The sequence below is a fragment of the Prionailurus bengalensis genome, chromosome D2 (genome assembly GCF_016509475.1).
Source record: "Prionailurus bengalensis isolate Pbe53 chromosome D2, Fcat_Pben_1.1_paternal_pri, whole genome shotgun sequence".
In the NCBI taxonomy this organism is placed as follows: Eukaryota; Metazoa; Chordata; class Mammalia; order Carnivora; family Felidae; genus Prionailurus; species Prionailurus bengalensis.
Window position 1 is genome coordinate 74,424,658 of NC_057351.1, and position 72,089 is coordinate 74,496,746.

Genomic DNA, 72,089 nt, shown 5'->3' on the forward strand with positions numbered 1-72,089 from the left:
GGTCAGTTTCGATGGATGAAAATCCTTGGCTCACTTTTTCCTAACTTGAGCATCTTGCATACGTCCTCGTTACCCCATTTTCTTACGACCTAAAGTGTCACCTAAAAAAGTCTGATGATAACTAATTTTCTTTCCCTTTTCAGTCACAGACTCTTTTGCTAGAGATTCCCAAAGTGGTTTTAGTTTTCTTTAAAAGACCAGAGATCTTACTACAATTTGTACATTGGAAGAGGTACAAGAGGGCCTCAGTGAGTTCCCACCTCACCGCAAACACCAAGAACCTGAAAATAGGTTAATCTCAAAGGACTGAATTACAGCTCTGTACTTAAAAGACTGGAACACAGACACACAAAGTCACCTCAGAAAGGCCTGGGGGACAGTAGCCTGATGGAAGATACTGACATAGCAGAAGGAAAATGGTGCCCATCAGAAGGGTGGCGGGTGGAGAGTAGGGACCAGCGGAGGATATCATCATGGCTAAAGAGGGCAGGTGCGATTTTGGCTTCCTGTGTGTCATTTTCTTACAAGAAGAGACTGTGCAAGGGCCCAAGTTCGCGGAGTAGTTCAAGAAAAGACTCACGAGTGCAAGAGTCTAGTTCCCTGGGTAGTTTCATTTCTCAATGTAAATTAATACATTAGCATCTGGTTTACACAAATCAGGCTTTTGTAAGTTTACTCCCCATGAGTCAACTTCCCCACCTAGGAATACCTCTGAGACTTTGGCAAGGCCAGATAGCTGGATCTGCACGGTGAGGGCCAGACCAGGACTCTGGAGACTTACCCCAAGTCTGGCCCGGCAGGAAAACTCTTGGTGGCCTGGGCAGTCTTCGGGTGGCCTCAGCCTGCAGTGTCATGCACCGTGGACCTTGCCCACACGGCGGCAGAACCAGGTCCTGCCGTCAGAAGAGCGTGTGCTCCTTCTGGGTGTGATCACAGGCCAAGCAGTTGCCAACAGCTTTGTGCAGGCAAATAGCATACAGGCAGGGATGCTCTGGGAAGTAGGCTGGCTGCTGGCAGCTGCAATCATTGGCCATTTCCAGGAACTCCTTAAATATTTCTCTTCAGGGCCACATTCTCCAACCTCAAGATGAACTTCGTTCAATTTAAAACCTCAGCTTCAATTCCCTTAAAACTGTTGTGATCGAAAACGCTTTATCCTCTCCTAACAAAGTATTATTTAATGAGTTATTTATGACAATGGGCCAATCTCAAAGTTCCAATAAACCAAAACATGAAGGATATGTGTATTTAGATGTTATCCATAGCAATGACTTTTGGGTTAAAAATCGAAACTAGAGGAAAAGGCCAATTCTAAAGAAACGGCTCGATATCCGCGGTCTGGGTGGCTTATAATAGTAAGCCCAACAGCCACCTTGGTAGTTTTTATATTTGCCAACAAGTAGCACAGAATTCTAAACTAATTTTGCTAATGGATCACCAACTGAACCGTGCTGATAAAATAACTACTCAGGAGTTTCTTAGAGTAAATCCTTTTCAATAACTGACGATAAGGAAAACATAGAAATGATGGTGTTGGAGTTATTCTCCAGCATGGGGTTCCACCAAGCTCTGTTGATGTTCTACGGTGTCACGTGTCTGCTTGATGCCGAAGGCCAGTGAACTATCTTCCTCTCAGAGTGTAGGGGGAGGCCACGGGGAGCCTACTCATTCTGGTACTTGAAGGGCAAGTGCTTTGGATGGCCAGTGGTCAAGTTGTTGCATTCCTGGGGATCGTATTTCCCCCACAATGTAGCCACTTCTGGAACCATAGTCCCCTTTGGAGCAGCAGGGGATCATAGCAGACATAAGAGCCCCAAGTAAAACCTCTTCAACCGCAAAGGGAAACACAGGCTGTGATTAAAATGATGCTGCTAAGAGTAGGTGACAGGTGTGCAAATGGCAGACCAGCAGCAATGCCCCCCAGAGGCTGAGAACATGGCAGAGCCCACTGCTGGGGGAAGCAGGGGCAGGGAGGTCCAGATGTCAGTCCACGGCAGCCAGCGGACCCTGTGACCTCAGAGCCCAGACACTGAGTAGGCATCACAGATGTTAGTGATTATGGAAGTGCTTGGATCCCTATCCTGCTGTTCTGTTGGACCTGATTTATTCTAACCTTGACCCTCCAGACTCATCTCAGACCTCACCCCTCCTGACTTTCTCTCTTCTACCCACAGTTCTCTCTCATGCCTCAAAGTGAACATAGCAGAGGCTGTACCCTCTTGGAGTTCTCTTCCAAGTCCCCTTGTTCCAGCTCCCTCTGCCTTTAGAGCTGAATTTTATTCTCATGTCCTCAAAGTCTCCCTGGTTCTCCTCAATCAGGTCAAATCCCTTTATTCGAGTCCCTCCTGGAGTTTCAAACTCCTTGATATATATATATAATTTTTATATATTATTTATATTATATATAATATATATGTGTGATACTTGGCAAATATATATTATATATATTATATTTATATTATATATGTGTATATATATACATATATATACATATATACATATATATACATATATATGTATACACACATATATAATATACACATACATATGTGTATATATACACATATATATGTATATATATAATACATATATATATACACACATATATAATATAAATATAATATATATAATATATATTTGCCAAGTATCACACATATATATTATATGTAATATAAATAATATATAAATATATATATATATAAATATATATATATATATATATATATATATATATAAATCACTTATCTGAGGTATAGTTTTTATGTAGTTAGGTGTCTCTCTAATAAAGTCTTACTCCTGTGCTGGACTATAAGCTACAAGAGGGAAGTGTCCATCTGCAACAGGGAAGGCTGAATTGTTTTGTTTTCTTTTTTCTTTTCTTTCTTTTTTTTTTTTTAAATAAAGACTTTATTTCATAGAGCAGTTTTCAGTTTACAACAACACTGAGAGGAAGTTACAGAGATTTTCCAAAATCTCTTTCCATAAAGATTTTCCTGCCCCCACACATGCATAGCCTCCCCTATTATCGACACCCCCACCCCCAGAGTGGTGTATTTGTCACAATTAATGGACCTACACTGACACATCATCACGACCCAGAGTCCTAGTTTACGTTCGGGTTCCCTCTTGGTGTTGTACATCCTGTGGGTTTAGACAGATGTGCAATGGCATGTATCCACCATTATAGTATCCTAGAGAATAGTTTCGCTGCCCTAAAAGTCCTCTGTGCTCTGACTATTCATCTCTGCTTTTTCCTCCCCCGCCCTGGTAACCACTCATCATTTTAATCTCCCTACAGTTTTGTGTTTTTCACAATGTCATATAGCCATGGGAATCATACAGTTCGTAGCCTTCTTTCACTCAGTAATATGCATTTAACATTCTTCCATGTCTTTTTGTGGCTGGATAGGTCATTTCTTTTTAGCGCTAAAAAAATATTCGATCGTCTGCATGTACCAGAGTTTATTTGTCCATCCACTTACTGAAGGACATCTTGGTTGCTTCTAGATTTGGGCAATTATGAATAAACATCCATGTGTAGGTTTTAGGGGACATAAGTTTTCATCTCCTTTGGTTTGGAGCTCAATTGCTGCATCATATGGAAAGAGTAGGTTTAGTTTGTAAGAAAGCACCAAACTTTCTTCCAAAGTGACTGCGCCATTTTGCATTCCCACCAGCAGTGAAGGAGAGTTTCTGTTGTCCCGTATAACCACAAGCATTTGGTGGTGTCAATGTTCTGGTTTTTGGCCATTCTAATAGGTATATACTGGTACCTCACTGTTGTTTTAATTTGCATTCCCCTGATGACATATGATGTGAAGCATGTTTTCATATGCTCATTGGCAGTCTATTTGTCTCCTTTGATGAAATGTCTGTTAAGAATTTTGGCCAGGGTGCCTGGGTAGCTCAGTCAGTTAAATATCTGACTCTTGATTTCACTTCAAGTCATGATCTCTCAGTTCCTGAGATTGAGCCCCATATGGGGCATGGAGCCTGCCTTGGATTCTCTCTCTCCCTCTCTAAACATTAAAAAAAGAAAGAAAAGAAAAGAAAAGAAAAGAAAAGAAAAGAAAAGAAAAGAAAAGAAAGAAAAAAGAAAGAAAGAAAGAAAGAAAGAAAGAAAGAAAGAAAGAAAGAAAGAAAGAATTTCGGCCTATTAAAAAAATTTTTGTTGTTATTTATTTTTGAGAAAGAGATCACAAGCAGGGGAGAGGCAGAGAGACAGAGAGACACAGAATCCAAAGCAGGCTCCAGGTTCTGAGCTATCAGCACAGAGCCCGATGCAGGGCTTGAACCCACGAACTGTGAGATCAAATCATGAAGTGAGCCAAAGTTGACTGCTTAACTGACTGAGCCACCCGCGTGTTGCTGGCCTATTTTTTAATCAGTTCATTTCTTTTCTCATTGAATTTTAAGAGTTCTTTGTATATTTTGGTTAAGAGTCTTTCATCAGATGTCTCTTTTGAAAATATTTTCTCCCAATTTGTGGCTTGTTTTCTAATTTGGTTAAGAGTCTTTCATCAGATGTCTCTTTTGAAAATATTTTCTCCCACTTTGTGGCTTGTTTTCTAATTCTCTTGATATTGTCTTTCTCAGAACAGAGGTTTTTAATTTTAATAAAGTCCACCTTATCAATTAGTTCTTTTGTGGTTCGTGCCTGATGCTATATTTAAAATGGTGTCACATGAGACACGTCTGGGTGGCTCAGTCATTAAACATCTGACTTCAGCTCAGGTCATGATCTCCTGGTTCGTGGGTTCGAGCCCTGCATTGGGCTCTGTGCTGACAGCTCAGAGCCTGGAGCCTGCTTCAGATTCTGTGCCTCCCTCTCTCTCTTTCTCTCCCCAGCTCATGTTCTGTCTCTGTCTCTCAAAAATAAATAAACACTGAAAAAAAAATGTTTTAATGGCGTCGCCATACCCAAGGTCACCTAGGTTTTCTCCTGTGTTATCGTCTAGGAATTTTATAGTTTTGCATTTTGAATTTAAGTCTATGATCATTTTGAGTTAATTTTTGTGAAGGGTGTAAGGTCTGTGCTTGGATTACCTTTTTTCTTTTTCCCAAATGGATATCCAGTTATTCCAGCACTCTTGTTGAAGAGACCATCCTGCCTCCATTGGATTGCTTTTGCTCCTTTGTCAAAGATCAGTAGACTATATCCATGTGGGTCTTTTATCCGGGTTCTCTATTCTGTTCCACTGATCTGTCTATTCTTTGACCAGTACCACACTGTGTTGATTGCTATAGCTTTATAGTTAAGTCTTGAAGTCAGGCAATGTCCGTCCTCCAACTTGGTTCTTCTTCCTCAACATTGTGTTGGCCATTCTGGGCCTTTTGCCTCTCCATATGAACTTTGGAATCTTCTGTTGATAGCCACTAACTTGCTAGGATGATACAGTGCCTGGCATATACTGGCGCGTAATAGTGAATACATGTTGAATGAATAAAGAAATAAATGAATTTATCTTCATTTTGCTGGATCTAGACACCAAATTCCTGTGAGTCCAGTTTTCCTACTTCTCCTAATCAAAATGCACATCTCATGGAAATGTCTCCTGTCAGCTGTTATTTCTGAGCCAATACCTGAACAAGGAGGTGCATGTTGGTCGTATGGGAATTCAGGTTATCCTTACAATTCTGCCGTCAGTCCTGTACTTCATAGACCTCTCAGAAGAAGATGGGAGGCTTAAAAATTCCGTGTGGGCGTGTGATTTGCACAACCCTTCTTTTCTCTTATCACCAGATGTCCCACCTTGTCAACACCATAGCCATGTGTCAATACAGCACCAGCAGGGCTTTGGGCTTTGGCTTTGCCATTTACCGTGGTTTGGCCTTGGCACGTTCTAGAACTTCTCCTCGCTTAAGCTTCCATATGTGTAAAATAAGGATAATAGTTTCTATTTTACAGAGTTGTACAATTAAATGATAATGCATAGGAAGTGCTCAGCTCCATGTCAGAATGTGGTGGCTATATCTCAGCACACATGCATGAGCACTGGCAGTCAGACCAACACCTGTCACGCAGGGCCCCACAGCTTGGCAGGCATCATGCGCCTTTGTCTGAAGGAGTCAGTTACTCCACAGGCCAGGTATCTGATGGCTATGGAATCCCTTAATGTTAGAGGGTCCCGAGCAATATTATGGATATATATTTCTATATTCTTCTTACCCAGATGAAGCTGCATTTGGAATACCCAAGGCAACCTGGAGGAAGAAAAAAAATTGTCTGAAAGGGGCAACCTGAAACATTGTTTTTTCCACTAAAAAGGAACCGTATTAGTAGCACAGGGGATGGTAATAGCAACAATAAATGGTAACACTGGTAACTGTCATTCACCATCCACCGTATTGTTTGGTTCTCGTAACAGCCCTGATGAAGTGGATATTACTGCCTTCACTTACAGATAAAGAACACACGAACGTTGCCCAAGGCCATACAACTGGTGAGCAGGAGAAACAGGCTTGGAACGGGTTCTCCCAGGCCATACACGTGCTCCCATCTCCTTTATCTTGGGTGTTTGTGGGACTAAGAGAGCTAACTCTATTTGTGTGCCTTTAAGTATTTGAGCCCGGTCCGTGGAATCAACCCATCCTCTTTCCCCGAATCCTTTCCTAGGTAGGTCCTCTGAGGCAGACAGTGGACCCACTGGAATTTAAAAACACATGTGTGTTCATGGTGCACGACAGGTTAGCAGTAACTCTTTCCTAATGCTGATTTCACACCCTTTTGCTGGGTACCTCCTCCTCCTCTTGTAAAAGTCATTAATGTAGCTTTACCTTGCATGCAAATGGGTTTTGAGTAAAGACTCATATTTTCTCCTTCTAGGTACTTCTTATTTTGATGTCCCAGAAAGTGTCCCTTACATAAACAGGTGTTATTTCCATGTATCTACGCTCAGGGACTATGAATAATGTGATTTTAGCTGTCCGCAACTCTGCTCAGACCCAGAACTTCATTTCACCACCTCTGACAACCATTCTTTGCTGATAGAGAGACTTGCTTTAGGACAAGTACTAGCTTGGGGTAGGTCAAAAACTGGATCAATATAACAATTTTTGGTCTTCAGTTTTACAATGTTCTGAGATGATCATTATGTCTCCAGTGTTGCTATTTTGGCATCAGGAAACATGAGGTCAAACAGTGGAATTTGAGGGGAAAGAGGTTTCAGTCCACTGTCACTATCTTTAACATCTCACCCAAGAGTGATCTAATCTTTGCAAAGCCTTCACCTCAAAGGCACTTTTATTGTTAGGTCAGACTGGTAATTCTCTATTGCATTACCTTTCTGTTTAAAAAATAAATTAAAACAATCTAAGAAGGCAGATGATGTTTAATGGAAAAGGGCAGCGATGGGCTAATGGTTGCCTAGCAACCACTAGACATTGTTTTGCTGCTTCACTCTAGAGAAGCCAAAATGGCGGCTATAATCCTTCTATAGCCCCCTGGGCAGTGTATATGTGAGTGACAGTTCCCTCTGGGCCCAAATCATTTTCTTCTTTGTCTTGGGCAGCAGATCATTCCTTTTTTAGCTTCCAAATGGGGAAAACTCTCTGCCTAATTCTTGAATACGCTAATACCTATACTTTCATCTTCTCAGAAAATCTATGGCTGAACTTTTCAGGTTCTTCCTTTGGGCAGTTCTACTTAAGTGTTTTCATACATTCCCCATTTTCCCCTTTGAATTCCCCTGTCAATCAATTACCAACCCTGGTTAAGTATTTTTCTGAGGTCAAGCAAGGCACTTGACATGATTTAGTTTGAGAAAGTCTTGCCTTATCCTCCTTTCTGCTTCCAGAAGGGTCTTGACTGCTCAGTTCCCTAAGGGCCAAGAGAAGCTTGGTTATTCTTTGACCATTGGATGCAGAGAATCCACAACTGAGAATGCAGGGGGAGAAGAAATATGGTTATAGAAAGTATGTTTAGAATTTTCAGGATTATAAGCATGATCAGTAAGACTGAATTACTTATTTTTAGAAAATAACATTTCCATTAGCTTAGCTCAAAAACCACAAGTCTATTGTAAGAAACCCAAATGACCTGAATCGCTTTAACTCTTTGCAACCCCTAAATCACAAGTAGATTGGAAGTCAGTCTTCTGTGGCCTTGACAAGAGAGAGGAAATGGCCACTGTGATGTGCACTGTCCATGATAGCTTGCTGATTTGGGACAGGATGTGATTTCATAGCCACCTTAGTGGGCTGGGTACCCTAGCACAGGAGTGTTTAAGCAGGGTCCTCTAGATGGGAAGAGTTTAAGAGGGCCGTGAACCATTGGAACCATGTCAAAATGCAGTGTGTATGTTTACATGTATATCCGTTCAGAGAGAGGGTCTGTCTATAAGTCTAGAAGGTTAAAAACCAGCGGCAGAGGAGAAAATGAGAGAATAAGGAGATTTGTCAAGAATCCTGTGGTTTCAGACAAATATAGCGATGGCCCATTAAAGAAGAAATGTTTCCAAAGGAGATAAAAGAAAATAATAATTTGTTAACTCGTTAGTAGTTTTGCTCATGAATTCAGTCAACAAATATTTATCGAACACCTGCTGTGTACCTGGCGTTGTGAAAGGTCCTAGGGATACAGTCATGAAAGGAGAACAGTCCATTAAAGCATGGTGTTGAGGCCTAGGGGACTAACATTAGTTGAACACGTATTATGTGCTAAGAGATTTTTGCACATTAATATAATCTTCACAACCAACCATACAAACTTCAAATTATTATATTATCATATTAAGTCTTAAATTATAAATACAAACTGAGAGTCTTTTGACTCCAAAGCCAGTTCTTTGTCCAACTCACCTATAGGAACTTAGCTTTGGGGATTTCTTTGGACAGAATCCAGAGATGCACCGAGTTGGGGTTTGGTTAGTTCCACATAAAGCAGCTTCTGCCTGCATTACAGAACAGAATAGGGGTCTTATCTCCCTAAAGATCCAGGGAAAGCACAGAAAATGCCCTGATCGTATTCTATCCACAAAATAAATACAGTAGTACCAGCTAATGGTGTTTACTGCATGCCAGGTCTTCTGCTAAATTCTCTACATGCATGATCTTAGTGTCCCTAGCTTCACAAGGTAAGCATTCTGATTAACATCACCTTCCAAATAAGATATCGAGGCTTAGAGAGTTCCCATATCTAGTCAGAATCCAGAGCCTACATTCAAACCCAAGCTTCACTGTCCTTCATGTCAACTTTATGTAAATATTTAAATTAAAAAAAATTTTTTTAATGTTTATTCATCTTTTAGAGACCGAGAGAGACAGAGCATGAGCAGGGGAGGGGCAGAGAGTGGGAGGCACAGAATCCAAAGCAGGCTGCAGACTCCGAGCTGTCAGCACAGAGCCCGACGTGGGGCTCGAACTCACGAACTGAAATCATGACCTGAGCCGGAGTCGGACGCTCAACCGACTGAGCCACCCAGGCGCCCCTAGGTAAATATTTAACCTCTTTGGGTCACTGGGAAACTCTTTGAAGTCTGGAGCCACCAGTCACATTTCTATTTCTTCCAGAAAATTGGCACACAGTGGGGAGTAATAACAGTAAGAGCAACACACACTTACAGAAGCCTGGACACAACATCATCAAGAACTGTGTGGGAGCAGAGATTTCACCCTCCTTCAAGGTAGCAAGTTAGCCTGACACTGTTTTGTGGCTGTTGGTGGGAGGCATTACATTCCTGGACATTAGAAGTGGCTAGATTCAGAGACAAAGGGACAATTTGTTTCTCACGAGCAGCAGCCATGGTCTCAGCATTGTTCCGCTTTCCACAATGTGATGCGGAGAGGCCCAAATGCCACCTGCTCGCCGCGTGCCTCTCATTAAAGGAGAGGAACTCTGAGCTCAGGCAACTGACTCTCTTACAATGGGAGTAAGCATGGCTGCCTTAGCTCCAGAGGGAGATGTTTGCTTTATTATACTGGACAGTAAACACGGCTGCTCTTTGCCCCAGAGGGAGGCACTATCTCAATCTTCCAAGGCTGTTTATATACAAACACCCTTGCAAAGATAGTTTGGAACAAAGGGCAGCCCACTGCCTTGCTTGCAAGATGTGCAGAAATGCAAGAGACCCTGGAGAACTGTCCCCCCACATGGCTATGATTTGCCATGTGTCGGGATCTCGGTACTTTCATATTCATTAATTCCTTTAATCCTCGCTGCCCTATCAGATGGGTACTATTATCTCCATTTTTCAGAAGGAGAACCCAAGATGCAGAGAGATTAAGTAAGCCGCTTGAGGTTACACAATTCATCGTGGCAGAACTGGAATGTGAATCTGGGTTGCTCCAGAGCCCAGTGTAGGACCCCTTCACTCTTTGAACATTTGCGAGGATCAGCGTGACCCTCTCTGGACGCTCTTTTATGGACGTTCTCCATAGCTTCTCACCATTTGAGAGCACAGAGGCTCTCAGTTGTGAGTGTGCATCAGAATCACCTGGAGGGTTTGTTAAAACAGTTTCTGGCTCGGGTCTGACCTGGGATTTGAGAACTTGCCATTTCTACATTTCCCAGGTGCTCCTGGTCAGGGACCCCACTCTGGGGACCATTGTGATGTTATACAATTAAATTACTATCTGCCCTTCCCTCTAGAATGTGAGATCCATGAACTTCAGAATTGTTTGTTTGTATGTTTGTTTGTTTCAGGGCCATAGCCTCAGAGCTTACGATAGTGCCTGGAACATCCCAAGTCCTCAACAGATATTTATTGGAAGAATCGGGAAAGAAAATGGGGGGGAGGGGCATCTATTTCTTCCAGGTTCTGTTACATGCCCTTAACTTTGGAGAACACTCTAGTGCCAGCAGCCCTGAGTGGTCCTTACAGCCACGAGGCTAGAGGTAAGGAACCAGGACACTGAATCCAGATGAAGGCAGCTTGTTCCTGATGGAGCTGCCCAATTTGCACAGCTTTCGACCTCAAGAATTGTTGGAGCCACTTCTGGTAATTTGTGGATTTCATAAAAATGCCTTCCAAGGTGCAGAGAAACATCTGAGGACTTTAAGCCCTCCACCATGGGGAATGGAACTTTTATGTTCAGGGACTTTGGATTTTCGTTTTCTTTTTTATTTTTGAGCATTGTTGGCAAGGAGGCAAGTACCAAGCAAGGATTCCAATTGAGTTCTTTGACACGGAACCTTTTCTTCCAGTACCTTTTTTTTTTTTTTTTTTTTTTTTTTGAAAATGAAAGTGGTTTACTGAGTAGAGCCAGCCAAGTGGGGGGATATGGCCACTTATATTAATGGAATTAGACTCAGTATTTAAACTACATAGTACACCTCCCCTCCCTACGGTTTGTGATAAGGCGTGTGCAAGTTTCAGTGGCTTGTTTTCCTTTCCCGTTCCTGCTTCCCTGTGGAGCAAGGAGGTGCTACTCCAAGACGATGATCCTTCAGTGTTAGTATGCATTAATCACAGGCAGCTTATTAAAATGCAGCATCCCAGGCCCCAACTCCAGAGCAGGACCTTGGAATTTGCATGTTTAACAAGCGATGCTTCTGCCTGCAGATGGTGCATGGCTCACACTTTGAGAAACACTGGAAGAGGGAGACAGAGCAAAGGCCTGGCCTGGGTCTCATCCTCACCTTTTTTTATGCTGCCGGTATGGTTTTAGTGTTCTCTCTTAAAGCTCCCGGCATCTCAATTGCCTTGTCTATTTCCTTGTCTATAACACAAGTATAATGTGTGTTTGGTTTCCAACAGCACTGTATGTAATGAGAACATGTTAGCTTCTCAACCTACTAGACTTGCCTGTGATACATGATTAAGGCATTTCTCTAAGGCAGAGCAATACAACCCTGCATTCTCAAAGAGTTTTTAAAAACAGTCAGTAGATGAGTTCCTTGGAACAACGGTTCCAAGGTTTATGTTCTCAATCAGTCATGAATATTTAAGGAGACAGGATTTCGAATGGTTCAACTGGAAGGACGAGGTATGTATATATTCACCCAACCACCCATCCTTTCATCCACATAAAATGTTGGCCTGCAGTCCTGTACCCAGCTAGCTGCATGAGAATCACCTGAGAGCTTTAAAACAAAAGATCCAAACCACACGCTCATTCGGTAGGTCTGGATTGGACTCAGAAATCTACACGAGGGTTCCAAGGATGTGATTTCCATGCCTTGGAGGGAGATGTCAAGGAAAACTTGGGAGTATGAGAATTTAAGGTGAGCCTCAAATAAAGGATGGGTCCTACTAGATGGGGACAGGAGTTCAGTACAAACACAGAATGGAAAATACAGCCTCTTCCCAAAGTTTCCAGAGCAAGAGACCTGTGGGTCTAAAATGTTACTATTCCATAGTTATTGTACAGTTAGAGTATGTTTCCCAGAGTGTTGCAACTAAATATGTGAATTGTTAATAAATGGTAACTGACAAAAAAAAAAAATCCGTATTTTAAAACAAATTTAATAAGCATTGTGATAAGAGCCTTTGATATGCTGATGATGGGCGCTTTCAAGGTCACAGTGATAGCATGCAAAGTTTCCCAAACATATTTGACCACAGAAACCCCTATTGGACCACAGAAACCTGTTTTTTTAATCGGTTGAGGTTCCAGAGAACTTGTTTTGGAAGTTACTCCTCTCTCGGTTTATATCTGTATTTATTTATCTATCTGTAGTTATCGATTTATCTACACATTTAAGCACATATAGTAGGTGGTTTCCATTTTTACTCCTCTTCCACTGTCCAAACCCCTGCTCTATGCACGGTTGTGGGTGATCATGAGGTGGTGGTGTTTTTTTTTTTTTTTTTTTTAATCTTTAAACAGCTCACTAATTTACATAGTATCTCAGAGACGGTTATTAAAGGGTTTAACTTATTCTTGGAATCAATACTCCCAACACTTAGTGCTACATGGAAGCCTGCTGGATTTGAAATCCTATCAGTCCTATCAGCACCATCAATTCTCATTTACTCAGGTCAAGGGCAAGGTGTGGATTATTAACATCCTCTGACCTCAAGTCCAACACCCCACACTGCTTGTCCAAGGAGTCTCCCTTGGACAGACCTGGGCCGAAAGCCCCGCCCACGATGGTCTGTGCACATACCCACACACATATTCACATTCCTCGTATCTCCCCTTTACTGGGTCAGTGTGTCCATCCCCAGCTGCTGTTTAGGCTGCTAACAGGTCCCCCTTTCTGGAGAATTGCCCACCACTGAGGGAGGCCACCTAGCCCCGGGAAGTAATGCCCCTCTGCCCCATAGAGCCTGATTGACCGACATGAGGGCAGGAGAGGCCGGCTCCTTTGCTGCAAGGGCGGGGTGGGGGTGGTTCACAGAGCCAAGGCTCTACTGGCTCTTTCCCTTCCATGCCAATGTCACTCCCTCCCTTATAGTTTTTTTCCAGAAGCACACACCTTTAAAAAGAACTTCCATAAGACATAGGAGACATCACTGCTAGGAAAACTGGAACAAAGTCACCGTCTATTGTGATCATGCCTTGATCTTGGATTTGGCCACGATACCCGGGGCCCTCTGATGTTGACTCTAACAGCCCTCCCCGCACTGGGTCCTTGCTGATGGCTCAGAGGTATCCACAGGCACCCCGACACAGTGAAATTCCACCACCTATGCCACTGAAGGTGACTTACTACCAGATGTCAGATTTGGCAAGACTAAATGGGAGTAAGTTGCTAAAAATGACCTACATTACTTCCTCACGCCACACGGCCATCCAGAGGCACCCACCCCTCCCCACGCCCCGCCCACCCCACGTGGTCACCCTGTCTTATCAAGTCTGCTGCCCGAACACCCCCGGGATTCACGCTGTCCATTCCCACAGCCCGGGGTTAGGTTCTCATCTCTTCCCCGGGCTACAGAGACCACCTAACCGGCCTACCTTGTTTGACCTTCCAACCCACCATTTCCTCATAGGTGAGTTGGCCTATTTCTCGCTCGCTTAGTACGTGTGCGTGTCCCCTCGCTCCTGAGACTCAGTCCAAACTTTCTAGCGTGTCTCACAAGCTGGGCAAGCGCGTTCCAGCCACCCTCTCTAGTGTCGTCACACAGCTGCTTGACCTCCAAACTCCACGCTACCCCCCACCCCCTGCTCAACTCCCCGGGGAGCCTCCGGTGTGCCTCGCAGCTCCTCCTGCCCGGGGTGCTCACGCTTCAACGGTATCTCCCGGGTACGGTCCCAGGTACCCTTTACGACTTCCGCCGCACATCGCCTCGGCCACGAAGCCTCGACTGACTCTCCGCAGGTGGCAACATCCTCGTGTGAGCCTCGCCGAGCACATAATTCTACTCCAGCACTTCTACATCATGGTCCATCCTTGGGACCTCTGCCACGCACATCACCTGGTAGCTGACTGGCTATTTTGATCAGCTCTGTCAACACATCCAAGTGAAAATGCCTACCTGGAATCACAAAGAGCAGTTGGTGCTAGTCAATGTCACGCCTCGGCGGAACTTAGTTACCACGCCAAGTCGGGGTCATCTGTGACTGAGGCAACGTGGCAGACGCTGCTGAGTATTTACTAAAAGAGGTTTCCTCTTCTCGTGAAACGGCGGTCTGCATGTCACTGCCTCCCTTGCAGTTGGGCGTGGTGGCTTAAGGAAGCTGCAGCCAGTGCAGACTGAGAAGTGACGTGTTCCGCTTCCAGGCCGGGCCCCAAACTCCCCGCGAGTGCCCGCTCTCCCCCGCTCGTTTCCCTTCCAGCTTGAGACGGGGACACCAGGGTTACTAGGCTGAGAAGGTGGCAGAGCTGCCGTCAGCCTGGCTCTCTCAAGGCCTACGTGGGCCAGAGGCCTCCTTTGTCCCGCGAGCAAGAAATAAACCTCTACTGTGCTGAGTCATCTTACTTGGGGGGCGTATTCGTTGCAGTAGTTGACGTCGCCCTAACGCGGGCAGACACTAGGGCGCAGCCATTCTAACGTAAAGGACGTGTTGATGCGATTTCAGAAAAACATAAAGCTTAAAATTACCAAGTACTGGGCAAAAACAGTTGCACGCGTTCCCGAGCCTGACTCCGTCGATGACCCTCACCTTTGTAGCGAGTCTAGGAAGCCGTGAAACTCAGGGGTCAACACCACTCGCCGTGAGGTGGGCACGTGTGGATCAGTCACTAGGCTGGCGAGAGAGCCCTAGCTAGCTGCCCTCCAGGAAACTCCTTCCTAGAGGCAAAGCGTGCCCACCCATGGGACCAAACTTCTAAGTTCAGGTTACGTATCACATGTAGATCATTCCTTTGCATTTGGCAAAGAAAAGGCCACAGACAGGTAAAAGTCAAGTTGTCTAAAACATGGGTTACAAATACTTCCCATCAGACTGTGCTTATTCCTCTTTGCAGCCACAAGAGGTAGCGTGCTATCTGGCATACGGTAGGTATTCAGTAAATGTTTCTTAGATATTATGTAGGGAGGAATTCACAGCAATGGAAGGCTTCATTGTTTCACTACTCCTGTGACATTCATAATTACTTCTTCTAGTATTACCACGTTACAAATGAAAACTTTGTATTCTGGGCAGTCATAATTATACACTATCCGTCAAACCATAAAATGTTTATAGCTGAGGCACATTCAGCCTGAAGATGAAGTGATATATTAACTTCTTGATCAGATGCCAGGGCTTACAGATGAATATGAAACAGACATCAATAATTACAGCTTGTACTGGAGCTGTTGGTTTCCAAACCTTTCAGTTCAATGAACAAGTAATAACTGGACAGACACACCCTTCAGAAATTAGAGGTGGGAAAAGATTACCTCATTCCATACTTGTCACACAGCAGGCCCCCTGCAGCAATTCAGCAAGAGGCAGCCCATGGCCCCTGGAGGAGGTTCGGGCCGGGGCTTCTAGAGCAATGCCAGGGAGTGGGCACAACGCAAACCGGGCCTAGGAGCACCCAGGAGCCAAGGTTTTTCTTGGGCACTACCCTCTGCTCTCCTTCCATCCCCTTTTATTCTGCACCTCCTTAAGAAACCTGTTCTGGGTATAAAAGGCAGGTACCTAAATTCAGTGTTTTAAAAACGTCATCTCAATAAGGAACATTTTTATACCTTTTCTAACAAATCTAAAAAGCGGCTACTAACACTAATAAAAAGAGAAGTATCCCTCAGCTAATTCTTCATTTTACAAGCACGTCTGGAAACACTGCAGACTGCGTGGCATTTAACGGAGAGTCTCCCCGAAGGCCTGTAGTTGTGTTCCGGGGATCAAGCCCGCAGGGGCCGGTGTGGCAGGAAGCTACTCTGATGGCACCACTGTATTTGAAGAAACGCTAGCAAAACGAACTAGGAGAAAAAGGAGAAACTGTTGAAGAAGCAACACGCTTCGTTTTAACACTGGCGCACAATGGGTTGGGGGCTCCTTTCTCAGTCTCTCCATGGCCGTCTAGATTGGCTATATACTGACTGCCACGTTCTCGACGGGAGTCACAAATCCCTTTCACGCCGAGTCTCGATGCGGAGGACAGCTCGACACTGAGAGTGCGTGCGTGTGTGCGTGTTTCTTTCAAGGTGAGTAGTATGGAAGGAGGATAAAATAATAAAGACTAAAGAATGCAGTTCTGCTCATTTTATCAAAATCTATAGAGAACATCACAACCTCAAAAATGGAAAATGGGTCTTACTGTCTCAGTATGCTACAGAGGTCATGAATAGATACATGCTGATAAAGCAATCGTTTGATAGTTCGTTGAAATTTACTCTAACATATATTCCACTTTCTGGCAGAAAGCCTCTCACTAATTTAAATCTGAAAACCTAGAAAGATGCTCTGATTACTTCATAATAAAAATTAATTCCTTGAAATTCATTGCCCTGGGTTTCTAATGCTTTAGACTTTCAAAGTGCTTTCAGATCCATTACCATGTTAAAAGGCCCTGATGCCACAAATACCAATCTACATTTGGTTTTGGAAAAAGATTTTCGTGTACATATTTTGTCCAAATATTACTATTTGTTTCATGAAAGTCAGGACTAAGACTTTTAGTAGAGTGTAAATTTTAAGCCAATGAATAAACAGTTGGCTTGAAAAAATATTAAATTGACATGCAAAGCATTTGTTGCTCTGCCAGATACTAAAAATAAAAGCAACTTCTGCCAACATGGAAAAACTTGAATTGTTTCAGTTGGTTCTGAATTTGACTACTGGGTTTCACGAAGCTAATTTTCCAAAATGAGGTCTGACATAACATTACCTTGTTTCCCCCAAGCCTTATCTCATAAAAAAACACACACACAATTGGCATCTTACTCAAATATCAACCTCATACGGTACTTTTTATAGGTTAGCAGGACATAAACATTTCTAAAACAGTGGTATCTTTACCTAACAAACAGAAATTTGGACATTTTGAAAATTAACTTTCATATTTTAAGAATTAAACTCAAACTTGTCTTAGCGTAAACAATAAGCTATGTTATTAAAATACTGAAAAGAGAGCATTTTAGACCAAAGGTCTCAGGGAAATCAGTAGATTTTAAATGTGAGGTTCTAGGCTGTTACTCAAAGTTCAGATAACATTTTATTCCCACCCCCGGCCTGCCCCTCCCATAGCTGTCTCTCTAAAAAAAACAAAAAAAAAAACAAAAAAAAAAACAAGTGTGCTTAAAATATGGAGTTTGAGATTTATGATCAGTTGCAGAAACCTGTTTAACTAGTGATTTACAGTTTTGGCCAAGGTATTTAACTCTGTCATCAGAACTAATTATAGCAAACCTGAGATTATACATCCAAACTCTCCTTTTGGTGAAAGAAATAGAATGTTCTGCTGAAAATCAGAAACATCCTGAGGGCTCCCAACCAACTTTACTTCTCAGAACCAGCGCTATAAAACTCAAAATTACTGTTCCTTAGTAAGTTGTTTTAGCCTGAAGTACTTAAACAGTAAATCATAGTTACGTTAATGCCATACCAACGACTCGAAACATATTAATCTCGGTTAACAATAACTGACGTTTACACCCCTCATCTAATTCAGGCACTCGAGCAGTAGTAAACGCACATGCTGAAGCTTCAGGAACTGAAGTTATTACTGATCCAAAAAGAATCCTCATTTCACTGTGGACAGATGGAGAAGACAAATGACTATGCTTTTTGGGCAACATGGGTGCTCTAAGAATAATGTTCCCATTTTATTGCTTTACTGAGCAAAATGTCTAATTCAAATTAAAGCTGGTAAAATAAAACTGGTCCCAAATGACATGTCAGCAGGGTCAATCAAAGACACCCAGCCCCTTCCTCTCCCCCGAACCCCTCTCTTACCCCCACTCCACCTGCTGTACCACATTTTAGAGCTTTTCACAAACCAGGTCCCCCCAAAAATGGAGACTTAGGAGATGCGGCTCCCCTCATCGAATGAGTCCGCTGCTACATCCGATTCCACCAAGGCGCCTTCACCGGGTTCAAATGCTCCGAGCATTTGTGTGTGTCCGAGCCCCGGGGCAGGGCGGGGCAGGGCAATTGTCAGCGAGGGACAGGCTGAAGAAGGGCTTCAATGGCTGGACTTCGGGCCACAGGCTCCCTGATCGGCCCCCAGAGAGGCCACTCTGGCAAGGCCTCAGCATGAGCAGAGGTAAAAACATGCCTGCAAGGGTCACTAAATGCTCTCAAGAAGGGGACACAGGAGAAGGAAAATGAGGCAGAGGCTGCAGGGAGATGCTGTCTCCGGGCCCGGTGTGCCCAGACGTCTACGCCACCCGCCTGCCCAACAGCTTCTTCCTGTTTCAGACAAAACACCGAACCGTGTAACGGCACATCCCCCATGATGGATTTTTTTAGGGAAAAGATTCCCATACCGTCAGTCTGTATTCACCTATTAGGAGTTTGAAATGTAATGTCGTGGGTAAATGCAACAGGAGATATTAAATCATAAAACATGAGATCTTCCAGTATTTGGCCTGGACACCTTTTCGTGATGAATTCTGTAAGCAAAACACAACCTCCTAAAATCTTGCTTTTTCCATACTGGCTTTTCTCACCGAAGCGGAAGCAAGATAGGATTTTTATTCTCTTAAATACCACCTGGTTATTGACTTATTCCAGAACACAGAAAAAACATTAAACACGCTACCATAAGTTATGAAAATTTTGTTGCTACTGTAAGTCTAAAAATAACAAAGTAATAATATTGAAACGATCATCATGACTCATTTTCTGTGTTCCTGAATTTATATTCTCAACCCCGAGGAAGTTTACACCAGACAGCTAGAAACCCTCTGGCGGAGGCTGAGGAAGGCAGGTGAACGGCCGAAAGCTGTGATGGGCAATTCTTCCCTCTTCTAAGCACTGGGCAGGGAGGGGCCAAACCAGCCAACGTCCAGGCCTATTTGCCAGCTTCTTACGGGATTTCTCAAAGCCCCTCTAGGAAGGCCTATGAAACACACATCTAAGAACAACTACTTCCCCCGGCACCGATCCACCTCACCCTCATGAACACATCGAACCTTTTAAGAAGGAACGGGGAAGAGGAGTAAAAATAATCAAACTATGTTCCTGGAAGGTTCTAAGTTATACTGTCTGGAGGTAGTCGTAACTGGCTAGTACGGTTGTGCCATTTTCTCTAAGAGCCGTATCACAATTTAAGGAACAACAAGGCTGAGAGAGATATTTAGGAGGACATTTCCAGGCCGAGCTAAAGTTAAATCCTCCTCCAAATACTACTTTCTGCCCTTCTTAAAATTATGGTATTTTATCTCAAGGTATACAAAAATTAATCAATTGCTTTCATCATTTGATTGGGAAATATCAACTCTATTCCCTCCAATAAAGAACCAATAATTACTTTTACGACATTAAGATAATTCAAGTCATCTGTAAAAGTATCGGTTGAGACGTTCTCGCACTTACGACTAATCCTTCGTAAACAAACGCCAATCTTACAAACACAACTGCAGACGAAGTACAGGTACGCTGGGGACAGATAAGGAAGTAGGAGGAGCTCACTGACTATGCTACACCGAACAGACGAAAAGTAAAATTGACTTTATGCTGGAGGGTTACATAAATAAATAATTAACAAAATCCTATCTTTCTTCCTGGTACGTATACTTCGATTTCGTGCACAAATAACAGAATGCTCCACTTCATTCGTGTCAACAGAATGAACTCTCTAGAAAAAGACTAAAAAGGTTTAATAACCAAACCCCACATTTTACGCTTATGTTCCCTGACACAGTTAACATCAGCAGGAGTATCTTCTCAGTCAACTGAGCAGCTGAAGACTCAAAAGCCCAAGTGAAGACTCAAATGCCTTGAGGAACACTGGCAAGCTACATATATCCCATGTTGCTCTTGGTTTCCCATCTCTTCTTTGCTTCAAACCTAAAATAGAAAACATAAAAATCTCAATTTATTTCTAAACACTTTCCTAAACACGCTTACTCGGTGCCAAAGTAAAATAAACCGAAACATTTTTGCATACTCCACTGATGACAAACTAAATATGAAAAGGGATGAAGAAATGCCCCCGTGTTTATAATCTGATAAACGTGCAGCAAAGACACAAGGACTAAAATGAGTGAACAATCACACACAAACCGGATTCACACAACGGATCCCGGGATTTCTGTAATTCCTATGAAGTTATTAGAATTACTGGTAAAAATCTTAAACTCACCCCCATGCAAGCTTCTTCTTTTTTCGAGCAACCTGTGAATTTTCAGCATCCCGTTTGGCTTTTACAAAGTTGTGGCAGGCAACCGCTTTAGCAATTTTCACACCAAGCTAAGAATTACAAAGGAGAAAACCAAACAAACAAAAAGGTGAAAATAAATATTCCAGCTGATACAAGAATTACAGTAATACAAACACTTGAGAACTTGCGGCTAAGCCAGCCATACCTGCAAATCAGAAATTCTTATGCTCAGGCCCCCGTGAACAAGCAAAGTAAACAAATGCACTCCGTGTGGCCCCTACTTCCCTCACCTCCCACAGGCCCCAGACCCCGGTTGTGCCAGTCTCCTGGATGGAAATCCTTCCCAAACAGAGCCCCTCGAGGGTCCACAAGCATATGATGAAGATCTTCAAGCTATTCCAGCATTTCAGTAGGCCAAACAGGAATTTACCCCTGATAAGGCTGCGCAGACTGACAGAGACATCAAGTTTCTTTGCTCTGGGCTAGAATTACAGCAACTCAGTATGGTCACATCAGCTATCTCCTGCTGATCAGAAGCTCTGATTGGCAGTCATAGATGTGATTAATAAAACATGGGAAAGCTAATTACTGCTTCATAAACGCACTTTGCATGATGGGCAACAGCTTTTAATTCACCGAGAGAGAAGAGAATATAAGGGGTGCTAAGAGGTGAAAAGGCTGGGCACGTGGACCACAGTACCTAAGTGCTTCCTCTGCAGGCCCCTCTACTCCTGCTCCACCTGACGCCTATCTGCCCCGGGCCGGTAAGGTCAATGAAAACCAAGCCTCCTACCCACCCCACCCCACCTCTACCTCCTAAGTTTTCTCTAAGCCAGCCTAAAACAGTCTCTGTGTCTGTATTTCTCCGGCCCTTCAGCCTCTACGCCATCATCTTCGGTTCCCACACACGGGCCTACACACGGCTCTCTGGCTGCAGAACTGTTCCTCAGAGAGTATCTCCAGGACAGGATGGCCATCTTCCAGTTCTAGCGGCTCTGATGTTAAAAACACCTGCCTATATGAACGGCTCAGAGATATCTGTGAAGAACCCAGGTTGAACAACAAAGGCTAAATACACATCTCCTTCTGGGGTCTCTTTCCCTTTCTTTCCCTGGAGTCACCCTAATGAACGTTACCGGACAACAGACTTGCGGAAGAGAAGGAAGGACCTGGAAGCCGCTGTCAAATCAACGCGTTAAAGCCCGAGTTTTAGGGATCTGCTGGCCAACGGTGAGGCATCATGGGTGGCTAAGACCACACGCATGAGAAGTTGATTTAGGAAAATGAGGCTTCACATGCTTGACATTTCTTTCAGCTCGTTTCGGAGAAGAGTTTCCTTTAGGATGAAACGAACATGCAGGAATCAAGCACTGCTCGGGGCTTATAAATGAGGGCATAGAGTGGTTTGAGTTTCCAGTCCAGGTAAGAATACGCACCAAGAATGGAAGCAACCCAACAATCAAGCCAGAGGGCTGAACTGGTCAGCACCAACAGCACAGGCACCGATGAAAGAATGATCAGCTGTGACTCGAGGGCCCACCTGGGGAGGCAGACCAACCTCAGAGTCTCAAAATTCGTACCAACGCGAGCAGCACTTATCTTTTTTCACAGGACAGTATTCACTCAACAAATATCAGGAGGGCGCAAACGCATGGCTTTGCCAGGCACTGTTCTAGGCACCGGAGACACAGCACTGAACAAAACCAGGCTTCTTTTCACACTGGGGGCTGGGAAGAAGGGGTCGCCACTTGCGCTGCTTCAAAACTGGCCTTCTCTTGGTTGTCTCTTGGTTTCCGGTTGTTCATCACAGAAAAGTTCAGATACGTCAGCTAAGAAAGGGCTAAGAATCAAAGGGCTACAGCATCATCATCTCCAGGGAAAATGAAACGGGACGGGAGCCAAGTGGCCTATTTATCATTAAGATGGATTCCCCTGCAAACCTTCCCATCTGCCATAAACGTGAAAATCAGGTCAGCACCTGTCGCGTGAGGCCAGCCGCAACTACACTTATCAGACAAATCCCCGAATCCCACTGGCTGCCCTTGGACTTTTTGTTCCGCTTCTGGTCGGCTGTGGCATGGCTGGGCTCTCCTCCGTCTCGTGGTGCCGGCCTCTCAGCGTGTGACTTTCGGGTTCGCGGCGGCAGAGGAAGGGGGCGGCCGGAGGGTCTCACACTGGCTCTCAAACGCTTTGGCACGGAAGTGACACACGTCATGTCTGCGCACTGCCCTCTGGTCGCGACTACCCACGCAGTTCCCCCTGAAGCCGGGCAGCCGGGGACGTCGGGTGCTGCGGGCGAGCAGGGAAACAGCGAGTGCACCTAGTGAACGGCCTACTGTCGCAAAACCCAGCTGGCTACCTGTGCACGTAGAACATTCAGTATCTTCCCTGCCCCTCACCCTCCAAAAGGTAAAACGTGGAACTCTGCGTTTTCTACTTCACCATATTCCTATGTGTTACGTATCAAATGCCAACTTGGTACGGGAGAGTTTTGCCAAGCCCACCTCCCAACAGAAGTCCCAGTCGCCTAGTTCATCTCCTATTGAAACCGAGCCTGTGCAAGGAGGATAGAACAAAAATGGTCCGAACCATATCCGCCATGTACCGTCAACCACGTGAAAACATCATTTCCTAAAACCGCTGTAAATTAAGAGGTAGTTTACATGTTTAACTTACTGAGATTTTCCAACGTGGGTTTTCTGGATTGGGGATTGATAAACCAAAGAGTATCTCAGCGTGTTCGACTTAAATGGGACTCTTCATCTCAACGCGGTCATGCGCTCTAAGAACGTAAACGCTTTTCATTTTCTGGCAACGTTCAGGCCAAGCCAGCGCACTCAGCACCGCAGTAAGGATTTAGAGCATACATTCCACAAGACATGGTATGAATCTGTTAACAGTAATTCATTAAAGTGCATGAAACATGTATTTACATGAGAGGGCTCCAGCATTTCTGTGGACTAAGTACATATAATAAATGACTGGGTACGTAGGCAATACTTTCAAACAGACCTCTTCGGGTACAAAGTGTATTTTCTAACTGTATTTTGCCTTGGGTTAGGTTAAATGGAATGTTCTTCGACTGATAAACATTCAACAAGCCTGGTCTGTGTATTTACAGAAAGAATCTTTTAGCTTGTAATGATGATGAAAAGTCATATCAATTTTGTGTCCTTCACACGCTTAAAATGTGTCTCACTTATTCCTGTGGGGAAAGAAAAAAAGAACGGAAGTATTTGGAAATATGAAAGGATAATAAGATCTTCTATGGAAGAGACAGTTGAGAAGAAACTCATTTTCCCAGGCAAGATGACGAAGCCAAGTTCCCGGAGATAAAAGAATATCGTGCTATGTTTCAGTATTACAAATAACACAGGCCAACGAGAATCCTTTCACTCCTGTAAGAAGAAAAATGCATCCTCATGCCCAAAGTAAACATCACAAAAGCCTGGCCGATGGTTTTTATATTTAAAAAAAAAAAAAAAATGTTTTGGGTCATCAGATAACTATAGCAACACAATGTGGCAAGAAAAATTTTTAAATGAATAAAAATATATACAGAATTTCTTGTATGTGTAGCCAAAGTATCAGCATTTTCCATATAGAACATCCAATATTTTGCTGCATTTTAATTAAGGTGTCTAAACATTATCACAAAGAACTGCAAATTGGTCAGAGCAAGCGGTAAGGAAAATTAAGCTCTAAAGGCTTTTTATCACCATATTTCAGGAACCAAGGGTGTAAAATGTTCTAATTTGGGATATATTAAAAGCCATAAAAGGTCTTTCAAAAAGATTAATGGTACTTTGCTTGGATTTAAGATAAGGGCTTTAGCTGGTTGGAAAAGCAGGGCCCTGGCTGGACCCTTGGGGCATTCATCTTTGCAGACACTTGGAAGATTTGTAAAAGCGTCTGCATAACCTCAAGCAAGTGCACGGCGACATTTTTTTCATTCCTTTCAATTTTACAGGTTTCGCATGTGTAAATCATATTGGGTTGTAAAAGAGATATAATGGCGCATCTTGTGACACGGTAGAGATTTTTAAAAGACAAACTTTCAAAATAAAGTTGGTTTTTCTTGCCAAGCCTTTGCCATTCTGAAGTTTGCTGATAATCATCTGAAGCATCTGATTCAAACAGCTTAATCTAGCATAACTGTAAACTTCTTATCCATTTCATAAAATATTTTACTCATCTCAAAATTACTAGCTTGTAGCAGATTTATGAAGTTTTCCTCCCTTTTGAACACTTTCAAGGCACTTATTTAAAAATACCAATTATCATACTTTAACTTTTTATGGAATAATAGGTCTCTATGAAAAATATTTATGCCATTCTCTTTTGTTCTTTAATTAAATGAAAACAGATGTTTTCTGAAGTAAAGCGGAACCATTACTGGAGTACTTAAAGTGTTAAGGTCTTTAATTTTTATATCAGTTTGGTCGACAATTCCTGATTGTCTTTACTCAAGCTCAACATTAATGTCAAGCGAGTTACCTAGGAGACGAAAGAGATCAAAGAGACAAAAACCCCTCCAATGTCTGATTAATCAAGCCTGCAAACAGCTTATTTCTTTTAGCCTGCATGCAAGTATGAAAATGAGATTCTGGGAGCCGAACATTGTGCAGATTTGTTCATTCTTATCAGAACAAAGCCAGCGGCAGCTTATTTCATGGATCATTGGCACTGTCATCAGTGCTACACAGAACGGGTGACAGCTCCTCATTTTGAGGCTTGAACAAAATTAGCAAAAAGTCGGCACAAATTAGCCTCTCATCTTTTTGGTAATATGACATTATTCATTTACTTTTTATCCAATTTTTAATTTTTTCCTCGTCAGCTATCCCCTTCTAGTGTCTCTTGCATGGCATCATAAAACGCCTTCTTAAAAACAAGCAAAGAAATAGCCAAACTTGAAATAACATGGGAAGTTCAAAAAGCAAATAAGAAAAAGCTCTTCCAGGAACTGATAATGCTTTGTGTTTTCTACAACTTTCAGAACTTTGCACTCATATGGATAAATAGCTCAGGACACCGTGCAGTTCAGGAGTTTCGTGGAATCTGTAGCATATTTCGATACAGAGTATGATGTGGCTAATGTGTTTCACTCAAACCACAATTCAGTGTGGTGTGTGCTATAAAGTACACTCGGGGCGTCTGCGTTTGGACCGGTACCTCTCCGCGGCCCCACCTGAGATGCCAAGGCTGTGACGGCTGCAAACAGGCTATGCTCCGCCCAATCATTTAAACTCCGACCTGACTTCCAGTCGTCCTCTCTCTGTTACAGTCAACGGCCTAACCTCACTCACTGTCATCTCCAAAAGCACACGCACACACTTACACATCTGTGTGATGGTACAAGCACCTATCATTTATTTTATACCTACAACTGCCTATCAGTTAAAGCCAGGTAGTTTTTACTTTCAAAGCATAACCCAACAAGTTCTGTTTTAAAAAACACGTAAGTGTATGTGTGTGTGTGTGTGTGTGTGTATATATACACACACACATGCGCGCGTGTGTATATACATATACATATATATACGTATATATTATTAACCCTGCAATTTATAAAAGTAGTATGTATTCGGTCTGTAAAGTGTAAGAAGATATACTTTGATTCATATACTCAACTTTGATTTCATAGTGAAATAGTTTATATAACACCTGTTTTAATGATGACTATTAAGGCTTCAAATTATATGTAGATTACTGTATTCCAAAGGAGGGTGAAAAGACGTTATACTGTTGAAATTACTCCTGGATATAGATGATTTATATTCAAGCAACTTATCCCATTCATAAGGGAAAAAAAGCATTAAAAAATTAACCATAAGCTGTTAGATGCTTTACACAGTCCCCATAAGAAAGACAGTTTTTTTTTTAAAGAACTGTAGTACTGTTTTCAGCAATTTCTTTATCTCTGTTCTTCTAAGTAAGAAAGCTTATTAACAAGCTTTGAACTTAAAATCACATTTACAATAATGTGCCATCAACAGTTTTATAAGCTAATTAGAAAAAGATTAATTAATGACTGGCTGCTAATAAAATGGCAATCATGAAGAAAGAAACCAAGGGTGCTAAGCTTCAACTACCACCAATTAAGAGCTAATTACAAACAAATTATATATGTGTTTTGCTGTGGGCTTTAATTTACTAAAATGGTTTTAATTAAAAGAGAAAACATGCTGATTAATTGAACTGCAGAAAAAATCTACAGTATAAACTGTGCTTTGTCTGTCTCTTTAATTAGACTTGTAACATCTGAAATCTTTTCTTAAGGTTTGTTAAAAGCACAGATAAACATAATTAAAAGAGAGCATAAGGAACACCATTCTAGGTGATCACCCAATCATACCCCAAAGGTTAAAAGAAAATATCCTCAATGCAAGGAGATAGGAGTAAGCACCCCTAAAAACCGGAGAGAAAAACCCATCACTCAGTACCATTTTTATTTTTCCCATATTAAAATGCTCTGACTTCAAGCCTATACACAATTTTTATGAGGATGAATAGATCTTTAGCCTCAATGTAAAGGAATTCGAACAGCTGGACCTTCCCTTACCTGGACAGGCAGGGCTTATTTTCCATACATTGTGCTAACTGTTCATCTGTATGAGACTACTGAAATTACTTCTAAGGACTGAGGAGAACAAGGCTTCAAAGAATTAAAATCACCATTTAAAAGTCCCCTGGACTACGTTCAGACTACAAAATGACACACAGAAGAACATTTAAATTACAAAACCACTGAGAAATGACCAAAGTTAATGAAAGTAAGTCAGTTCTAGATGAGCCTTAGCAGACACACGTCGCCCCGCCACAGCAGAGAACACCCAACCTCCCCAGGTGGCTGAGCACGCTGTGACAGCAGTAGGCTGCCCTGGGAGGGCTTTTCCCTCCCCAGTGTCCTAGGTTCCTTTCCACTGCCAAGCAGAGAAATATACCACAAAGAAAACGGTCCTAAACTCTCCTGACTGGAAAGAGGAAAAAATAAAAAATAAAAATAAAAAAAACAAAAAAGAAGGAAGAAAAAATAAGGGACAGAAGGCAGAGCAGTAAAATTTCAAAGACAGACATAAAATACACTTTGCCAGAGAGTTCGCAGGCATTAGATGACTTGTATGTAATAACGTATCCTTCATACACACCTCCTGGTCCTAGCAACAAAAATAATAACCCTGCTGTAAAAATGAAATGTTGAAATGAAGATATTTTAGAGTCTATATATTTGTAATATTTAATGCACTTTACTTTGTTTACCCGATCTTCAGTGGCAAGAGATCACAGTAATTAAGGAAATACAAAGTACCTGCCATCCTTCTTAGGGTCACATATCCCAGTGGTGAATTCTTGTAACAGCTAAAGGGAAAATACATTCAGCCTCGTATCTGAAGGAACCGTTTTACCTTTGGAAACACGGTTGTTAAGATATTTCTACCCAAGAAAAGTATCCACAAAAATGAAAAGAAAATAATTTTGCCCTCCAGATTATAAAATAAACGAGCTTAGAACGACAAGATTTGCTTCACTGTAATAGGTCTTTCGATTCAGCTTTTATTTATTTATTTTTTGGTATGTAATGCAAACACATTGGCTTTGAAAACAGCACTGCTGAAGAGTAACTTTAAGCTTCCCAAGTTTGACAGAATCTCTATTTCAAAAATTTAAACAAATATTTCAATTCTGAATTCTATATAAGATAATGTTCCAGGTATTCTGATAGGTAAATCTGACAAAATTGTATTATCTGGGGAGGGTGGGGTCATTGAAGCTCTTATTCCATTAAGATGACAGTGCATGTACGTCAACAGAAAACTAAAAACCAAAATGAAGAGACTGATTTGTAGCCAGAGTCCCCTCTGAGAAACCAAAGCCTAATGATGAAGCGCACCGGAAAAATTCTGAATGCCAGAGCAAGTGCCGTAGCACCCGAGCATTTCTGAGAAAGGACGTCTTAGATGTGAACATAAAATGCAGAAACTATCTCAAATGTATATATACCCTTCTTCAATGAGAATGCCTTCAGAGTTTTGAGGAAATTGCTCTAGAAATAAAGCATAGGCGACAAATTAATAATCTCCCCAAATTAAGAGAGCATTTATTTAACTAGGAAAGAACACAACCCCATCAATTCAAACATCAGGTTTTTCAAAAGGCCATTCCTACCTTTATTTAAATATTAACAAACTATCTATATTTCAGCATTATTAACTTTACCTATGTTTCGGAATCCAAAACTTTAAGTAGCCTTAATTTAACAAAGTTAAAATTTAATTCTCAGTTTAATTCATACTGCCAATGTAATATCCTTTCTAGGTTACACAAAATAATTACAATCTTACAACACGAAGCACTGACGTTTTCAAAGAATTGAGTTTAGTTGTTGCTGTCAAAGGCCGTCCTATTGGGAGTCATTTACAGAAAAAGTATTCTTTCAGGGCGTAAGCGATACAAAGTTCAAACGAAATTCACAGGCAACCTCTACTCCCCATTCATTCCTACTCGGACACTGCACGCTTGTAACTGAAACCAACCTGAGCTATGTATCCAGTTCATGCAGATGTCATTCATTCCCTGGTAGGAACCCACTGGTGCCAAACCAAGGGGCTTTTATTTATCTGTGTCAGGCTAACAGGAAGATGCCTAGAGAAAAATCCCCTTTCCAAAATGTGACATCCAACCTAAGCGCTGCCTACTTAAGTAAACCGAGGCTTTAGCATTTAATCTTAGCCTGTTTGTTTCTACTGATTTCTATAAAATTTGGTATCATTTGGATTGTAAAAAAGATAACGTGTCAGAAAAGACCAGTACCAAAAGATGGAATTTGTTCAGGATCACTATTGATGAATGAATGGAATGTACTTCCAATTCAGGCCTGAGGTTAACAAGTCACAAATATGCTCAAATACTTTGTGTGTATGTGTAAATGATACTTTTTGTAAAAAAACTTTTTTTTTTCAAATTAGAACAGTTTCATCAGTATGACACAAACCCAAGTATATTTCTCCTCTCTATCTCCTCCAAGATTGTTAATGAAAAACAAGTATTTAATCAACAGGAGGGACAGTCCCAAAGCAACTACATTACAACATGGCAAAACCAAAGATGTTAGCACAGTCAAGACTTCAAACATGTGAATTGAGCCTTCCCCTAAAACCAGATAATATATATCTTTGATGTCATCATAAATTTAAGGGAATATGATTCTGGGAAAAGTATGCATTTGCTTTGTCACAAGGACAGCGCACGGACAACTGGCAGACCGTTGTTTCGTTTTGTTGTTGGGGAACTGTGTTCAAGGCCCATTCGCAGGCATGGTTCTACTTTGGGCTTCATTTTTTTTTCAATACTCATGCTGCCCTATTAGTTTCACAGGCTTATAAATGTTAAACATCAAAAATTAGTTTCACTTATTATGGTTGGAAAAGGCTTTAAGAACTCTGGGGTCTGTGCCTCTGAGCAAAGGCTTTATCAGTAGGTCCCAGTCACTGCTTCATGAAAAAAGAAAACGGGACTGATTAAAAACCAATATACCTGATTTCCAAAAGGACACCTACCATGCACGTATACATTTAATTCATAAAGGGTTTCTGCCCCAAACTCACAATTACTTATTTCTCAAAATCCCATCTCTCATATCCATGGTGATTAGCACCAAGGGGATAAATATGAAAAATTAAATCCCAAACTAAACTATTTATTCAAGAATTCCATCTTGATTACTTTAGTCATTCTTCACGGGTGTTTAATTAACACGACATCAGTATCTTTCCAATGTCTGTGCCTGAACAGCAAACACTTTCCAGATGTTTTGCCACTCACTTACACAAGGAAAAGAAGAGAATTTTATTTTTTCTTGTAATCAGAATTCTGTAGCACCACACTAAATAAGTTAATTTATTTTACTAAAACAAGGCATTATATTTATATGGAAGCAAGAAAAGAAAAAAAAAACACTTGAGGAAAACATTTCATCCTTACAAGTGATGAAAATATCCTGTATTTCTGAAGCAATCTCACTTGTCATAAAGGTAACAGGAAATCACACCCTTAAAATGGAAAATACCTAGTCAGTGCCATGCAATTCCCATTTCTAAAACAGCAGCATAACAACACAAAGCACAAAAAAAAGAAACCTAATATCCTCAAAGAAAACACACGTCTCTGCAGCTGGGAAGGCACATCTTCCGTGCTTTCTGACATGCGCCTTCACACAGCAGAGAAAGGGAAGCTCACAAGCGATCACTGCTAGCGGGGAAGGCATCCCTCCCAAGTGCGTCATTTAAAAAAACTATATCCAATTCTCGACTGTCCAGGTTTTTTCTGCGAGATTCAACGTATACATAGAAGATTACATAATCCACTATCTCATTCAAGACAAATTTTGGGTTTAGTTTGCCAGGTAAAGATGAAAAGTTCCATCACATAATGTTTTAAAGATCTGGTTTGGCAACCACCATAATAATAACCGTCCCAAAGATGAAAAGAATTAGCAGTAGATGCTAAACCTACTGGGTAAAGTATAATGAGAAATAGAATATTTACATAGTCTCAAATTCTCTCCTATCTCTCCATGAGATATGTATTAATTACATAAGGGACAACAGTCACGTTACAATAATGTGGAGAAACCTGGCGACACCACCTTAACCAAAAACTCAAAGTGACATCAAAAATTGGGACAGACAGATATCATGTGCCTCCTGATATCTTGCATTGAGAAGAACACAGAATCATTTCTGCAACACCCCTGCCAAAAATGCATGAGGAAACATCAGACAAACCAAAATTGAAGGACATCCTAGAAAATAACTGGCCTCTACTCTTCAAAAATGCTAATGTCCTAAGAAATACAGACTGAGGAACTTTCCAGATTAAAGAAGAATAAAGAGACATGACAACAAAATGCAATGTCCTAGACCAGGAAAAAGAAACTGTTCTTTTAGCTATAAAGGAAATCTGTGAGACATTTGGCAAATCTAAATGAGGTATATAAATTAGAATGAATGGCAAAGCAAATGTTAAACGTTAACATCTTGGGTATCTGGGTGAAGGTAAATAGAAAATCTTTTCATAAACTTCGCAACTTTCTGAAAGTCTAAAATTATTTCAAAATAAAACTTTTTTTAAAAAAAAATCAAATGTATTCAACTCTTAAAATTTTAGCATTACTAACTTTACCTATGAAAAACATAGAGCCTGCAGTAAAGTGAATGCTTCTCTCCGAATCACCCTTGCCTCAGGTGGGGGTGCTAATGAACTGAAAAAGCCAAAAACCAGAAAAACAGCCAGCCACGGATGGGTCACGTGGAGCCCACATTTTAATGCTGTAGACGAGGCCTTGCATTCTTCTTTCTTCTGTTAATAAGCAAGGACCTGAGAAAACCTACTGACCTGGGGCCACTGGATGAGTCACAGCCAACTTGTTATTTGGTAGAGATCACAAAATAAACAACTCCTGGGTCTTCCGAAAGGAAGAATGGACAAGCACCAACCAGGGTACACCAGTCCATCCCATGATCTTTGGGTCAGACGTAAAGATAAAGAAGTCTACAGCGTTTCTGAAAACAATCAGGAAGCCACACCCTAAGGCCCTGCTTGTTTTTATTAGGCTTCTATCCTTGGCTTTACTGGAGCTATACAGTCATCTCGGCGATCAGCCACACGCTGATGGTATAGCATTCGCTGGAGAGCAAACAGGAACAAACACCCACAATTTTTAAAGGGCTTCAAGAAACACGTGCTCAAGCACGTGTCACAAAATGCACTTTAGTGATATATGTTAAGTACCGGTTCTCTAGGGAGCCTTGCTTCTGACCCAAATGAGAGATTCAGAAAAAGCTGCCAAAAGCTTCCATACCTACCTATTTACAGGTGACCAAGACCAGTGATTGGTGTTGCCGCCCTAAACACCTGCAGTCTCTGAAAGTCTCTGCCTCTTATGTCTTCAGCCACTCCTCCCTACCTCCATCATGTGTCCCTACCTCCTACTGTGTCCACCCCTCTCTACCCTTACAGCCATACTACTTTACTCTCTTCCAGCCCCATAAGCATGTCCCTCCCCACCCTCCTCTGACATTTCACGGTGGACTCCCCCAAATTTGGAGATGATATAAACTACTGATATAATTTGCTACATTGTATATATTTGCAGGCTACCCAAGACGCTTACCTACTACTTCTGACAACAGCTCTATGGAAAACTAAGTGCCAAGTGCCAAAACAGAACCAACAAACACTAAGTGCTCTCCTGCTGAACAGAATTTTAAAGATGGGTCTTTTGACACACAGCTGATTGTAGAGATAAGTGCCAAGTACCTATCAAATTGAAGAAGCCACTCTACTAACTGCCAGCTAACACTTAAGTCCAACTGAGGTTGCAGGACCATTCAACACACTATCAAATTCATTTCGTTAAAAGGTTATCCCTGAATCTTTCTATTTGAAAACAGAGTGATAAAATGCTATTCTATCCAATGAAGGCTATAATCAATAAAATCAAAACACGGCTACTCTAAAGATGAAAGAGAGCAAATGTCAAACTTACAGCACAAGAAACATAAGCTGGGAAGGGAAGAATGAATTTTAACAGGAAAAAAGGAAACTGATTTTTTTTAAATGTCGCTTTTTTTTCCCTAAAGTTTTTCTTTCTTTCTTTCTTTCTTTCTTTCTTCTTTCTTCTTTCTTTCTTTCTTTCTTTCTTTCTTTCTTTCTTTCTTCCTTCCTTCCTTCCTTCCTTCCTTCCTTCCTTCCTTCCTTCCTTTCTTCTTTCCTTCCTTCCTTCCTTTCTTTTTTTAATGTTTGTTTATTTTTGAGATCAGGACCTGGGCCAAAGCTGGCCATTCAATCGACTGAGCCACCCAGATGCCCCAAAATGTCACTTTTTGAAAGGCTGCATAACTGCCATTTATGCTGCTTCTTACCTATGTCCCAAACTCAAGCTCAGAACTTCATAATTTCCTTTAGATTAGCCGTTAATAAATACACAGACACATTATAAACAGAACTATTTAACGTGACAACTGATTTTAAAGGCCTATGAGAAAAAAAGGTAACTTCTGAATCCCTGAGCCTCACTTCTGAACTTGTTCATTTCCCTACATAAAAACCCCAGATACTTATGGCCTGTAGCCAAGAACAGAAAACAAACCAGCAAACAGCCATCAACAGATTGTCTGACACTGGAAGACAGAAGGGTGAGATGGTGTTTCCACAGAAGAATTTACCGAAATAGTAATTCCATCGTTAATCTCAGTGTAGAACAAATGTTCACCTGCAGGCAAGTAAGAAAGAATAGCACATGTGGCCAACAGTTTACACAGATGACCTATGATGCTGCCTATGTAATTAAACACCAGGGAGTAGAGTTTAAGAATAAGGTGAAGTTGGGACGCCTGGGCAACTCAGTCAGCTAAGTATCCAATTCTTGATTTCAGCTCAGGTCGTGATCTCATGGTTTGTCTGATCGAGCCCTGAGTCGGGTTCTGTGCTGAGCGTCGAACCTACTTGAGAGTCTCTCTCTCCCTCTTCCCCTCCCCTGCTCATGCGCTCGCTCTCTCAAAATAAATAAACCCTAAAATTAAAAAAAAAAAAAAAAAAAAAAAGGCAAAAGCAAAGAAAAACAAAAAGAAGTAAGTAGGCAGCTTACCCAAAATGGGAAAGCTATGGTCGATCTTTTTTCCCAAAGAGGACAAAAAAGAACCACAAAACAACACTAACAACAATAAAACATACGCCAGTATGAGCTCTTAGCTCTTGCTTAGTGACACCTGACAGCAATTCCCAATTGGAGAAATATTCCCCCCAAAAGGTGCAGGCCGGAATCTTCTGGAAGCCTTGTGTACTTGGAAAAAGAATATGCGATATATCTACTAGTTTTATACTATAGACTATAAGTTTTAAAAAGCTGAAAATTATTTAGGGCTGAGGGAGAAATTCAGAATATGCAGTAAGAAAGCGTGTGGGGGAGCGAGGGCCAGGAGAACGTTGAGAGATGTGGTGCACAGCTGCCCTCAGGGAGAGTTAAACTGAATTAAAGATGCAAATGGAAAAAGAAAGCCAGTCTTTTCATCATAACTGGCAAAAAGCTCTCTGAAACCTAGGTGAAATCTAGGGTTGAATATCAATCATGGATTATTTCCACCACAAGTTTCAAACCAGAATGATTTAAAAACATTAAAGACAAAAGTAAAAGCCAGCATTTCAGCATAAGTGGCAGAATAAGAGGGAAGAAAATGGGCGGAAAAGAAAATCTAAGATCAAATATTTGAATACTGAACTTACTCATGATCACAAAAAGAATGCACATTTATTTTAGAAAATCTGCAAATACCAGTTTGACTCACCTCTCGCGTGGCCAGCTGGTTGCTGAGTTCCTCCGCCTTCTCGATGTCCCACTCTTCCACAGCCTGGTCGATGCTCTTTTCAAGGCCGGACTAGAAAGTAAAGAAACCTAAAACTTAAAGGCAGGAATGAAAGGCAAACATTTGCCAGCAAAGACTATGTCACAGGATTACGCCGAACACGTTGCATACTTAGGTCATTTAATTTTCACAATGAGCCCTGTGGCAGTCTGTACCATTCCCATTTACTGAGGAGAAGGCCACGCAGAGAGATCATAGGGCTTTTTCGAGGTCCGATAACTTCTTGAACTAAGAAAGAGGAGATGCCAATCCAGACTTCTGTGACTTCAAGGACTACGCTTTCCCTTACTAACCATACAATGTTAATGATAATAATGGTTAAATCGATGGCATGCTTATTATTATTACTGGCTTAGTACTATAAGAAAGCTCACTTACCCTCATAACAACTCCACAAAACAACACTGCTATCCTGTTTTGAACACGAGGAAACAGAGAGGCCTCAGACTAAGTAGGCCAAGGTCACAGAGTCTGTAAGTAGTAAGGCTATCACTTGAACCTGGGTGTGCCCAGAGCCTGTGTTCTCAACCACCCCTTTCCTCTGCCTCTTTTCTCTACTGCCCCCTCCTGTAGCCTAAGGCCCTCCTTCAACAGCCCGTCTAGTCTCTGACTAGAGGGATTAAGCTGGATATTAAATACAGGAGGAAAGTTACATACCAGAATGATTTTACTTTCCTATGGAAACGTATTTATTTACCAGCTGAAGATGCTTTAGGAAACGATAATTAAAATTTTCATGGGATTACCAAACAGACGAGGTAGGATTCATCACACATTTATGGAAAGACGCTTAGACTTACATAATTGAGTTTTAGCTCGTGGAAATAGTTACTACGGAAAATTAAAAAATTTTTAAATGGTCTAAGACGTTTCTCACAAGAACGTTTTGCCCTAACAATGGCTTAGCGCATGTGTCTTCCACATTTTCAGTTCCCGACTTCTCCCTCATCTCGTAAAGGGGACCCAGGAATGCCTCCTCCCGTCAGCCAACTGCTTGATTATACTCATCAACGAGGAGAAATTTCGTTCCTGTGCAGCCTCTGCTGAAACAAGACTTAAAAATGCCCACACATAATCTGCGTAAAAAGATTACAGAACACAGACCCGGGAGGTTATCACCAGGGTCCCTGCTGAGTGAGGATCGTTCTTCCACACAATCCCTCATCCCACCTAAGGAAGGACCTGAGAGGATGACAGCCTTTTCTCTTCCTTGCTCCCAACTGCAGCCCGAGACCATCATTCAATAGCCCTAGTCCCTGAACCCAGGCCAGGTGGCTCTCCTGTCCTTTTCCCATGAGGGTCCTACGATCACTGATCGGTCGCCAGCTACTCTTTTTTGTATTTCTGCAGAAACAGTCTCCCATAGTCCTTCTCCTCATAGTCCAAAAAACATGCTGGACTCATTTTTCCAACGTCCTTCATCCTCAGGGACCTCTAACTAATGTCCCACCCCAGAGTCCATACTCTAGGCCGGGGACACTTCAAGTGTGGTCTGTGCACCAGTTCAGGTCTGTGAATGGTGCCAGTCCATGAACTGAGCTTGTGCCTGTGCCAGGATGCAAATCAACTACATGCCTATACAGTTCTGACTTTTTTTTTTTTTTAAGGGGAAAGGGGTAAGGGAGGAGGACAGCAGGACTTTCTCAAAAAAGAAAGCAGTACACAGAGTTATATTCAGACACAAGCTCTGTATCTCCTGGAAGACCAATACTCTGAATAGGTTTGCTCTGGGCCACGTACTACACATCACCTGAAAGCTCCAGTTCCAAAGCTTTACAATCTAGAATTCTCTCTGAACTCAAGATTCTGTCCTTCCACTTATCCCAAGTCTTTGCAGCCAGTGAACCTGCCTTGTCTTCGTTTGTAACCCTAATCCTGGCACCACTGTATTTATTCCCGCCGTCCTCCAGCCCCTTTCTGGATTCTCCTATCTTCCCTCTCTGACCTACAACCCATGATTAACCTTTTCAAACTCTAAGCCAGCGGTTGTCAAAGTCTAAGTCTGGACCAACAGCATCAGTATTACCCAGGAACCTGTTAGAAATACAAATGCTCTGAATAGAAACTGGGATCGGGACCCAGAAGTCCACTGATGCTAACTAGGCCCAAGTTTGAGAACCACCGACCTAAGCAATATTTTTCATTTCCTCCAACATCTTACTTTGTTTTGGCCATTCCCAAGCACTTGTTTCTACCACTTTAACACCTAGGTGTCTCAGCAGTGGCAGAGAAAACCCAGTAACTCAATTCACTGGCTTCCACTAAAAGTTGTTTTTCAAACTTAGCTGAGTGGGCGCTGAATTCTGCCCTTGAGAATTCCCACATTCCTCTAAGAAATTGTTACTTTTTTTATTTTTTCAAATCCCCTCAACCCTACCTCCTTCCTTCTCAGATTACAACCCCACCCTCTGCTTCATGGGAGGCTGAGGCAAGGAGAGAAGGGGAAGAGAAGAACCAAAGGTACTGGATGTTCTGTGTCCTTTCTACAACCTTCCCCTCATCCAACCTCACAAGGTGAATCTTCACCCGCACTGTCCCTCTGCCCCTATGGCCTCCGAGAAAGAATCATCTCTTTCCAAAACTAACCCCACCACCTGCGCTCATCACAGTCCTACCTGCTTACCTGTCATGCAGAAGCCTGTGTTTACATGTTCTCCTCTCTCTTTTGTTCATCTTTCTCACCCTACAAACACACCTGTCCACCCCATTCTGGACCTGGGGGTGGACGGCATGACACAGCTTGCTTTCCTTAAACTGATTTCTTCTTAGGCTGGTACTTCATTTCTCTCTTGTAAAACAATGTATCGGTTGCCTCATGTCACCCCCCCCCCCCCAATTCCATCCTCCATTCGTCTGGTCCACATCCTTCCCTGAAACTTGCTCCCTCTACAGTCACAAATGGCATTTTGTCCTCCTCCTATTTGATCATCTACTGTGTCAACTATACCCTTATTCTTAAAATATCTCCCCAAATACCGACCTTCAATTTCCTTGGAGGCCCTTCATCTTCTCTTGTTGAATTATAACTAATTACAACGGTCCTCAAGGTTCTGCGATTGGCCCCCTTTTCTTCTTACTCTTCCCTCTTCTCAGTAACGTACTCAGTCCCAGGGCTTCAATTACTTCTTATAAGCTGCTCTCTGTATCTCTATGTAACTCAAGCCATCTGAGCTCTCAGCTATACCAAGATCTACACCTCCAGCTACTTCCTAGTTACCTTCATATTGAAGCCTTGCAAAGGTAGGGTCTCCAACTTTTTGTTATGCCTAAAACCAAGTTCATCACTTCCTTCCCTGCTTCCCCCTTAGAGGTGACCACCCACTGAGTCACCCCTACTAGAATCCTCGCTAGTCTTCAGCGCCCCCAATCCTTCCCTTATTTTAACTCTTTTTGTAGGGTATCTCATGCCACCTTCCTGGGCTTCTTCAGGGCCTCGTCATCTCCTGTTTGGAAGATGAGAACCCTCTCCAATCTAGTCTTCTATTTTTCTAAAGTAGCGATACCATGTCATTAGTCAGCTTGAAAACATGATCACTTCTTTATTCCTCTTTATTGCACTGAAACCCCTTCACAATAGGGTCCCCAAATGCTTTCTTAACCCCATCTCGGGCAATGCTATACTTCCCAATCTCTGGTCACATTTACTATTCTTATATGTCCCCTGTGCCTCTGATGTGTTTCTACTGGAAAAATCTTAACCGTCCTTGTACAGCTCATGGCGAATGTTATCGTCTCCACCTTTGCAGGTTCCCTCACCAGTACACACCCACCGATTCTGCTTCACTCTGCTCCGTGGCCAGTACCTAACTGCCTTCCACACTGCTCTCGCCACTCTCTTCAGCACTTGTGGGTCCAACACACTACAGTGAGTTGTGGGTCTGTCTCTCCAGCTGGGTTCCAGGCTGACTAAGGACAGACATGTGTGTCACTGGCGTGGTGTGTCCCAGCACCCGGCCTGGTCTTCTTACATGTTACTGGGTTAGTGATCACAGTGCAATAATCCACGGTTGCATTAATACTGAAAGGACGCCCACCTAAGGGAGGAACATTTATCCACCACTTGGACAAGAAAATTCCACAACAATAATATTGGGGTATTAATACCCCAATGGTTTAAAAAAGAGTCGTATTTTGGGGCGCCTGGGTGGTGCAGTCGGTTAAGCGTCCGACTTCAGCCAGGTCACGATCTCACGGTCCGTGAGTTCGAGCCCCGCGTCAGGCTTTGGGTTGATGGCTCAGAGCCTGGAGCCTGTTTCCGATTCTGTGTCTCCCTGTCTCTCTGCCCCTCCCCTGTTCATGCTCTGTCTCTCTCTGTCCCAAAAATAAATAAACGTTGAAAAAAAAAATTAAAAAAAAAAAAAAGAGTCGTATTTTATTGTACTTATTTATATATAAATCTTTCCATTACTAGAATATTCGTTCCTTTAGGGCGTGGAGAATACCTTCTCCATCTTGGACTCCCAGAGCTTAGCACAGTACCTGCCTCTGGACTTTTTGTTTACTATTTTTACAGTATAAGTAAAGCATTTTATTTAAGAAATGCTAACACAATGGCCTAATGGGCACTCCTTCCTGAACAGAATATTAAGTATCTCCTCAAACAAGTAAGAAAAGAAAATACTAACAGCAAACTCCAGTTTTCCCTGTTCCACAAATTCTGGGGGAGCCAGTGATCTCAACCTTTTATTTCAACAACCTGGTCACTAATAGCATCCATTCTTGGGCCTGTCTGGCTTATTCCACTTATTAGCTCTATGTATTTCCCTCCAATTCCGTAGGCTTCCTAAGATTAGGTAAGTCCTGGCTGCTGCACTCTTTTCCTCCAGAACCTGAGTAACCATACATCCGTGAATAAAAAGGAATCCATTCTACTTCTTACCACCAATACCTTGAATAAACCAATGATCCGCTTGTCAAGTCATTTCGCTGCATCAACTTGCTAACTTACGTCCTTTTGGTTTTTACAGAACCACCATTTCCAGTTAACATCACAAGGGCAGAAAACAAGGATATTCCCCTCCTCTAGAAACTTACATCAACTGCTGAGCTTGTAAGTATAATTTTCACTTAAAAATAAGTCAGCTGAAATTACAAATCTATCGCTTCGCCATCAACCCACTCCCATTTCCCCAGCCATTCCCAGCACTGGTGTAATACAGTAGACAGAGACTGGAACAGAAGCCAGGAGAGGTGGCCACGGCTCCGGGCAAATGAGATTTCCCTAAAGGAAGGGCAAAGCCTTGGTTTCCTTAAAGAAAAAGAGACGACTGGCTTGATAACCCAAATTCTCTCCTAGAAATAAAATTCCACTTACATGTTCAACTTTGTTTTTAGCTCTTTTAAGTTTTTTTTTTTTTTTATTCAACATATTTCACTAGACAGAACTGGGATTTTTTTTCTTCCCTTTTCTTTTTTCCTTTTTCTTTCTTTTCTTTTTGACAGTTTATTTAAATAAAATATAATAGTGCCATTTGGCTCTGAAAAATCTCTGATTCTGTATGCACACCCAAACTTTCTGCTTCTATAAGAAGACATTAACATTCCAAATACGCTCGAAATGCTTCACTTGTGGAAAAGCATCCTAAGGTAAAATGTTTCCACTATGTTAAGACCATAAGTTAATAATGGTTTACAAAGAACATGGCTGGTGAGGTCAGACCCAGAGTTCAAATTTGAGCTCCTCTACTTAGAGCCAAGAAACTCTGGGTGATTCCTAAACCTCTACAGGTTACAGTCACCTCACCCTCACAAAAAAAGTGATACCAGAGTCGCCACAAGTTTATGGTAAGGGTCAAAGAAAATATATGTAAAATACCTAGCAAAAATTTTAGAATGTAGCATCATTCGATAAAGAAGTTGGTCATATTATTTTATCTAAATCAGGGTACCATTATTAAAACCAACATAAGGCTTAGCTCTGTATGGCTACAGACCTCATCATAAATCATCAAGGGCTCAGCTCCAAGCATAAGACCCAAGAATTCAACATAGAGTCAGTCGGTAGTCTCATGAAGTAAGATTTGAGTATTAAGGCTTTTACAGTCTTAAGTTGGACCCGAGAGTACCTTTCCTGGAATCGTCCATGATATCTCTCACACCACAGAAGGTGCGAGGAGGCACAGAAGCACTGATGACTCAGCAGGGCCTAGGTGTGCTTCTAAGATGCCTTCCAGCGGGAATCAGAATTTAGCTGAAGCTATCTATACCTCAGTACAGACCAGTTAGGGTGCCAATTTGGCCACAGATGGAAAATCATCGAAGGCCGGTATCTAACAGGTCCCCAACGAGGCAATAAGTAACCTCTAACTAACAGTTTTGCTGCAGATGCCAAGAAGGCAGGATGACAAACATCAAAGAAACTTCTGGGTACTAGGTTTAACATTAAGGACCAATCCTCCATATGTGCATATGCACAATCTCTTTAACATGTGATTAAGGCTCCTTCAGTCAAACTGCACAATATATTTCTATAGAAATGTTACTGTTAAATATTCATTTATTTAGATAATATATTCAATTTTTAAAGCTGAATATAAATGCATTGTCTGCTACAGTTCGCTGTACTCTAATTAGACCCAAATATCTAAGGGAAAAAAAATAGGTGATCTCTCCAAAAAGAAGTGGGGGGGGGGGGGTTTAAGGCAGAACTAAGAATTAGTGGTATTACCTTTATGTATAAATCATACCTACTTAAATTATTTAAATCAGATAAATAAAAACAAAGTTGGGCTATTACTTAGGAAACATCTAGATTTGAGACCAAATGACTTTGGTTAAAGTCTCATTTCACTTCTTACCTGCTGTTTGTTTTCTTACAGAAAATCATGCTAGGCCTTAGTCAATCTACATTATGAGAATACTGGCCCCACCTACACACCCCCACAGGGATCACCTGGGGATCAAAAGATAACGCTCTGTAATTAATGCCAGTGGAACAGTCGCGTGTGGCGCCTCTACACCTCTCCCCTCCACTGCTACCATTTCTGCCCCCTCCACACTACTACCCTTCTTCCTCCCTCCCTCCCACTCCCTCAGGGCAGCTGGCTTTTTATATGATTTGTGTATTGGAGTTCCATGTAAGATTCTGATTGGGAAAAGCATTCTGCTAAAAATAAATAAATAAATTTGAAAAAAGATACACTATACAGGAACTGTTTCCTCTCATAAACTAAAAAAAAAAAAAATCAGACATTGTGCAATTATTCTTAAAATTATTAAAATTTAATGGATTTTTCATGCCAAAAAGTATCCATGAAATACATATAAAACTACTTCAATAATGACTGGTGACTTATCAAATTGATTCAACTAAGGAATATTTGAGATTTTTATAATGCAATTAATGAGTGAAATTTGTTCTAAAGAAATTTCTATATAGATTCAAAATAATTACGTTCTGATTACAGAATGGTTAGTAAGTCCCAGAACTACTTCCAGAAACACAATTATAGCTGCATTTAATACAAACTACATTTTAAAACAGCTTTGGATATTGGGAATACTACATTTTAAAAATACAGCCCTTTCTGCAATGTTAAGAAAACAGGTGATGGCAGTGTCATAAATACATATAATCGGTTGAGCCACAGCTTTCGCTAGACAGTGTTCGAAAAAAGAAGGTAGGAAGGGAGGAGGAGAAAGAGAAAACTGGGGGTTGGTTGGGGGGGCGGGTGCGGAGAAGGATTGCACAGTAGACACAAGATTAAGAAGTCTGTTCTGTTTTACATTCTTGAGGATGGACTGAATACAGAATAAAAGGGCTCTCTCACATATGGCAAAAGATCAGCCTCTGCTCCAGAGAAATAAAATAATGGACTAGAAATTCATGCTAGTTTTCTCCAAACTGCATCACAGATTTTCATGAGCCTCTCTAGATTTCTAGCCTTACATTTCTTCTTAGCTTTTATCTTGGTGCCTCCAGCGTGGACATTCTTCAATGTCTATTTCTTCTGTTGGATTCACAGTAGACTTTAGCATGAGCAAAAGGGGTGCATGTAAAACAGTGAAACAGGATCCCAAACCAAAGTGCAAACCTGCTGGCATGCAATGATGCTAAACTACCAAGAGAATACGAAATCTGGCCTCACTAAATCTTTTCCTTTTATGCTTACATTTATTTATAGAATATTGAGTGCTGGCAAAATCCTGGCCAGATGCAAGTCTGGCCAGCACCAGTTTCCTTGTTTAGAAAACGCCATAACTTTCTTAGTCAGATGTCACTCATATAGAGGATGTCTACCATTAACAAAACCCAAACTCATAAAATAGATCACTGTTTTTAAAATGATGCTTGACTTAAAACTTCTTTTCCTAGAACACATCTAATGTATAATGTGAAAGAGAAGACTAGTTCATAAAACTGAGTCGTTTAAAAGATTTTGCACAAGGAATCCTAGTATTCATAAGGCTCCTCCACACAAACCTCAAATTTCTGACAATGAATGACAGCCGTATCTGGCCCATATCAAGAAGGGACAATTTCGTATATAAGGTAATAATAACAATCTGATACGGAGAGACTTTAAAAAAAAAAAAATCTCTCAAATTTTCTACTCTTCAGAACAGTTAAAAATTTAAATTTAAAATTTAACTTCAGAGCCCTAACTTCAACTATGAAACTCGTTTAGACACTCTAAAGTCAACAGTTATGAAAAAACATAACAAGTGCTATAATTAATTGAAGATCAAAGACCACCTAATTCAGGAGTAAAACTTCAAAACAATTTCCTATGAGAAGCAATACTGAACCATTCCTTCCCTCGAAAGAACAACCAGCGGTGGGGACTCTGCAGGTCGGCCAGAGCCCGGCCCACCACCACAGCATGACCCTCCTCCCTCGTGCTATAAAACAAGCTTATGCAGTCGACAGCATCCTTCTCACAAAACCAGTCCTCCCAGCCCACCACAATCACAGGGGTCCAGAACAGGACAACGACACTTTAAAGTGCTGACTAGCGCTTCTGCGGTGAAGCCAGAGGACTGAGAATGGGGTCATAAAGCCTGGGTTTTCATGTGATCTTTCTTTGTAGGCATCTAAGCACTTCTGCACCTGCTTGAACATTTGTGAAAAAGAGATTGCTCAGAAGCAGCAATGATGTAGGAGAAAGTGATCCTAGTTTCAAGTCCCCAGTGCTCTAGAACTTGACGACAAGAATTCTTAGCAAAGCTGGAATCAAAAGGTTTACATGCAAAGTTCTGCTGTCAGTTCCTTAATGCACGTGCCCTCAATGATGCAATACTCCCCAATGATGGGTTTACAGTCTGAGGTCTATTTCACAAGAAATATTGATTAATCAGTAAATTGTAATGGTCTCTGTGTACACACAGTGATCTACAGAAATGATTCACGAAGGAGGAATCTGTCTACACAGGCACGATACAATATACCTGGGCTTCAACCAGGCAGGCCCCTGAGCCTCTAGCCCTACCATTCAGTGCTCAGTTTTCATGCTCCGGGAGTCCAGGATGTGAATATGTAAGTTACTCACTCATTCAAGACTCTAATAAGGATTCACATCATCTATACACTGAGGACGTCCAACTGTGTATCTCCAGCTCAGATTGTCCTGAGTTCTTGCCTCATTTTACCAACCGTCTCTCTATTCCTGCCTGCTCATACCACCCACGCCCTGAACTGAACTTTGGACAGAGGCCACCCTAAATCTTCTCCCCTCCCCAGCCTTCCCACGTTCGTAACTAGCATCACTGTTCATACCACTGCTGAAGGTAACACTTGAATGGCTCTCTTTCCCTCCTCACGCCCCAAATCCTCTCTATCACTTCACAAGCATCAGAGGCAAATAACAAATACTGCCAACTCTCCTTCTACAGTAGACCTCAAATCTGTCCACTCTTCTCCATCTTCTGTAGCACCATTCTTGTTCAAGTCACCGTCCTCTTGTGCCTAGAAGAGACTCTTACCTGTTCTCTTCTTGCCTACCTTTGCTGATCCACAGTCTATTCTCCACACAAGAGCAATCTTTTTAAACACAACTTCGATCATATCACTCTCTTAACTTAAAACCCTTGAATGACTCTCAACTGCACTGTAACTAAAACCCAATTCCTTACCAGGGCCCTTAAGGTGCTTCATGCTTTGGTTCCTGGCTGCCTGCCTCTCCAATCCTATCCTGGGCCACTCTCCTCCTCACTGACTCCATTCCAGCCAGGCTGACCTTCTTACAGTTACTCACATGTCCCATGATGACTCTTTCTTCCCCAGGACCTTTACGCAGGTTATTACTTCTTCACGAGCGTTCTGTGTATGGATGGTTCCTTCCTATCCTTCAGGTCTCAATGGAATGGCATCTTCCAAGAAAGGCCCTCCCTGACCACCTAAAGTGGGGTATCCATTTTAAATTTCTTTACAACAATCCTGTTTACTTCCTTCTTAACAGCCTTTTTTTTTTTTTTAAATTATTTATAACTACATATTTACATGTTTACCTAGCATCTTGTTTGGCACACAGGAAGTGTTTTAACTTTTTCACTGAATTCATTACAAACATTTTCAAATTACAAGCATTACAATTTTCAAACATTTTCTACTGACTAATGTAAGAGGCCATAAAAAAATATCTTACCTTGTCAATTTTTTTCTTTTTAACAGGGGGGTCAAACCTATCATTGATTCCAAAATACTGAGTAAGCTCCTTCCACTGGGCTTCACTTGAGGTCTGGGCACTGAAAGAAGAGACAAGAACTCATTTTTACTGTTTTTAATTGGTCACCACAGTTACGAACTACAGAAAAACTAGTTCCTATGTTTCAGAGGTAAGTAGTTCAACTATTGCTATAAGTTTTACAATACTGTCCAGAATAGGCGAACATTTTAAATTCTACCCACCTTTGAGACTCTTCTTCATTCTTCAATTTACCTGAAAAGAATTCACAAAGTGTCAATACCTGAGTATTCATTTGTTATTTCAAAATTATGTTTATTAAAAACTGTTGAGCTCAATTAGTCACAACTTAACATTAGCACTACTGACAACTAACTTGAATTAAAACAAAGCACCTTTCCTGGAGCGTTTTCTTTTCCTTCTTCTGAATCCTGATGCTGAGCTTTTCTGTTCAGAATGTTTTTTATGCAATTCTTGAAATTTCTATATAAAAGTTAAAAAAGAAAAACAAGAAACAAATACATTTTGAAGCAAGGCACATATTCAAAAAATTACAAACATGTTACGGATTAAAAATATATTCTAGCATTTATAAAAATACAAATTTAACAAAAGGAGTTCAGTTCTTCTTGAGATACTCTATTCTCTAAGACTCCTTCACAATCTGAGTTTTTATCTTCATTTATTTCTACCTAAGTCAATCTGATTATCTGAGAGTAAAATTCAATGACTCATACAGATGACAAAGAGATCAAATTAGGATAGAAACTCATGTATTATGTCAGGCAAAGTAGCTAATCCTACCAGTTTTTTTCTTCCTCTTTTTATAAAAAACAAAATAAAAATGAAAGCAAGTACCTGAGTGGCCAACGGGTTGACCACAGACCCACAGAGTACTCTGAGTCAATCTTCCCTACCTCTCATCTCCCCAGAACACAGGCGTTGTGACCACGGCAGAAACACACACAGGAGCATGCACAAACACACAGGCACCGGCTTCAATAAGAACACATCACAGAGAACCTACATTCCACATATTGAAGGGAACTCCAGAGGGGCACTCTTCATAGGCATTTACATTTGCCTCCACGTCGAGTTTTGGTCCATCTGTAGGGAAATCTGAGATCTCTGTTTTTGTAATGGCCCCATCTTCATTATCTTCCTGTAAGTTAAGTCCAGAGTTCTTTAATGGGGCTTCATCTTCAGAATTCAACTCAATATCACTTTCATTTAGGCCAGGAGGTAGCAGCCCACTCCACATCTTTTCTTCTAAAGGGAAAAAGATGAATGTAGACGTACAAAGTAGAAATGGAAAGAAATTTAAAACCCCAAGAGTCTAGCAATTATCCCAATGGTTTGGGAACAGTCCACATATGCTTTCCTTCTTTTAATCTAAAATGGGATGGGATGTACCTTCCATATTAAAATAATTGAAATCTTTGCTTGGATAAATTTTTTTTGGTCTTGTTTAAATCTGTTATAAGACACACCTACAGATGAATGACTTAAAGAAAATAGGACCTGGATCTCTAATATATGGATAATTTTGTCTAAAAAAAAAATAAATTCAGTAAAAGCATTCATTGTTCAAGAATGTTAAGGGTCTAAAAACATACACTCACACAATTTAAGATTTATAATATTGTATTTCAAGCTAACACAATTAAAGAAAGAAACTAAAGTCGGATTTTCACCAGTATTTGAAATTGGAACTTTCAGGGGACTTATTGTCTAAGGAGTAGAAGAACAATTTTCAAAGGAAAAATTTTAGGCTGCGCAGGTAGTTTGAGGAAAGCATGGTGGTAAAACGAATATCCTAGTTTTTATTTTTACACTGTTTGCTAAAATAATACCAAATGGAGTATAATCCTAACCATTCAATAAAAACATATAGCTTTTTTGAATAAAAATACTGTATTTAGGAAACTAGGGTGAAAGTTCAGGATAATATTTATCATTAGCTCTATAGCCCATTGATAGAGAGAATATTAACCGCTGTTAAGTTTATCAAAAGTGATTTTTAAAAATTGGAGTTACAAGCATTTGCTAAAATTACGATAATTGAGTACATTTTCACTACTCATCTCCTGGCACAGTCTATTCTAGCATACATATTCAGTCAAAGCCACTTGGTTCAAAAGATGCCTTAAAAAAGAGAAGTTGGTTGTACTGCTCATGATTTACTATCAACTTCAAAGAATAAATAAAATGCAAGGATCGAAATATTTTTTGCTGAGTTTTCTACCTCCTATTGTGATCAACCTAATGAGAAAACCATCACCATTGTCTCTGAGACAAAAAAAAAAAAAAGCATTACGGATTTCGCATTAATCTGAATAACGGATTCTTGATAACCTTTAAGGACCTCCTCCCAGGTCAAAAGGTATTTCTGGCAGTTTGGGTGCAGCCTCATCAGTTGTTAGCCCTCTGAAATAGCCTCACCAAAATACCCTTTGGGCTTTTTAAGAAGGGCTCTGATAGCTAACTGCTCCAATTGTAATCCTCACCCCACCACACACCAGCAAATCATTTTCACCACCTTTGACCCGCAGTTTTTTTCTTCTGTGATACGAGGATAATTATATTGGGTACAGGGTTATTCTGAGAATTAAATGAGATAAGCTATGAAAACGCTCACCACAGTTTGGGAGGTTCTAGGGGCTGGATCAATGCTAAGCTCTTCTTGCTATTAGTATTCCTGTGACCACACATTACATTTTTATAATTTCTATTGTGGGTGGCGACATTCACAAGGTAGGTAGTTTTGAGGTTTCTAAGGTGGAGGTGCATTCGCTGCATTGATACAAGTCATTTACTTCCCGGATTTCCACGATCTAACAGAAATTTCTATAAAAAATACTGGTGTCTGGTTTCCTGAATGGAACAATAAAACCAGAAGCAGGAAGATAATGGAGCCCAAGTTTCAAGGCTCCTCTTTTGCACAGGTCGTTCGTTCCAAAGCATTATACCTAATTTTCTACTTAGAATCTGTATTCCTTTTCTTAAGGAGGAGACCCAAAATTACATAAGCTCCAAGCCCCGTAAGGCCTGGATCCATCCTAAACCTGACCTGGGGGTTTTAATAGTTGGAATGGGTAATAGATGCTTTGGTAGCACAAAAGACATCACATGAAATATGCCACTATTGAAAAATGGACGTTATGCTATCAATAAAAATATTTCTAGCGTTCTGAGGAGCAGACGGAGGGGGGGAATGATAAAAAGCACCAACGTGACTTTGCCGCTGACCCGTAATATACCTTTAGGCTCATTATCCATTTCAGAACTTAAGGACAGTAACAAATTTCAGATTTAGCTTTCTTAGCACAACTGGGGCTCTATGTTTGAAGCCACTGTTTCTCTCCCCTGTCCACAGCGTCTTGGGCATGGCCACTGTGTGCCGGGCACTCTTTAACACACGGGGACAGCAGTGGACAAAACGGGCAAAAATACGTAACTTCGTGGAGCTGACACTCTACACACACAGCAAGCCTCTGTCCGTCAGCAGCCAAGTACGACTTGGCCCACGCCGTCAGCTGTGGCTGCTAAGGAAAGGCAGGTGCCTCTCTGACGGGCACAGTTTTCCCACTAGAGCACTACTTCGGCGTCCCTACAGGGTGGGTCTACGCCTTGGGCATCCAAACGTGCCTCACGCTGGGGAGCACTGTCAGTTGCCCTGGAGTGGCCTTTCCCCGCCGGCTCTCCAGCATTTTTTGATCACTTTTAGGCTTCCTCACAATCATCTGTTTTTAGCGCTTGTTGATGTGGCATTAAGGGTTGTCTTCAGGAGGACACTGGCTGGTGTGATAATTCCTTGTGTGTGCCCACAGAGAAAAAAAGAAAAATCAAAATAAACTTTAAATACCAGATTCGACATCCAAATCCATAAAATGAGACAAAATTCAAATAACGCACGTTTCTGAACTCGATTCCTGAACATCTTTAAAGGGATGTGCCTGGGCCATTCTCCTGTGACTGTTTAAAACATTAAAAAAAAAAAAAAAATAGAGGGACAGACAAAGGCAACTCGACGACCACCGACAAGCACAGATAAGTCACTGAGGAGCCTGCAAGGTTGAGCTGTCCACGTGAGCAGCAGCCAAAGTGTAAATCAGCCAATATGGAGGGGCTGCTTCGCGACTTGCTTTGGGTTCACGTTTGAAAACAGTCTTTAAACTCATAGCATCTATATGTCATTCACACGCTTCCAATTGTACTACGTTCGGCCTCGTGTTACCCCTGTTTTGGCTGCTCAGAAAAGTGACTCTCTAGTTCGATGAAGCGTCCCTCACCCTGTGCCTTATTTTAAAGCAAGTCATTCCAAATTACCCTTTCAATGTGAAAACTACTCAGCCATTCTCAAGAGACGTGATATACGAGAGTCAGAGGCAACACTGATTAAACCCCAATACCCCAGTAGATAAGGTTTCTCTCTTCAACCCAGCCACCATAGCCAAGATTTCTAGTTTTCAGTAAGACTGCATGTCAGACAAAACACCTGAAAGATGCTCTGGAGAAAGCAAAAGGGACTCCAGTTACAACACAAGAAACAACTAGAAAGAAAAACAAATCAAGTCAATGCATATAAACAATGTGACAGAAACTCTTTTCCCGTTAATCCCTACAGCAACCGTTCCACTAGGAATTACTATCTAAATCTCTTTTAAGGTGAAGTAACTGACTTGCCTGATGCATTGTGACCTGTTTGTTTTAGAAAAACAGAACTGGATGGCTTCAACTCAAAAGCTTTTAGAGGGCAGAGTTTGAGCAGTAATATATTCTTGGAGACAAAGATTTGAGAGTGGATATGAAGAATGACCTTAGCCTGTAATTCTGTTATCATTTGATCAAGAAACAATTTTTTCTCACTCTTTAAGTGCAGAAAGTTATCTAAGATGCTATACTAACTTGTATACATAAAACTCACAGTCAGAGGTGTGGGTAATAATGTCAAATTTTCTGGAAGATCAGGCAATTGCCTGTCACCAAAACCTAATCTGAGCAGTTTAATGGGTAAAGGTCTCCCGTCTCTGGTATTCCAGAATTTCAATTCCACTGTCACTATATGAAGCTGTCTTATTTCCCGTATTTTATATTCAATTAGACATAACCACAGAAATCTGAATTTTGTCTGATCTGAATCTAATCTTGACTTTTGTGTAACACTCATAAACCACCATCCACCATCAATGTTAAAACCATTTGCACGATAATCGGATTCTGTGACTTGGAATTAGTTACTTAACAACAACACTTTTAAGTATGCATCAACATTCAGGTTCAACTGAATCAGAGGCCTGACTTCCAATTTAAGGTCCCAATCCGATTACCCAAACTATTTAGCAGGACTTTGGACGTATGCGTATGTTTCAATGCGAGGCGGTATTTGTTTAATCCAGACCTGGAAAACACGTCCCAAGACCCTGCATGGAAAAGACTGACAGTTCACCAATAACATTTGGCGGCTCGTTTTTAAGTCGGATGCCGCCGTGAGAATACTTACTGCAAGAGGGTGGCTCTAGAAAGGTACACCTCTTCCTGCAGGGCGGCACCACCCCGAGCTCGGCAGGCTCTCCGGCGGCAGGGCCACGCTCGGATCCCCAAACGGGAAGAATCCCATCCCGGGCACAGAACTAAGCGCCGCACAATCGGGGGCAGGACGTCTAGCCTGCTGACACTGGCACTAACAGCAGTTCTTTCCCCGGGATACAGCAGTTGTAAACAGGAGCCTGCTTCCCCGAAGGAAAGCCTCTTCCCCCACCCTCTCACTTTGGGGTGGGACGGAGAACCCCTCTGCCACCAACAATCGCGGGAAGGCGCTGCGACGCCCCTTCCGAGCCAAGCAGAGGCCAGCCCCACCAACGCTCCCGTGGGCCCCGGCGGGGGCTTTGCTGGCTCGGCCGTGAGGCTGTGAGGCCGCCCATACTGGCTCGCCCGCTCCCCGCACCCGGCCCTTCCGGACCCATCTCGTCGGAGCCCCGGCCGGCGGAAAGGCGGCCCGGCGATCAGCGGTACTCACCCGTCAGTAGCCGGCCGCCCGGCAGCCATCTTATGACCCCGCCAACACCGCGCCTTCTCATTGGCTCCGGCATCTCGGCCAATGGGCTGGGGCCGTTCTGGCCTCGGGGTCGTCATGGCAACCGGCCGCGCTTAGCTCCGTTTCGAAATCTATTTGCAGCAATGGATTCGTCTCTTTCTACTTCTTTTCTCTTACCGTTTCCCCCCTTTCTTCTAACCGTTTTTAAAGGCTTTGTTTTTTTTTTTCTTCCCCATTCCCTGCTGCTCACTGATGTTGGGGGTGAGGAAAGTATTGGCTTAGACTTTGAACTGAGTTCATTCCCCAAGGAGGGAGGTGCTCTCTAGGCTCTCCTGGGAACGTTTCCATTCATTCCTCCTTTTACCCCTCGCTCCCTCTTTCTTCCCTCCCTTCCTTTTTTTTTCCTTCTGTACGTATTTATTGAGCAGGCACCGTGCCAGCCTTGTTTAGCGGAAAACAGTCCCGACTCCTGCTCTCCTGGTGCTTACCATCTGCTTCACTGACCAGATGTGTGACATTGGCTAAAACCTTGAGCCCCTTTTCCGTGACCGCCACTGGTTCGGGCCCCAGGGAGGGGCTTGGGGTAGCGTAGAAACTAAGAAAAAAGAAACCCAAAAAAGCGCTATGAAGAATATAAAGCAGTATAATGTGATAGTGATGGGAGGGCTCGCTATTTTAGAAATGCTTCCGTTTTTTGAAATAGTGTTCTGTAATAAGACTATTTTCCTATTTTCCAGTGTCGTGAGGATGATAAAAGAAAATACGCATAGTCCATAACACATTGCCTGGCCCACAGTAATATTAAGTCTTAGCTACCTGTTGTCACTGTTGGTAACATGATCAATAAGGCTTTTCTTTGAAACATTCTAAAAATGTGTAAGAATTTTTCATCGCACTCTAATATATCATGATTTAGTATAAACAGATGTTTAAGCTTATTAGTTAGCTACCCATTACCTCACCCTCAGGTCCCAGAAGGATATGCCAGGTTTATGGAGTTTTCTGTAACCCCAGAATCATAGTAAAACCTGAATTGACAAGCTCAGGTCCCTAAAGTCCTTTCTCATGCTGACCTCTGAATCTAGAACGGAAGCAGGTCTGAGTGATTTCAGGATCTGTGTGAAACTCTCCTGGTCAATTGTGCCCAGCTTCCCAATAGCATTTCCCCCCAATCCAAATCTTTAACAAGTCAGGCAAAGAACTGATACGTATGAAAACGTTGCTGTAGCTGTTGCATTTGAGCCTCTTAATGGTGGGTCTTAGTCTGCTCAGGCTACCATAACAAAATACCACGAGGTGGTGGGGGGCTTAAACAACAAAAATTAATTTCTCATAAGGGCTGGGAAGTCTACAGTCAAGGTGCCGGCAGGCAGATTTCATTTGGAAGCCTCTTCTCTTGGCTTGTGGGCAGCGGCCATCTTGCGGCGTGCTCAAGGTTTGGTGTTTGTAGAGAGAAAGAACACGTGTGTGCAGGTAAAAGCTATCTGGTGTGTCTTCTTACAAGGACACTAATCCTAGGGGATCAGGGCGTCGCCCTTATGACCTCATTTAACCTTAATTCCTTTGAGGGCCCCATGTCCAAACGTAGCCACCCTGGGGGTTAGAGTTTTAACACAGGAATTTGCAGGTACATAAACATTCAGTTCATAGCCAATGCTGTTGGTGGAAATGTGACCAGCATGGAGAAAGAGAGCACAGAGGGCGAAGAACTGAGACACAGGGTAGGCGGCAAGTGATGATGACCTGTTCAAGAACTATCTGGATTGCTTCTATATATATTCCATCAAAGAGTCCTCATTATTCAGTGCATATAAATGTGCAAAGGGTAAAGGAGGAATATAATTATTCTAAAAGCCTACAAACAGCAGACCTCATATGAAAATATTTAGACAGTTGTGGTGCCTGGGTGGCTCAGTCAGTTAAGCATCCAACTTTGGCTCGGGGCGTGATCTCATGGTCCATGAGTTCGAGCCCCGTGTCGGGCTCTGTGCTGACAGCTCAGAGCCTGGAGCCTGCTTTGGATTCTCTGTGTGTGTCTCCCTCTCTGCCCCTCCCGCACTCGTGCTCTGTCTCTCTGCCTCTCTCAAAAATAAATAAACATTAAAACAAAAAAAGACTCAGAGAGTCCTACTCCAAAAAAAATGTATTTTAAAATTTAAAATTTGAGAATTCTCAATCATCTGTTTATCACATTATTGGATTCCTATAATAAATGTAAATAGCTCAGACTTTTCTTCTGGCTCTGGTTGTAAGACTTCCAGTCTATGAGTATCATTGTTTTGCCAGTTTTCTGGGGGAAATGTCAGTCATTTGATTTATTTTAATCAATAAATTTACCTTGCCTCCAGCAAATTCCTGCCCTGGAAACCTGCCAAACCATGCATTTTGTGAATGAAATACTTGTATTTGTGAGATTTCTATGAAACATAGAATCGTTGAATACCTTTTACTAAATCATAGTGATGTGATGCAGCCAGTGAATTGGGCTTGAATTGGGCTGCATCTGGCACTAATTTCAAACATGTACATTTCATTTAAATTCTCAAACATATCTTTAAAATCATAAAGCAGTTTTTCTTTGCCAAGAAATATTATAGTTTATGAAGGGTTTCCCCTATATTTAGTTATTTTCTTTTTCTTAGTGTGGAGATTACAAGTCACACTCATGTTATAAAAGATTAATTGTGGAGGTCTTTTTTGGTAGCTGTTAAATCTCTGATTGATGAAAATTTCCCCAAATATAATGAAATCCCTTAAATATTTCTCAGTTTGGAAAACTGAATATGACTTTGTTGAACATAGAATAAATGTCCTTCTTGCTGAAACTGAGAAAGAGAATAGTTAATTTCCGTCTGTACAAAATGCTTCATTTTCTGCACCGAAGAAAAAGTAGTCTAGTGACTTACGCAAAAAAGTAGAAACAAGGGAGTTCTGAATTCTAGGAAATGTGTGACAATTTCTCTATGTGGATTTGTTGGCAAACTGAAGCATCCATAAACAAGGTTAGCCTTCCAAGAATATGTCGACCAGCTAACACCATGACATCAGCAAGAGTCGACATTTGAGGGAGCAAAATGTCTGTAATAAAGAATGTTGCCAAAGAAAAGCACTTTTGCTTTATTGGTCATGTCTGGTACTTTCAAACTCTTCAGTTCCAATAGATTGTACATAGGAAGGGAGGGATGGCAGGAGAGGAAGGCTTACAGAGCATTTCTGTATGCTAGATATTATGCAACTAATATACAATTTTATGAGGTAGTTCCTATTGAATCCATTTCACAGACAAGGAAATTAAGGCTTCAAGGGTTTAAGAAATTTCCTTAATGTGACACAGCTAGTAACATGGAAAACCAGGGTTTCACTGGACTCTGAAGCTCATGCTTTCTTCATTGTCACACACTCCCCCTTTTAAGGTGAAGTCCCTGAAGAATTCCAGCCTAGTACAGTCAGTAGCAAATCATAGACATCACTGCTACCAGGTGGGATGGGAAGCTCCCATCCTTTTCATGGGAGCTTATGAAAAGAGGGGCTTCAGGAGCGAAATGTGTCTTCTCTTTCCATTCCCCTTGGTACATAGTGACTGATTAAATGCCATTAGAGGCATCTTCTTTGATCATTCTGGGTTTGCTACATTGAGGTCTATATTAGTCTCCCTTTTCCTAAGTCCTTCATCCTCCAAAATAGCCCGCTGCCTGGTTAATCTCTCTACAAGAAGGAACACGTGTAAATCTTTTAACACAGAACCTAGCATGCAGTCAGTGGTCAGTAAGCATTAGTTTCCTTCCCTTATACATAAAAACTAAGGTGTGTGTGTGTGTGTGTGTGTGTGTGTGTGTGTGTGCATTGGAGGGAGGAGGACTGGACAGGCAGAACACAGGGGATTTTTAGGGCAATGAAAATATGCTATATGATGCCATAATAATAGACACATGTCACTATACATTTGCCCAAACTCACAGAGTATACAACACCAAGAGTGAGCTCTAATGTAAAATGCAGACTTTAAGTGATTATGATGTGTCTGCTAAACAGTTGTAACAAATGTACCACTCAGTGGGGAAAATGGACTGTAGGGGAGGCTATGCATGTGTGGGGACAATGAATATGTGGAATATTCTCTGTACTTTCCCTTCGATTTTGCTGTGTACCTAAAACTGCTCTAAAATATTAAGTCTTTGAAATATCAAAAGAAGAACAACAATTCATTACTTGTGAAAATTTTATGAAATCCAAATTTTAGTGTCCTAAATAAAGTTCTGTTGGGACACAGGCACGAACAAATGAGTACACAAACACTGACAGATTATTGGATTAATCTGTCAACATCTCTGTCGTCCTAACTATGTGCCCAATGATCAGCGCTTTGCTAAGGTTTAAGGAGAATACAAACAGAGTATATGAACTGGCTTGTCAAGAAGTTTGTTGAGATGGCTAATGTGCTTATAATTTTAGGGGCACCTGGGTGGCTCAGTCAGTTAAGCATCCGACTTCAGCTCAGGTCATGATCTCACGGTCCGTGAGTTCGAGCCCCGCATCGGGCTCTGTGCTGCCACCTCGGAGCCTGGAGCCTGCTTCGGATTCTGTGTCTCCCTCTCTCTCTGCCCCTCCCCTGCTCATGCTCTGTTTCTGTCTGTCTCAAAATAAATAAAAACATTAAGACATTTTTTGAAAATTAATCATTTTACACCATAAGTACTGAAATTGTGAGGTCCATGATGTAAGTAGAAACTATAGTAGTTCTAAGAACAGAAAAGTGAGGTGTAATTAGGCACATGCTATTTCCTTTGCCTCAAATACCTTTCTCTTTTATACCTGCTGACCTTCTTTTCATCCTTCAAAACCTAGATCAAATATTACCTTCTAAGTTAAACCTTCTCTGACTTATGCAGTTCATGCCTCCATAGTCCTAGGCCTTCATAATACTTGAAAAATAGCACAACTAGGGCTTTATTCCATTGAGAAACAATTAGTTGTCATAGGTCAGTCTACCTGAATAGATTGTGAACCCATTTGAAGGCACAGTCCTTGCCATATAGTGTTCAGCAAATGTTTGTGGAGAGGATGGATGAGTGACAAAAGAGAAGATGTCAATGCAAGGAATGAAGAGAAAAGGGGAAGGTGACACAGGAACATCACGTGAACAATCGCAGAGAGGCAAGAATGCTGTGGTTTAGGTTGAAATGTTAGAAAAAACATTGGGTCAGACTATGGGATCCTTTCCTCAGGCAAATAGACAAGTTCCGCCTGGATATAGTGAGGGAATTAGAGAATTCTGATCAAGGGAGCGATGATGCAGATTTTCAAGGGAAATTAACGTTACAGTCTTGTGAATATGAAAGATGGATATGGAGGTAGTTGAGCCAACATGAAAAGCACATGGCTGGCAGACCATGATGGCATGAGTGGTCAGCATCTGGACAAAAGCAGTGGTCATGGAGGATGGAGGCAAATCGAGCAGCAAGTCTAATATTTTCCTCATTCATTCATTCATTTCCTTTCATTCTTGCTTGCATGCCTTTGACCTATTTTTGCTCCCTGCTTCCATCAATTCATATTTTGCATTCCAGTTTTATAAATTCAACCCAACCTTCAGGGATGCTTCCTTTGCCATGAACTCTGAACTCCCATAAAACATTTTCAGTTAAATCTGAAATACCAACCCCCCCACCCTGCACACACACACACACACACACACACACAAGTAGCCTGTCACACCACCTGACCTCCTTTCCACCTTCAGTGCCACATATACTCCATTGACTCCGAAGAATAACAAAGCTCTTCCAGGAGAGTACTGGTGATAGGTAGTCTCCTCCTGGTCTGCTTCCAGAATGACCCAACATATTTTCCCCTTGGTGCAGAAAGAACATAAAAAGTGCTCTCTGCTTCTCCTTTGATTCTGAATGGTTTAGAGTATTGAAATTCCACATCAGCTAACCTCTTCCTCACAGATACAGGTACACCACCTAGAAACGTCTTTCCAGTTTTAGCCTAGTACCTTTGGTGTCTTGTTTTCCCTCATCTTTTTTTGTGACCTATAAAACACCACTACCCGCCACACTAATCCCGACTGCCAAGCACAAGATGATGATGCGCTTGCAAAGAAAAAGAAAGCTGTTAACTTTGAAGTGAAATAACTAATTAAAGAACTTGGCATCTCACCTGAATGTGTCCAGAAGAACTCTTTAGAATGTCTTCCAAAGCTTCCACCAATTAGAGTCGGGGAGAGTCATTTCTTATTCAGTATTATTATTTAATTATTTTGTCTTATTTTATTGCAATGTGGCATTATCTTCTATGGCCTGGGAATCTAATCGGCATTTAGGATACTGTCTCCGGTGAAATGATTCCGAATTTCCTGCAACTCTTTGGAAGTAAATACTTGAAACAGTGTATTTGCTAAACTGAGGACATCCTGAATGATCTGCCCCTTACAATCTTACCCTTGCAAGGCTCTGTCTTGGAAATCGTCTTGAGTTGCTTTCTGTTTTTAAACTTTGGCTAAGTTACCTATTTTATTTGAGTTAAGAAAAGCACATTCCACTCTGTGGTCTTGAATTGTAGACATGTTCTCAGTGGATCCGAGTGCATCTAGTACTCAGCCACACAGACCTTGTCACACTGCCCTCCCAGCCTTGCCTGTCCCTAGAGCAATGTCTTCCCTCCCCCCAAGCTCACTTCCTACATCCCTTCTAGAATGTCATTTTAATTTATATATTGGCTTTTTACATTTACCTCTTTGTCTTATATTTTAGTGATCACTATGAGGATTACCATTTGCATCTTTAATATTTCACAGACTACTTAAGGTTGATATTTTAACAGTTCTTATAACATGTAGAAACCTGGAAACCATACAGGCCCATATACTGTTCTTGACCCATCTTTGATGTTGTCATATGCATTAAATCTACATATATTATAAATCCCAAATACAGTGTTGTGTTTTGCTTTAAAGCATGTATGTATTTTAAGGGAATAAAGAGGAAAAAATGGTCTTCACATATTTACTATTTCCAGTGCTCTTCATCTCATTCTGTGGACCTGAGTTTAATCTGGTTTCGTTTGCCTTTATTCTAAAGAATTTCCTTCAATATGCCTTGTAGTACAGTTTTGCTGGCACTGGATTTTCTTAGTTTTCTTTTATCTGAAAATAACTTTGTTTTTGCCTTCATTCTTTTTTCCAGGTCAGGTTCACTGAAGTCGCATTTACCTACAATAAGATTCACCCATACGGTGCACAATATATAAGATTATCTAAGATGCATATAATCTGCCACAGTCAATATACAGAATATTGCCATCACCCAAGTTCCTCTATGCCCCTTTGCAGTGAACCATCCTCCCACTCGCAGTCCTGAAAAACACTGAGATGTTTTCTGTCCTCACAGTTTTGCCTTTTCCAGAGCGAAGCCACGTAAGTGAAATCAAATAGCATGTAGCCCTTTGAGCATGGCCCGTTTCACATACCATCACGCATTTGAGGATCATTCATTTTGAATGTATCAGCAGTTTGTTCCTTTTTGCTTTTAATGTTTGCTTATTTATTCTGAGAGAGAGTGTGTGTGTCTGCGCAAGTGGGGGAGGGGTGGGGAGAGAGAGAGAGAGAGAGAGAGAGAGAGGGAGAGAGAGAGAAAATATCCCACTGATAGGGCAGAGCTGAATGCAGGGCTCGAGCTCACAAGCCATGAGATCATGACCTGAGCTGAAATCAAGAGTCAGGAGCTTAACCGACTGAGCCACCTAGGCGCCCCAGTTTGTTCCTTTTCATTGTTGGGTAGTATTCCATTTAGGAGCTATAACAGTTTATTCATTCACCCGTTGGGGGTTCTTTGATTATTTTCCGTATTTAGCAATTATAAATTATAAACAAAGATGCTAAAAATACTCTCATGTAGGTTCCTGTGTGAAGAAAGGGTTTCATTTTTCTTGAGCCCAGACTGAGGAGGGGGATTGCTGGGTTGCATGGTAAGTTTAACTACATAAGAAACTGCCAATTGTGTTTCCAAAGTGGTTATGCCATTGTTCATTCCCATCAGCAATGTATGGAAGTCCCAATTGCTCCACATTCTTGTCAGGGACAATAAAAACATGTAGCCACTCTAACAGGTGTATAGCGATATCTCATTGCGGTATTAATTTTAATTTTCCTAATGACTAGTGATGTCTGTGACTTGTCTTTTGATTTTCTTAACGGTGTCTTTTAAAGAGCAAAAGTTTTCAATTTTAATATAGTTTACTTCATTGATTACATAAAGGAATTACGTTTCTTTAAAAACAAAAAGCTTGTGCTTTTTTTGTGTTGTGTCTAAGAAATATTGGCCTTACCCAAGGTCGCAAAGATATTTTTCCTCTATTCTATTCTAGATACGTTTACAGTTTTAGACTTTATATCTGTGATCCAGTTTAAGTTAGTTATGCATATGGTCCAAAATATAAATCAAGGTTTATATTTTGGCAATTTGTTGAAACTATTTCATCCACTGAATTGCCTCTGTACTTTTTCTGAAAATCAAATTGATCGTATTTATGTACTGTACTCAATTCTGTCCCATTGGTCTATACATACATACTTTCTCTAATAACACACTGTCTTAATAACAGTGGCTTTACAGTGAGTTTTGAAACTGGGTAATGCAAGTCTCCCAACCATATTCTTTTTTTTCCCCAAAATTGTTTTGGCTATCTAGTTGTTCACTTTTTCATACAAATTTTAGAATTAGTTTTTTAACTTCTATAAGATATGTGTATATACTGCTGGGGATTTGATTGAGAATGCATTGAATCCATAGATCAGTTTGGAGGGAACGGACTCCTTAATGTTATTGAGTCTTCGAACCCGTGAGCAATTTATCTCCTGATTTATTTAGGTTTTCTTTAACATCTCTCATGAATATTTTGTGGTTTTCAGCCTGTAAGTCATGTACATATTATAGATTTTGCCCAAGTATTTCATGGTTTTTCTGCTATATTGTACATGGGACTGTTTCCAATTTCAATTTCCAACTGTTCATTTCTATTAAACAGAAATGCAGTTTAAAAATTTTGATCACGCAGGGTGCCTGGGGGGGTTAGTCAGGTAAGTGTCTGACTTTGGCTCAGGTCATGATCTCACAGCTGATGAGTTCAAGTCCTGCATCAGGCTCTGTGCTGACAGTTCAGAGCCCGGAGGCTACTTCAGATTCTCTGTCTCCCTCTCTCTCTGTCCCTCCCCCACTCACACTCTATGTCACTCTCTGTCTCTCTTAAAAATAAATAAACATTAAAAACAATTTTTTTTTAATTTTGATCACACACTTGAGAAGAATGTGGATTTTTCTGTTGTGTGAAGTGTCCCATAAGTGTCAATTAAATCAAGTTGGTGGATACTGTTTACGTTTTCTACTTCCTTATTGATTTTCTACTTGTTCAATTAATTATTGAAGAGGAAAGCTGAAATCTCCAACTGTTATTGTGGATATGCCTATTTTTCCTTTCATTTATACCAGTTTGCTTCTGGTATTTGAAGCTAGTTTTAGGTGCATATATATCTGAGTTTTTAAGACTTCTTTATGACCTCTTTGTCATTATGTAACAGCTCTCTTTATTCTCAGCAAAACTCTTCATCATAAAGTCCACTTTGCTTGACATTTATATAGCCACTCTAGTTTTTTTTTTTATAGTAGTATTCTCAAGGCATCTTTTACCATTATTTTATTCTTAAAACACTGATGCATTTACATTTAAAGTGTGTTTCTTATAGACAAGCTATACTTGGGTCTTTCTTCTTTATCCTATCAATCTCTGTCTTTTAATCATAATTGGAATGTTTACATTTAGTGTAATAGTCACATGGTCAGATGTAAACCTGCTATCTTTCTAGTTATGTTCTCTTTGTTCCACATTTTCTTTGTTCCTTCTGTGCTTTTCTCTGTTCTTTTTTCAGGCGAGCCCGTGATTCCATTTCATGCCTCCCTAATGCCTCTGTCATTCCTTTGACCTCCAGCTACTTGTTTGCCTGAAAACTTAGTCTTCGGAGCACTTTCTTATTTTTTAGAGTACAAATGATGTTCTTTCCAGTTGCTACAATCTGGGTGGAAGTAGAATCCACTTTCATTTTTAAAGGATATTTTTTGCTAGATTTTTTCTTTCATCATTTTAAAGCTGTGCCTCTGCTGCTGTTAGTTTCTGTTGTTTCTGATGAGATGTTAGAGGTCCATCAAATTATTGTTCCCCAGTATGAAATGTGTCACTTTTCTCAGCTGCTTGAAAGATTGCCTCTTTATCTTTAGTTTTCAACAGTTTGACATTAATGTTTCTAAACGTGCAGTTTATATTTTGCATATTTTGCTTGGAGCTGGCTGAACTTCTTGAACTAGAAAAATCATGTCTTTAATCAAATTTGGAGAGTTTTTAGCCATTATTTCTTCAAATACTTTTTTATCACCCATCCTCTCATTCCACTCCTCATTTTGTTATTGTCCTGCAGGACCCTGAGGTTCTGATCATTTATTATAATTTTTCCCTCTATTCTTCAGATTATATCATTTTTAATGGTGTATCTTTAGGTTGTCTGATGTTCTTTTAAGTCATACCCATGCTGTTGTTAAGCCATGCAGCAAAATTTTTATTTTATGTATTTTATTTTACAGTTCCAAAATTTGTATTTAGTTCTTTTTTAGAGTTTGTATCTCCTGACTGATGTATCCCATGTTTTCATTTGCTGTATTTTCCTTTCAGCCCTTAAGTATAACTATTTTAAAATTCTTATTTCTTTATTCCAACATGGGTCATCTCAGGATTAGTTTCCACTGAGTGTCCTTGCTCTTGAAATGGCTCGTGCTTTCCTGTTTCTCTATATAATAAGAAATTTTGGATTTCATCCTGGAAATTGTGAATGATATGTTGTAGAAACTCCAGATCCTATTCTGTGCCCCCAAAGAACACAATTTTCTTAAAGCAGGCAGTTAATTGGCTGAGCCCAGAGCACAAGCTCTGTCTCCCCAAGGTAGGTGGAAGCCCAAATATAAGCTCAGTTATTTTAGCCTTGGGCTGCTTGGAGTCCGTCCTTCACCGGAGCAGTTCAAGGGTCATCCAGAGATTTGGGCATAGTTTAAATGTAGAATTTAGGCTCACCCTCTCTATCACTCTTGTTTTCAAGATTCCCTTTTGTTTTCTCGCAGCTATGATTGACCTAAACCGTTTCCCCAGTAAGACCAGATTTCTGTCCAATATCTACCTTTTCTACACCGTGCTAACTATGGCCTTTCCTCAGAATCAGAGCAGTAAGACAATGCTAAACTCATCCCTTGAAATGTTTTTCTGCCAAGTAACCAACCTCTCCAGTATCTGACTGCTTTCATTCACTCTCTAGGGCCTTCAAGAAGGTATCTTGCTTCTTCCAGAGTCTAGAGGTATTATCAGTGGAAAGATTGGTCAGACAGAGCTTGCTTGGCTATGACTGGGAGTGGAAGCGTTTCTAATTCAGATAGGTACATATGTTCTTAAACATCCTTGTTTTTCCGTGGAATCTTACTGTTGTTAGACTTTATTCATTTTAGGTTATACTCGTTAAGATCAAGGGCTGATACTTTTTACTTGGCACGGCCTCAACAGCTGCATTGCCCTAAGGTGGTATACAGTGGGCCCTTCGTAAACATTGAAATGATGAATAATGAGTAAATATAGCATACATTTTCCCTTACCTATACAGAATACATTCAGAATGTATACAAAATATATTCTTGTTGAGAAAAATTATTTCACACAGGAACATTTAGTTAATAATTGCTATTTTACAATTCGCCTTTGGAAAATTGCCTTTGGAACTGAAAAAAAAAATGCTGAAATTTCTTTCAAAAACACAGAGCCCCACTTTCTTCTATTTTAAACTGGAGTTTTAATTTAATTTATCCAACACTGATTTAATATCTGTTAGATGCAAAGCACTGTGGGAAATACTGACTGTTTTAGGATGAAAGGGAAGGATAATTGCATAAGACAGATAAGACATGGTCCCTGCCATCCAAGAATCCCAAAGCTAGTGGGGAGACGGACAGATGTAAATAACCTTAATACGAAGCAGACAATGGTAAGTGCTATTTTGAGATTAGAACAAAGTGCTTTGAGTACAATAAGTAGGGGGCAACGAAATCACATAGGGACTGCAGGACAGTTTCTTGGTAAAGGAAGGCGATAGGCTGGCCTTGGGAGGGTGTAAAGAACTTAATAGGTATATCTGGTAGGGAAATTCATTTTAGGGAAATTTGGGAAATTTAGGTCACGCTTAGGAAGGAGTAATATGGTTTAACTGTAAGACTTTGGACTTTGCAGTCACAAGGATACACGTGACGATGTTCAACTTCCTAACTTCCTAAACCTGAACCTCAGTTTCATCATCAGAAAAAAATGGGAAAGTTAGGCGATCAAACCGTGGAGGGCCTTAAAGACGGGTTGATGGAACTGAGCAGGCTGGCACAGGGACGCGGGTGACCAGGCTGCGCAGTGACCCATGTGACAGGTACTTGCAATAGCACTAGATGCGAAAACAAACAAACAAACAAACAAAAAACTGTGTTTTCTGTTTCAGCTATAGACTCCAGAAAAATAGAAAAAGAGGTTACAAAAGTACAGGATTTGGCCCCAGATTTTATGTAAGGAAGGAGGAAGTGAAACCCAGGGAGTTTCATAGAAACAGCTAGAACCAGATTATAGAGGACAGTTATCATGTGAGTTTGGTTTATGCTTTCGGTTCTGTTTTGCCTACATAAAGGCAATGAGCTGACATATTATATTTTAATATAATCATAAATGGTAATGGAGCTTTAAAGATGCTGAGAGAAAAAACAATTTTCAGAGTTTTCTAATTTCCCCCCCCCAAGATTTTATTTATTTATTTGTTTACTTATTTACTTGCTTGCTTACTTATTTATCTGTAGTCCCAATATTATTCTTATGTATGTGGGAATCAGTAGGAGTGGGAAGACTTGGGGTTTATAGATTTTTCCATGAAAGCACGCAGTTCTAAACTGGTCATTTTCATTCCAGAACTTCTCCCTCTTTTCACTTACACTAGATGCTCAAGAGAGGGGCCCTTCATTCCTTTCCACTGTTTTATTCCAATCCTGTCGCTACTTTCGTATTCTTCTCCTTGTACTGGAATTATACATAGCTTTGCGAAAACCTATCGTATAAAATTAAAATTGCTTTTCCTTTGAATATAGTAGTTGCAGCATCCCTTTGACTGGTTGAAGAATGTGTCCTGAGAGGCAGGAAAAGTCTTGCATGGTAAGTTACCAAAGGCAGGACTTCCCTCCCAGAAAAAGTGGCAAGAGTTTCCTTGGCCAGGGCTTTAGCAAGTGGTGTCAGAAGCTTAGAAGTGACCATGGGACTCAACATTTTCAAATTTTTTAGTTAAAAAGAAGCTCAAGGAACTTTCTCCATAATTTTGCTTAAAACACAGAATTTCTATACTTTGTTTCTACTTTTTTTGGTCACTGAATTCTTATAAACGTATACTTCTTCCTTACCCATATTGTAAAGTTTCTTTATGGGAACATCCTACTCACTAGCACCTCCTTGGTCCTTCATTGGAATGCTTTTCCCAAATGACACTCTTGTGGTTTTTTGTTGTTTGTTTGTTTTGGATAGTGGGGAAATATTCACATAAAGGAGTTGGTATTTATGGTCCATAAGCCTAGAAACTGTTAAGGGCAAACAGGCTGACATCATGTTAGGAGACTGTAAGAGGCAGGGCGCCTGGGTGGCTCAGTCAATCGGGCATCTGACTCTTGATTTTGGCTCAGGTCATGATCTCACAGTTGGTGAGATCAAGCCCCTCATAGGGCTCAGTAGGGTCAGTAGTAGTGCTGACAGCCTGGAGCCTGCTGGGATTCTCTCTCTCCCTCCCTCTCTGCCCTTCTCCCGTGTGTTCTCTCTCTCTCTCTCTCTCTCTCTCTCTCTCTCTCAAAAATAAATAAATAAACTTTAAAAAAGAGAGAGACTGTAAGAGGTAATTTAATATTTTAAAACTGTGCTATTGACTTCAAATATTTGTGTGTCTTTTGCCTTTATTAGCATCAACAGCAATAATTCCTTAATGCAAAACACCTTGTTAAGCACAATGTATGCATTCTTTCACTTAGTATAACAAGATGAGATACTTGATTATCCCTATTTTATACTAAAGGAAATTAAAGTCCAGAAAGGCTAGGTGCCCACCACCACATAGCAGAATCCAGATCCGAGCTCAGGATCACCTGATTTCCCACCTAGAGCGTTTTCTTCTATGCCATGGTTACCTCCTCCAGGAAGAGGAGGAGGAGAAAGAGGAAGGGAACACGAATATCTTAAAAATTAACAACATACTTGCTAAATGCCAGCACCATTCCAACTACTTTTTAAACACAGTGACTAATGGAATCATCACAGCAAACCTGCGAGAGAGATTTCTTTGTTACCCTCATTGTGTATATGAGTAAACTATTCCAAAAAAAGAGAGAGAGACGAGAGAGAGAGAGAGAGAGAGAGAGAGAGAGAGAATAAGTCATCATATGGACCAGAAAAGGAACCAGATCTTCCACAGGTCATCCAACAATTCTACAAGTAAAGTATCCCTAATAACCAAGAACTTGGATCTAAGTCACAGTATTTGATAGTCACTGGGAACATCGACCTGACCTCTAAATATTTTTGCCTGGAATTTATGCCACTCAAGATAAAGGTAATCGTGGGAATAAAAACACAGGAAGCTTTATTAGTTAATAGCACTGTTTTGTGACTGAAGGACCAGCTGGTGTCAGGACAGGGGGCTTTAACAGGAGAAGGAGGACTAGCAGACCACAGGGCTCCCAGGAGGAAGGGGCATTGCCAAGGGGAGGAGGGTGTGAGGGGACACTCCTGGGGAAGGTTGAGGCACAGGACACCAAACTCGCCTCCTTCACGTTTTCCTGGGCTTGGTCTCCCTAAAGCCAAACTCATATTTGTGATGCATAAGTAAGATGAGACAATTAGGTGCATACCCCGTGTTCCAGAGAAGATGCTGAATTAAAGTACATTTGGTTTTTACTAACGAAAGAACATATTACACTTTGTGTGAGATTAGATGTTAGGAGCTGTACATCCAGCTCTGCCAAATATTAACTCACGTTAACCACGGGCTGCCCAACCTATCATTCACGTGATAACTTCAGAGTTTTAAATGACGCATTAAATTGTTCCTCTCGGTTGATGCTCCTCCCACACTGAATGTCACAGGTGACATGCCATCCTACCTGCGTGGGTGTGTAATGCTGTGAGCGACCCCTTGGTAAAAGAGAAGAGCAAACAGAGTGAGGCAGGGTTCGGATTGAGTCCGGATCATGCTACATCCGGGTGTGATACTGAATTAAGTTAATCCGTGAGTACTTTCCTAACTGTGGACTGAAACATCTCATTCTCAAGAAGTGGTTTTGACTTTTAAGCAGAGGATACTATAAAAAGTAGACTCTTACACGCTCTCCTGAAGCAAAACACTGTATTTGCTTTAAGTAAATAGCCTTCTCAAGGTAATAAATAATTAAGGCACCTCAAAATAAAATAACGTATGAAGCTCTGAATTTCTAACCAAAAAGACTTCCCAAGATCTACCTTTGGATGAGGATGAAAGGATCACAACTACATGCAAAAAGCATTACATTCGGGGCGCCTGGGTGACTCAGCTGGTTAAGCGTCCAACTTCAGCTCAGGTCATGATCTCACGGTCCGTGAGTTCGAGCCCCGCGGCGGGCTCTGTGCTGACAGCTCAGAGCCTGGAGCTGGCTTCGGATGCTGTGTCTCCCTCTGTCTCTGCCCTTCCCCCGCTCATGCTCTGTCTCTCTGTCAAAAAATATATAAACATCAAAAAAAATTTTTTTTTTAAAAAGGGGGGGACCACTCTGCTCTAGGTGTCACATGGACCCGAGCACTAATTATTTTCTTAGATTCACCATCTCGGTTGCTTCACCGTCTCGGTTAGACCTTAGACGTTCTCACCTCTGAAATAGGCACCTGCTCCGCCTGCTTCCTTGTAAGGCTCAAGTGCGGAGGCAGCAATGAACGTGGAGTGGCACCCATACCAATGGGACACTACTCGTGTCCTACAAATCAGGACACAGGTCTACCTAGTATACAAAGTACACACAGCAGTGCCACACTGTGCAGTCTGGCACAAGCCCCAGCCTCAGACTGTGCCTGATGCCACTCTCGGGCCTTGCGGTGCTGTTCGGGAAAGGTTATTTTGGAAGGTGGAAATCACCAAGGGCACCTTAGAGCTAAAGCAGGATGAGAACTTGCTTCAATGTCCTGTCGAGGAGAAAGGGCTGGAAGGAGCGGGGCGTTCAGCAACCTGAAATTCTGGGAACGACTCAACTTTACAGGAAGACAGCAAATAACATTCTTAAAATGGGTTAAGTCAGAGCCCGGGGCAAATGGAGCAGGCGCCTGTCCCGGAACCTCTGTTGGAATGGGTTGAAGAGGAATGGGATGAGACTAGTGATTCTGTTGCCCTCTAGAGGGTATGGAAGTCCTCAAGTCTGTGAAAAACAAACGCTAGGCACTGGCTGTGGCTGTACCTGGATGGTGGGACTATCGGCGGGCATGTGTGTGATTTTTACTCTCTGGTTTAGACTCTCTAATTCTTCCCTAATGAAAAATGTGTTATTTCTGCAAAAAAAAAAAAAAAAAAAAAAAAAAAAGATGTTGTTTATATAAACCGGAAATATAGAAAATGTAGATCTAAAATTCCATATTATATGCTTAAAAAAACGAGACGTTTACCCACTTCCCAGGCACATTGTTTTACAGGTCTCATCTGTGAAGACAGAAGAAAACGTGCTTCCTGACCATCAGCCACTGTTCCCGGTAGGTAACCAGTCCTTCGACTCCCTTCCGGGAGTTAGAGCGGCCTACAACTTGGCTTGGGGCACGCTCCGCTAAGAAGGGATTGGTTGTGTGAAGGGGTGTGGCACAAAGAACCCTCAGGAATATAGGCCACAGAGCTAATGAAGTGCCCCAAGGAAAGAAAGTCTTACCTATCAGCCATGAATTCTCTCCCCCCACACGGGAGACCTGAGGGCACGTGACCTAGGAATGTGCATCCCAAGATAATACTACCTTCAGAGAACTCTACTTATAGGTAAGTAACTCTCCTTTATAGGAGGTATCTTTGTGTGGCACACTGTTTATGGGAGCAATTTGAATTGAACTTTAAATGAAAAAGGCATATCTCTGTAAGTGGTAATAATTTTAGTCATCTCGCTGTGGCTAGGGGTTGTGGAATTCATTAGCACAGATTAACATATAAAGTGGGTGAGATATCTAATAGCAAACGGAGAGGTTTAGGGGCCTTAATTCATCACTGAATGAACAGCGTGTACAGTATTAGGGACTATGAAATTTTTAATTTACACAAAGTGTCCAAGAATATAGGGAATAAATTTAAACCCAAAACAGATAATGGAGCTATGCCCTGCCTGGCTGGCAAGTTGAATTGTTTTTACACTGAGTGAAGAAAGCTAATTATCCCAAGCACAAGGAGACTGCTAAAAATAATAAGATTATAAGGAATAATTTGCTGATATAATTACAACAAAATTGGGTACACACAATCGTCAGATACATGTATTGCTTGACCTGGGTGAGAAAGTGAAATAAATCCTTCTTCTATAGCCTTCGTAAATTTGTTTTTATCATCTCCAAGTGCTGTTTGCACAGGCAGCACAATTTGCATGTGTAATGTGGCTGTACAAATTGACAACAAGTAAATTATTCAAGGAAATAGGCTGGTCGCGGGTCTGAACTATCTCGCAAAGCCTATTCATTTTGAAGAATCACTGAGACGTGAAACTCATACATCAACCGTTTTCTGACAATCCTCAGACTTATTGTCTCCTAAAATGTCATTATGGCTATTATTTATGAAGCTAATTCATTTATTAATATATATTTAACTCTGACTTGTCATGCACCTTAGCAGACATTCTGTGCACTGCATATTTTTGTACAGATGAGAGACTTTTGCATGCTTTAATGATTACTGTAAGCTGCTATAGATTTATAGAATGCAGCTTTATTATCTACTCGCGTTAATACCTTTTTATAACTTTTTTTCTTTTTGCTTCAGGCCGTCAGATATAAATGGCAAATGACACATCCAAAGATTGTATAGGAATGAGATTTTCCAAGAGTTTGTTGAATTTTAGAACAAAATGGGCAATCTGTCGGCGAAGGCCTAATTCACCTAAAAAGATGGGTATACCCCAATTATGTTGAATTTTGCTGACACACGTAAGGCTGCAGTTTTTCAAGAAAAAAGGAGAAGATGCACGATTCATTGAGCTCTCTCCTTCTGAGAAGACAGCCCACGCTTTCATGTGCTGAGTTTGGGCAATGCTCCCCAAGAAAGCTGAATCTTAGGTGTTCGTTATTACTTTGGGCCTTGCACTCTGCCCTTTACATTGTCTTTGATCCATAAATAGGTGTTGCAAGAATGAGCGAATAGATGAATGACCTCTAGGTTTTCTGATAATGCCATGAATAAAATCAGTAGAAACCGGCTTTGACCTAGAATACTCTTCTATGCATTTCTGCTTTCTGCATTAGCACTTCTAACCTCTAGAGAATGTTCTGTGACTCCCACTATGATTTAGAAACGAACCAGATGTATATGTAATCAACATACACAACACTTGCTATTTTTATAGCATGCATAAGAATATATCAATACTTGATGTGCGTGGCTACTTGTGGCTGTCCCTGCATACAGTCACTAGCGTCTTCCACCGTATGTGACCATGGCTACTCGTGTGTGTGTGTGTGTGTGTGTGTGTGTGTGTTGAGAAGGAACTGGAGAATGAAAAGGAAGAAAAATACAGTAGTTTGAGATATTCTTCTCTGAGCGCTTCGTGCTAACCATTTAAGTATTTGTCATTTTTTTTCATTTATTTTTTTAATGTTTATTTATTCTTGAGAGAGAGAAAGAGAGAGACAGAGTGTGAGCAAGGGAGGGGCAGAGAGAGAGGGAGACACAGAATCCGAAGCAGGCTCCAGGCTTTGAGCCATCAGCACAGAGCCCCACGTGGGGCTCGAACCCACAAATTATGAGATCATGACCTGAGCTGAAGTCAGACGTGTAACCGACTGAGCCACCCAGGAGCCCCAGTATTCACCATTTTTCTAACTTAGCATGCCTACACTGGTGTAGGTATAGATCTAGAACTTGTGTAGTACCAACCAAGAAGGGCAGCACAGGTAAACACAATACTACCAACCGATCTGAAATATTGCAAACCAGATAGATGCTTTGTTTCAAAGATGAAATTGATAAGAAAATAAAGAAAAACTACCATTAGCTGAGGATTGTATTGAATGCATTGGCTTTAATAATGTCTTAAAATCACCAAAATTTTTAGATAATTAAAAGTTGTTAAAAAATAAAATACCACAGGGGTGCCTGGGTTGCTCAGTCGGATAAGCGTCTGACTTCAGCTCAGGTATGATCTCATGGTTTGTGAGTTCAAGCCCCATGTTGGGCTCTGTGCTGACAGCTCACGGCCTGGAACCTGCTTCGGGTTCTGTGTCTCCCTCTCTCTCTGCCACTCCCCTATTCCCACTCTGTCTCCCTCTCTCTCAAAAATTAACATTAGAATTTTTTTTAATTATTTTAAAAAATACCACATAATCTATGGAGACAAAAAATAGATTAATGGTTGCCTAGGGCTCCCATGGGGTGGAGAAAACAAGGAGTGACTGCCAGTGAACACAGGATTTCTTTGGGGGGTAATGAAAATGTTTTAAAATTAGACCGTGGTAACGGTTGCACAAGTCTGTGAATTGACTAAAAGCCCCTGGGTCGTGCATTTTAAATGGGCAGACTGTGTGCTGTGTAAATCAAATCTCACTAGAAGTGTTTAAAACCTACTGTTTGACATATGCCAGAATTAAATATTTTACTGCATATAACCAACACCATGAACTATAAGTAAGAGGAAATAACTACTCAGGACAGTGGCTTATGAATGAAACTAAGTTGAAATGTAAATAAGTAATGTATCCACAGCAGTGGAGGAAGGAGAGCTGCTTTACAGAACTGCAGCCTTCCACAAGAATAGTAGCCATGTCAAGTGACCTGACAGGAGAGAAAGAATCCTGGCATCTCAGATACTGACATAAGCCACCAAATGAAGTCAAGAGAAATCTTTAGTAAATGCATAGGGAGGTGCTATATTTCATTTAGAATTACTGTAGAAGACCAACAAAGCATCAAGAATCTACTTTTAAAAACAATTTTCTTATCTTAAGCCTTCCCTTAAAATATCCTTTTCGACACAGAAGGCAAACCACGGGCATATATACGAAATGTCTTTCTAACTGTGTGACCCTAGCAGGGAAGGTTGACGACATTTTTATTAGTCATATTAATC

At 41.3% G+C, this 72,089-nt stretch overlaps 1 protein-coding gene across 3 annotated transcripts; it reads right to left on the reverse strand.

The window, feature by feature from the left end:
* Nucleotides 1-12,384: 12,384 nt before the first annotated feature.
* On the reverse strand, nt 12,385-51,750 carry FAM204A (family with sequence similarity 204 member A). 3 transcript variants are annotated; one of them, XM_043597673.1, is made up of 8 exons: nt 51,655-51,750; nt 46,663-46,904; nt 46,031-46,118; nt 45,860-45,890; nt 45,597-45,696; nt 34,936-35,025; nt 20,570-20,676; nt 12,385-20,274 (listed from the first exon to the last, which is right to left on the reverse strand). In XM_043597673.1, exons 1-8 carry the CDS (start codon nt 51,725-51,727, stop codon nt 20,223-20,225), a joined length of 783 nt encoding a protein of 260 aa, XP_043453608.1. In that variant the 5' UTR covers nt 51,728-51,750; the 3' UTR covers nt 12,385-20,222. The 3 variants fall into 3 exon arrangements, with proteins under 3 accessions (XP_043453608.1, XP_043453610.1, XP_043453609.1); XM_043597675.1 differs by lacking the exon at nt 51,655-51,750 and adding an exon at nt 51,139-51,158; XM_043597674.1 differs by lacking the exons at nt 12,385-20,274; nt 20,570-20,676 and adding an exon at nt 28,125-28,634.
* Nucleotides 51,751-72,089: the final 20,339 nt, after the last annotated feature.

Coding starts and splice junctions, on each gene's coding strand:
- FAM204A (XM_043597673.1), bottom strand. CDS start 51,727: ATGCCGGAGCCAATGAGAAGGCGCGGTGTTGGCGGGGTCATAAGATGG. Junction 46,905..51,654: donor GGGCGGCCGGCTACTGACGG/GTGAGTACCGCT, acceptor TTTTCCCTTTAG/AAGAAAAGATGTGGAGTGGG. Junction 45,891..46,030: donor AAGAAAACGCTCCAGGAAAG/GTGCTTTGTTTT, acceptor AATTCTTTTCAG/GTAAATTGAAGAATGAAGAA.